We start from the raw sequence: 72,089 nt of genomic DNA on the forward strand, positions 1-72,089 counted from the left end.
ATTTGTCAAATGTAGCTACACGATGTAGCTATCGTTTGGGAGCTTTTCAATCCGTGTATGTTCAGCTCAAGGTGGATTTAAAAATATCAGGTGGTGTACTCTAGTGCATTTTGACAATTCGTCACTTGACGTAAGGTCCCCAGGATTCAAACTTTGTTTACATTAATTAAATTTGTTCATAATTTATCTACCCCATTTTTTCGAATAAATATTCTTTAAAAATATATTTTGGACTTTGTGAGTTCTTATTTAACATTGAAACATACATTAAAGTGTGTTATTTTGTGTTATTCTGTGAATTTATTCTAGAATTCTTTGTGTTTTCGACATTTTGATGATAAAAATTAAGAAATCATTATTTTTTCAATTTTACCTTAATTCCTCATTATCTACGAGCCGCATGGACAATTTACTTGAGATTAGAACTCATGCTAGCATGATTTTAAATTTCGTGCATAAACAAATCATCAAATCTTTTGTTAATATATTACGTTTTTTCGATAAAATCAATAGACACACTAAAATGCACATAATAACAAAGAAATCTGTTATATTTGCTAAGCTTTGTGTGCGGAAACCAATGGCCAACGGTTCTAAAATGACGTAAAGTCCTCAACTATGGCGACCCCCAAAGGCCCTAATCCACCACCTGATATTTTTAATCCACCTTGGTTTGTTCGTGACGGATGTCGTGTTCGATTGCTGCTAGAGCGCCGCCTAAAGCTGGCCCTACATGCTGCATTCATGTATGCGACTACAAATGACAGCTACACATTTTCTTTTGTTCTATTTGTCAAATGTAGCTACACGATGTAGCTATCGTTTGGGAGCTTCTCAATCCGTGTATGTTCAGCTCAAGGTGGATTTAAAATATCAGGTGGTGGACTCTAGTGCATTTTGACAATTCGTCACTTGACGTAAGGTCCCCAGGATTCAAACTTTGTTTACATTAATTAAATTTGTTCATATAATTTATCTACCCCATTTTTCGAATAAATATTCTTTAAAAACATGTTGGACTTTGTGAGTGCTTATTTAACATTGAAACATACACTAAAGTGTGTTATTTTGTGTTATTCTGTGAATTTATTCTAGAATTCTTTGTGTATTCGACATTTTTGATGATAAAATTAAGAAATCATTATTTTTTTCAATTTTTACCTTAATTCCTCATTATCTACGAGCCGCATGGACAATTTACTTGAGATTAGAACTCATGCTAGCATGATTTTAAATTTCGTGCATAAACAAATCATCAAATCTTTGTTAATATATTACGTTTTTCGATAAAATCAATAGACACACTAAAATGCACATAATAACAAAGAAATCTGTTATATTTGCTAAGCTTTGTGTGCGGAAACCAATGGTCAACGGTTCTAAAATGACGTAAAGTCCTCAACTATGGCGACCCCCAAAGGCCCTAATCCACCACCTGATATTTTTAATCCACCTTGGTTTGTTCGTGTCGGATGTCGTGTTCGATTGCTGCTAGAGCGCCGCCTAAAGCTGGCCCTACACGCTGCATTCATGTATGCGACTACAAATGACAGCTACACATTTTCTTTTGTTCTATTTGTCAAATGTAGCTACACGATGTAGCTATCGTATGGGAGCTTTTCAATCCGTGTATGTTCAGCTCAAGGTGGATTTAAAAATATCAGATGGTGTACTCTAGTGCATTTTGACAATTCGTCACTTGACGTAAGGTCCCCAGGATTCAAACTTTGTTTACATTAATTAAATTTGTTCATATAATTTATCTACCCCATTTTTTCGAATAAATATTCTTTAAAAACATATGTTGGACTTTGTGAGTGCTTATTTAACATTGAAACATACATTAAAGTGTGTTATTTTGTGTTATTCTGTGAATTTATTCTAGAATTCTTTGTGTATTCGACATTTTTGATGATAAAAATTAAGAAATCATTATTTTTTTCAATTTTTACCTTAATTCCTCATTATCTACGAGCCGCATGGACAATTTACTTGAGATTAGAACTCATGCTAGCATGATTTTAAATTTCGTGCATAAACAAATCATCAAATCTTTTGTTAATATATTACGTTTTTTCGATAAAATCAATAGACACACTAAAATGCACATAATAACAAAGAAATCTGTTATATTTGCTAAGCTTTGTGTGCGGAAACCAATGGCCAACGGTTCTAAAATGACGTAAAGTCCCTCAACTATGGCGACCCCCAAAGGCCCTAATCCACCACCTGATATTTTTAATCCACCTTGGTTTGTTCGTGACGGATGTCGTGTTCGATTGCTGCTAGAGCGCCGCCTAAAGCTGGCCCTACATGCTGCATTCATGTATGCGACTACAAATGACAGCTACACATTTTCTTTTGTTCTATTTGTCAAATGTAGCTACACGATGTAGCTATCGTATGGGAGCTTTTCAATCCGTGTATGTTCAGCTCAAGGTGGATTTAAAAATATCAGATGGTGTACTCTAGTGCATTTTGACAATTCGTCACTTGACGTAAGGTCCCCAGGATTCAAACTTTGTTTACATTAATTAAATTTGTTCATATAATTTATCTACCCCATTTTTTCGAATAAATATTCTTTAAAAATATATTTTGGACTTTGTGAGTTCTTATTTAACATTGAAACATACATTAAAGTGTGTTATTTTGTGTTATTCTGTGAATTTATTCTAGAATTCTTTGTGTTTTCGACATTTTTGATGATAAAAATTAAGAAATCATTATTTTTTTCAATTTTACCTTAATTCCTCATTATCTACGAGCCGCATGGACAATTTACTTGAGATTAGAACTCATGCTAGCATGATTTTAAATTTCGTGCATAAACAAATCATCAAATCTTTTGTTAATATATTACGTTTTTTCGATAAAATCAATAGACACACTAAAATGCACATAATAACAAAGAAATCTGTTATATTTGCTAAGCTTTGTGTGCGGAAACCAATGGCCAACGGTTCTAAAATGACGTAAAGTCCCTCAACTATGGCGACCCCCAAAGGCCCTAATCCACCACCTGATATTTTTAATCCACCTTGGTTTGTTCGTGACGGATGTCGTGTTCGATTGCTGCTAGAGCGCCGCCTAAAGCTGCCCCTACACGCTGCATTCATGTATGCGACTACAAATGACAGCTACACATTTTCTTTTGTTCTATTTGTCAAATGTAGCTATCGTTTGGGAGCTTCTCAATCCGTGTATGTTCAGCTCAAGGTGGATTTAAAAATATCAGGTGGTGTACTCTAGTGCATTTTAACAATTCGTCACTTGACGTAAGGTCCCCAGGATTCAAACTTTGTTTACATTAATTAAATTTGTTCATATAATTTATGTACTCCATTTTTTCGAATAAATATTCTTTAAAAACATATTTTGGACTTTGTGAGTGCTTATTTAACATTGAAACATACACTAAAGTGTGTTATTTTGTGTTATTCTGTGAATTTATTCTAGAATTCTTTGTGTATTCGACATTTTTGATGATAAAAATTAAGAAATCATTATTTTTTTCAATTTTACCTTAATTCCTCATTATCTACGAGCCGCATGGACAATTTACTTGAGATTAGAACTCATGCTAGCATGATTTTAAATTTCGTGCATAAACAAATCATCAAATCTTTTGTTAATATATTACGTTTTTCGATAAAATCAATAGACACACTAAAATGCACATAATAACAAAGAAATCTGTTATATTTGCTAAGCTTTGTGTGCGGAAACCAATGGCCAACGGTTCTAAAATGACGTAAAGTCCCTCAACTATGGCGACCCCCAAAGGCCCTAATCCACCACCTGATATTTTTAATCCACCTTGGTTTGTTCGTGACGGATGTCGTGTTCGATTGCTGCTAGAGCGCCGCCTAAAGCTGGCCCTACACGCTGCATTCATGTATGCGACTACAAATGACAGCTACACATTTTCTTTTGTTCTATTTGTCAAATGTAGCTACACGATGTAGCTATCGTATGGGAGCTTTTCAATCCGTGTATGTTCAGCTCAAGGTGGATTTAAAAATATCAGATGGTGTACTCTAGTGCATTTTGACAATTCGTCACTTGACGTAAGGTCCCCAGGATTAAAACTTTGTTTACATTAATTAAATTTGTTCATATAATTTATCTACCCCATTTTTTCGAATAAATATTCTTTAAAAACATATGTTGGACTTTGTGAGTGCTTATTTAACATTGAAACATACACTAAAGTGTGTTATTTTGTGTTATTCTGTGAATTTATTCTAGAATTCTTTGTGTATTCGACATTTTTGATGATAAAAATTAAGAAATCATTATTTTTTCAATTTTTACCTTAATTCCTCATTATCTACGAGCCGCATGGACAATTTACTTGAGATTAGAACTCATGCTAGCATGATTTTAAATTTCGTGCATAAACAAATCATCAAATCTTTTGTTAATATATTACGTTTTTTCGATAAAATCAATAGACACACTAAAATGCACATAATAACAAAGAAATCTGTTATATTTGCTAAGCTTTGTGTGCGGAAACCAATGGTCAACGGTTCTAAAATGACCTAAAGTCCCTCAACTATGGCGACCCCCAAAGGCCCTAATCCACCACCTGATATTTTTAATCCACCTTGGTTTGTTCGTGTCGGATGTCGTGTTCGATTGCTGCTAGAGCGCCGCCTAAAGCTGGCCCTACATGCTGCATTCATGTATGCGACTACAAATGACAGCTACACATTTTCTTTTGTTCTATTTGTCAAATGTAGCTACACGATGTAGCTATCGTATGGGAGCTTTTCAATCCGTGTATGTTCAGCTCAAGGTGGATTTAAAAATATCAGATGGTGTACTCTAGTGCATTTTGACAATTCGTCACTTGACGTAAGGTCCCCAGGATTCAAACTTTGTTTACATTAATTAAATTTGTTCATATAATTTATCTACCCCATTTTTTCGAATAAATATTCTTTAAAAACATATGTTGGACTTTGTGAGTGCTTATTTAACATTGAAACATACACTAAAGTGTGTTATTTTGTGTTATTCTGTGAATTTATTCTAGAATTCTTTGTGTATTCGACATTTTTGATGATAAAAATTAAGAAATCATTATTTTTTTCAATTTTTACCTTAATTCCTCATTATCTACGAGCCGCATGGACAATTTACTTGAGATTAGAACTCATGCTAGCATGATTTTAAATTTCGTGCATAAACAAATCATCAAATCTTTTGTTAATATATTACGTTTTTTCGATAAAATCAATAGACACACTAAAATGCACATAATAACAAAGAAATCTGTTATATTTGCTAAGCTTTGTGTGCGGAAACCAATGGTCAACGGTTCTAAAATGACGTAAAGTCCCTCAACTATGGCGACCCCCAAAGGCCCTAATCCACCACCTGATATTTTTAATCCACCTTGGTTTGTTCGTGTCGGATGTCGTGTTCGATTGCTGCTAGAGCGCCGCCTAAAGCTGGCCCTACATGCTGCATTCATGTATGCGACTACAAATGACAGCTACACATTTTCTTTTGTTCTATTTGTCAAATGTAGCTACACGATGTAGCTATCGTTTGGGAGCTTCTCAATCCGTGTATGTTCAGCTCAAGGTGGATTTAAAAATATCAGGTGGTGGACTCTAGTGCATTTTGACAATTCGTCACTTGACGTAAGGTCCCCAGGATTAAAACTTTGTTTACATTAATTAAATTTGTTCATATAATTTATCTACCCCATTTTTTCGAATAAATATTCTTTAAAAATATATTTTAGACTTTGTGAGTGCTTATTTAACATTGAAACATACACTAAAGTGTGTTATTTTGTGTTATTCTGTGAATTTATTCTAGAATTCTTTGTGTATTCGACATTTTTGATGATAAAAATTAAGAAATCATTATTTTTTTCAATTTTTACCTTAATTCCTCATTATCTACGAGCCGCATGGACAATTTACTTGAGATTAGAACTCATGCTAGCATGATTTTAAATTTCGTGCATAAACAAATCATCAAATCTTTTGTTAATATATTACGTTTTTTCGATAAAATCAATAGACACACTAAAATGCACATAATAACAAAGAAATCTGTTATATTTGCTAAGCTTTGTGTGCGGAAACCAATGGTCAACGGTTCTAAAATGACGTAAAGTCCCTCAACTATGGCGACCCCTTAAAGGCCCTAATCCACCACCTGATATTTTTAATCCACCTTGGTTTGTTCGTGTCGGATGTCGTGTTCGATTGCTGCTAGAGCGCCGCCTAAAGCTGGCCCTACACGCTGCATTCATGTATGCGACTACAAATGACAGCTACACATTTTCTTTTGTTCTATTTGTCAAATGTAGCTACACGATGTAGCTATCGTTTGGGAGCTTCTCAATCCGTGTATGTTCAGCTCAAGGTGGATTTAAAAATATCAGGTGGTGGACTCTAGTGCATTTTGACAATTCGTCACTTGACGTAAGGTCCCCAGGATTAAAACTTTGTTTACATTAATTAAATTTGTTCATATAATTTATCTACCCCATTTTTTCGAATAAATATTCTTTAAAAATATATTTTAGACTTTGTGAGTGCTTATTTAACATTGAAACATACACTAAAGTGTGTTATTTTGTGTTATTCTGTGAATTTATTCTAGAATTCTTTGTGTTTTCGACATTTTGATGGTAAAAATTAAGAAATCATTATTTTTTCAATTTTTACCTTAATTCCTCATTATCTACGAGCCGCATGGACAATTTACTTGAGATTAGAACTCATGCTAGCATGATTTTAAATTTCGTGCATAAACAAATCATCAAATCTTTTGTTAATATATTACGTTTTTCGATAAAATCAATAGACACACTAAAATGCACATAATAACAAAGAAATCTGTTATATTTGCTAAGCTTTGTGTGCGGAAACCAATGGTCAACGGTTCTAAAATGACGTAAAGTCCCTCAACTATGGCGACCCCCAAAGGCCCTAATCCACCACCTGATATTTTTAATCCACCTTGGTTTGTTCGTGACGGATGTCGTGTTCGATTGCTGCTAGAGCGCCGCCTAAAGCTGGCCCTACACGCTGCATTCATGTATGCGACTACAAATGACAGCTACACATTTTCTTTTGTTCTATTTGTCAAATGTAGCTACACGATGTAGCTATCGTATGGGAGCTTTTCAATCCGTGTATGTTCAGCTCAAGGTGGATTTAAAAATATCAGGTGGTGTACTCTAGTGCATTTTGACAATTCGTCACTTGACGTAAGGTCCCCAGGATTAAAACTTTGTTTACATTAATTAAATTTGTTCATATAATTTATCTACCCCATTTTTTCGAATAAATATTCTTTAAAAACATATGTTGGACTTTGTGAGTGCTTATTTAACATTGAAACATACACTAAAGTGTGTTATTTTGTGTTATTCTGTGAATTTATTCTAGAATTCTTTGTGTATTCGACATTTTTGATGATAAAAATTAAGAAATCATTATTTTTTCAATTTTTACCTTAATTCATCATTATCTACGAGCCGCATGGACAATTTACTTGAGATTAGAACTCATGCTAGCATGATTTTAAATTTCGTGCATAAACAAATCATCAAATCTTTTGTTAATATATTACGTTTTTTCGATAAAATCAATAGACACACTAAAATGCACATAATAACAAAGAAATCTGTTATATTTGCTAAGCTTTGTGTGCGGAAACCAATGGCCAACGGTTCTAAAATGACGTAAAGTCCCTCAACTATGGCGACCCCCAAAGGCCCTAATCCACCACCTGATATTTTTAATCCACCTTGGTTTGTTCGTGTCGGATGTCGTGTTCGATTGCTGCTAGAGCGCCGCCTAAAGCTGGCCCTACACGCTGCATTCATGTATGCGACTACAAATGACAGCTACACATTTTCTTTTGTTCTATTTGTCAAATGTAGCTACACGATGTAGCTATCGTATGGGAGCTTTTCAATCCGTGTATGTTCAGCTCAAGGTGGATTTAAAAATATCAGGTGGTGTACTCTAGTGCATTTTGACAATTCGTCACTTGACGTAAGGTCCCCAGGATTCAAACTTTGTTTACATTAATTAAATTTGTTCATATAATTTATCTACCCCATTTTTCGAATAAATATTCTTTAAAAATATATTTTGGACTTTGTGAGTTCTTATTTAACATTGAAACATACATTAAAGTGTGTTATTTTGTGTTATTCTGTGAATTTATTCTAGAATTCTTTGTGTTTTCGACATTTTTGATGATAAAAATTAAGAAATCATTATTTTTTCAATTTTTACCTTAATTCCTCATTATCTACGAGCCGCATGGACAATTTACTTGAGATTAGAACTCATGCTAGCATGATTTTAAATTTCGTGCATAAACAAATCATCAAATCTTTTGTTAATATATTACGTTTTTCGATAAAATCAATAGACACACAAAAATGCACATAATAACAAAGAAATCTGTTATATTTGCTAAGCTTTGTGTGCGGAAACCAATGGTCAACGGTTCTAAAATGACGTAAAGTCCCTCAACTATGGCGACCCCCAAAGGCCCTAATCCACCACCTGATATTTTTAATCCACCTTGGTTTGTTCGTGACGGATGTCGTGTTCGATTGCTGCTAGAGCGCCGCCTAAAGCTGGCCCTACACGCTGCATTCATGTATGCGACTACAAATGACAGCTACACATTTTCTTTTGTTCTATTTGTCAAATGTAGCTACACGATGTAGCTATCGTTTGGGAGCTTTTCAATCCGTGTATGTTCAGCTCAAGGTCAAGGTGGAATGTATAATGAGGTGTAGTTATAGCGCTTTTGGCGATCCCCCTGGGCTCCGATTTTGACAGATGGTTTTCCGCTTGTATATGTATTGATGGATTGTTTACGTTTTGCATGGTCAATATTTGGTGGAGATCAATTTGGGTGAATATTTTAGTTTATTAGAACACAGTCCGTGATTTAAAATGGAAATTTTCCTTCGAGAACTTGAAGCGTTCGCCAAAAGCGGAAAACTAACTGTCAGTTTTCTTCGTCGATTCTTCTTCCACCTAGCTGTCAAAACGGGCTTATAACTTGACCTGATATCTTTACGGTCCTTGCTCAAGGTGGATTTAAAAATATCAGGTGGTGTAGTCTAGTGCATTTTGACAATTCGTCACTTGACGTAAGGTCCCCAGGATTCAAACTTTGTTTACATTAATTAAATTTGTTCATATAATCTATCTACCCCATTTTTTCGAATAAATATTCTTTAAAAATATATTTTGGACTTTGTGAGTGCTTATTTAACATTGAAACATACACTAAAGTGTGTTATTTTGTGTTATTCTGTGAATTTATTCTAGAATTCTTTGTGTTTTCGACATTTTTGATGATAAAAATTAAGAAATCATTATTTTTTCAATTTTTACCTTAATTCCTCATTATCTACGAGCCGCATGGACAATTTACTTGAGATTAGAACTCATGCTAGCATGATTTTAAATTTCGTGCATAAACAAATCATCAAATCTTTTGTTAATATATTACGTTTTTCGATAAAATCAATAGACACACTAAAATGCACATAATAACAAAGAAATCTGTTATATTTGCTAAGCTTTGTGTGCGGAAACCAATAGTAAACGGTTCTAAAATGACGTAAAGTCCCTCAACTATGGCGACCCCCCAAAGGCCCTAATCCACCACCTGATATTTTTAATCCACCTTGGTAAAGGACACGCGGCCAAAGCTAGACATTCAAGGTGGAATGTATAATGAGGTGTAGTTATAGCGCTTTTGGTGATCCCCCCCCTGGGCTCCGATTTTGACAGATGGTTTTCCGCTTGTATATGTATTGATGGATTGTTTACGTTTTGCATGGTCAATATTTGGTGGAGATCAATTTGGGTGAATATTTTAGTTTATTAGAACACAGTCCGTGATTTAAAATGGAAATTTTCCTTCGAGAACTTGAAGCGTTCGCCAAAAGCGGAAAACTAACTGTCAGTTTTCTTCGTCGATTCTTCTTCCACCTAGCTGTCAAAACGGGCTTATAACTTGACCTGATATCTTTACGGTCCTTGTAGACATTCCAATTTGCTTTTGACAGCAGAGTGACCAGAATATCTGAACCGATATATCTGTATTCCTACCGATTTTTTATATGCCTACCGATTCACAGATGACCGCCCTAAAACTACCGATTTTCCATTTATTCTACCGAAATCACAGAAATTTGATTTTTCAGTCTTTTGCTATGCTATGCTCATTTGTTACTCATCGCGCTGATGCACGTTTGAAACCTGGCACTTGAAAAATGTAACATGCGTTGGGTATTCAAATTTGTATCCGTTAAAATTTAATGTTCATAATAAGTAGAAAATGTCAGTTGTGTGGATTCCGAGAATTGCTCGTCAAAGAAAATCATTTAAATTTGAAATTGAATCTCGCTGTCAGTGGTTAAAGTTTTAAAAAATTATCGTTAAAATAATTGATCAAATTTAAATTGTCGCGTCAGTGCAGTCTCAACAGTGCTCCTGCCGAAATCTGAAAACATAGTCTGGCCACTCTGGCCCGCAGGGCAAAAGCTCGCTCGAAAGGTCAAAAACCGTGGCAAAACGTCAAAAGACCGTCGCAAGCGCCTCCAAATCGTTGCGATTTTCCCTCGCTGGCGACGTCGTTTTTAAGTACTTGTGACGTCGGTTTTGACGTTTTGCGACGGTTTTACGACGGTGGCCGCCTTACCGTCCAAATAGACATACAGTGACAACGTTGCGCGCGACGACTTCGCGCGCGAAAAAAGTAGCTCAATTTTGCAAACAGAGCTACTCGTCGCGCGCGACAATTTGCTTCATCCTAAATAATCGAATTATCTAGTTTTTCAAAAGACAGATTAATGCCAAACGCAAAAAATAGATTTGAACACATTTTAACCTATTTTTGTCTGTTTTCAAATAAAAAAACAAGTTGGTTGACTGAGTCAAATGAGCTACTTTGATCTACACCGAGTGAAATTTTGAGCTATTTTACGTCGCGCGCGACGTTGCCGCTCTATGTCTATTTGGACGGTTAACATGTGGGCAAAGTGACCATAAATACCGATGTCTAGGGAAAGTGTAGAGTTTGAAGGAAAAAATCTCATTTTTTTTATCATTGAACTATAACACTCAGCCAAACAATCAAAACAATCAAATTAATCAAACTGCTGCGGTCCTAAGCGGTCGCGTGGAGCCCCGAGAAAAAGAACTGGGGAAAAAAAATTAGCATCTAGTCCTTCTTTGGCTTAGAATTCCTAGTAAAATTTTCAGAGCGACACTTCAAAAGAACTTCATTTGTGTGACCGCTGAACCAAATCTAATCCATCTCCTAGATAAAGGATGCATATTCTCGTGAGATGGAACTTTCATTTTGCGCATTAGCGCAACCAAAACCCCCCCACCCCCCGTTGAACACTTCTTTCGCTTTCACTTCTTTTAACTCTGTTAAGTTTCGAGTTTTAATCTACCGAAAACTACCGATGAAATTTTGATGCGCCTACCAAAACCGCCAAAATAATCTGGCCACACTGTTTGACAGTGGGGAGAATTCACAGACAGAAAAAAATAATTTATTTTTTCATAAATAGGCTGTTTTGCTCCGTATTCCGTATTTGTTTGATCTCTTTCATGTGAATTTTGATTGTTTATTTTCTTTTTGTTTGTGTGCTATATCGTTGCTTCATGTGGCCACCGCTTACCCGGCGCTAAAGCACCAATCGAACACGACATCGAACATGAAAAATGTATGGGATTTGACATGTTTGTCTTGTTTGTTTGTTTGTGGCTGACAGTGCACCTCCAAGGTGGATTAAAAATATCAGGTCGTGGATTAGGGCCTTTGAGGGGTCGCCATAGTTGAGGGACTTTACGTCATTTTAGAACCGTTTACTATTGGTTTCCGCACACAAAGCTTAGCAAATATAACAGATTTCTTTGTTATTATGTGCATTTTAGTGTGTCTATTGATTTTATCGAAAAAACGTAATATATTAACAAAAGATTTGATGATTTGTTTATGCACGAAATTTAAAATCATGCTAGCATGAGTTCTAATCTCAAGTAAATTGTCCATGCGGCTCGTAGATAATGAGGAATTAAGGTAAAAATTGAAAAAAATAATGATTTCTTAATTTTTATCATCAAAAATGTCGAAAACACAAAGAATTCTAGAATAAATTCACAGAATAACACAAAATAACACACTTTAGTGTATGTTTCAATGTTAAATAAGCACTCACAAAGTCCAAAATATATTTTTAAAGAATATTTATTCGAAAAAATGGGGTAGATAGATTATATGAACAAATTTAATTAATGTAAACAAAGTTTGAATCCTGGGGACCTTACGTCAAGTGACGAATTGTCAAAATGCACTAGAGTACACCATCTGATATTTTTAAATCCACCTTGAGCTGAACATACACGGATTGAAAAGCTCCCATACGATAGCTACATCGTGTAGCTACATTTGACAAATAGAACAAAAGAAAATGTGTAGCTGTCATTTGTAGTCGCATACATGAATGCAGCGTGTAGGGCCAGCTTTAGGCGGCGCTCTAGCAGCAATCGAACACGACATCCGTCACGAACAAACCAAGGTGGATTAAAAATATCAGGTGGTGGATTAGGGCCTTTGGGGGTCGCCATAGTTGAGGGACTTTACGTCATTTTAGAACCGTTTACTATTGGTTTCCGCACACAAAGCTTAGCAAATATAACAGATTTCTTTGTTATTATGTGCATTTTAGTGTGTCTATTGATTTTATCGAAAAAACGTAATATATTAACAAAAGATTTGATGATTTGTTTATGCACGAAATTTAAAATCATGCTAGCATGAGTTCTAATCTCAAGTAAATTGTCCATGCGGCTCGTAGATAATGAGGAATTAAGGTAAAAATTGAAAAAAATAATGATTTCTTAATTTTTATCATCAAAAATGTCGAAAACACAAAGAATTCTAGAATAAATTCACAGAATAACACAAAATAACACACTTTAGTGTATGTTTCAATGTTAAATAAGCACTCACAAAGTCTAAAATATATTTTTAAAGAATATTTATTCGAAAAATGGGGTAGATAAATTATATGAACAAATTTAATTAATGTAAACAAAGTTTGAATCCTGGGGACCTTACGTCAAGTGACGAATTGTCAAAATGCACTAGAGTACACCATCTGATATTTTTAAATCCACCTTGAGCTGAACATACACGGATTGAAAAGCTCCCATACGATAGCTACATCGTGTAGCTACATTTGACAAATAGAACAAAAGAAAATGTGTAGCTGTCATTTGTAGTCGCATACATGAATGCAGCGTGTAGGGCCAGCTTTAGGCGGCGCTCTAGCAGCAATCGAACACGACATCCGTCACGAACAAACCAAGGTGGATTAAAAATATCAGGTGGTGGATTAGGGCCTTTGGGGGTCGCCATAGTTGAGGGACTTTACGTCATTTTAGAACCGTTTACTATTGGTTTCCGCACACAAAGCTTAGCAAATATAACAGATTTCTTTGTTATTATGTGCATTTTAGTGTGTCTATTGATTTTATCGAAAAAACGTAATATATTAACAAAAGATTTGATGATTTGTTTATGCACGAAATTTAAAATCATGCTAGCATGAGTTCTAATCTCAAGTAAATTGTCCATGCGGCTCGTAGATAATGAGGAATTAAGGTAAAAATTGAAAAAAAATAATGATTTCTTAATTTTTTACCATCAAAAATGTCGAAAACACAAAGAATTCTAGAATAAATTCACAGAATAACACAAAATAACACACTTTAATGTATGTTTCAATGTTAAATAAGAACTCACAAAGTCCAAAATATATTTTTAAAGAATATTTATTCGAAAAAATGGGGTAGATAAATTATATGAACAAATTTAATTAATGTAAACAAAGTTTGAATCCTGGGGACCTTACGTCAAGTGACGAATTGTCAAAATGCACTAGAGTACACCATCTGATATTTTTAAATCCACCTTGAGCTGAACATACACGGATTGAAAAGCTCCCATACGATAGCTACATCGTGTAGCTACATTTGACAAATAGAACAAAAGAAAATGTGTAGCTGTCATTTGTAGTCGCATACATGAATGCAGCGTGTAGGGCCAGCTTTAGGCGGCGCTCTAGCAGCAATCGAACACGACATCCGTCACGAACAAACCAAGGTGGATTAAAAATATCAGGTGGTGGATTAGGGCCTTTGGGGGTCGCCATAGTTGAGGGACTTTACGTCATTTTAGAACCGTTGGCCATTGGTTTCCGCACACAAAGCTTAGCAAATATAACAGATTTCTTTGTTATTATGTGTATTTTAGTGTGTCTATTGATTTTATCGAAAAAACGTAATATATTAACAAAAGATTTGATGATTTGTTTATGCACGAAATTTAAAATCATGCTAGCATGAGTTCTAATCTCAAGTAAATTGTCCATGCGGCTCGTAGATAATGAGGAATTAATGTAAAAATTGAAAAAAAATAATGATTTCTTAATTTTTTACCATCAAAAATGTCGAAAACACAAAGAATTCTAGAATAAATTCACAGAATAACACAAAATAACACACTTTAGTGTATGTTTCAATGTTAAATAAGCACTCACAAAGTCTAAAATATATTTTTAAAGAATATTTATTCGAAAAAATGGGGTAAATAAATTATATGAACAAATTTAATTAATGTAAACAAAGTTTGAATCCTGGGGACCTTACGTCAAGTGACGAATTGTCAAAATGCACTAGAGTACACCACCTGATATTTTTAAATCCACCTTGAGCTGAACATACACGGATTGAGAAGCTCCCAAACGATAGCTACATCGTGTAGCTACATTTGACAAATAGAACAAAAGAAAATGTGTAGCTGTCATTTGTAGTCGCATCCCGGCAAACAATGCGAGGGTTGGTGAGGTACCTCTCGCTCTAATTTCTCTAGTCTAGTCTAGCTGCCTCGCTTCCTCCTATAGTGATTCTGTCGAGCTGAGTTTTCGTCCCTCACCACCGATCTCCTTCCTACCCCTCGCCTAAGATCGTCTGACGTCTCGCCTGACACCTTTCGTTGTGTTGGTGCTCTGCGGCTGCTGTCACTGTAGAAGTCAGGTTGTGTGTAAAAAAAACGTAAACAGTGTTGTTGGCTGATCAAGTGCGGTAAGTTTTTTAATAATTAAGTTCTTAATTTTACGTAAGTAAGTGCCATTTTAGCTAAAATAAGCGGTAGAAGTCCTGCCCAATGCGTGCTGGCTCCGTCGGAAGCGGTACGTGCATGTACCGGCATAGAAAAGTGGTGTGGTGGACAACACAGCCCAAGACAGTGGGTAAGCGTTATCCAGCGATTATAGTGATAAAGAAACATTATTTTAATAGACTATGACCTCTTTTAACTTGCAGATGTAATGCAGAAATGATATGGGCCTGCCCCAGGTGTTTGCGACTGTGCGCTGTGTATGATTGTGTATGATACGGTAAGTTGTAAGTGGGCCACGAAAGAAGAAGAAGATTGTTTGGCGAAGCTAGGGATTAGGATGCTAATCATGGTGTTTTTTTCCTTTTTTGCAGCCAATTTTCCTCTATCCTGGAACGTGGGCTTACGATGAACCATTAAAGAACATCCTCCGGGAGCTGTACGGCGACGAATCGGGCTCTACCAGCACAACACGCTAGAGACCCAGCCGGCACCGGGTGCCCCGATTGCGCCGTCAGACGGTGTCGAGCGCGCTCGTTCACAACGTTCGGGGCAGGAATTCAACCCTTCGGATCTGCATTATCCGCTGCCCCACAATAGCTGCAGCAGCAACAGGACCGAACCGACCGCACTACTGATTGCGGTCATATTTCCTGGCAGGAGAAAAAACCCCACAAGTAAGTTCCTTCTAGATGCACTATCGCTACATCTAGATATGTTGTTTTATCTTCTCTCTAAAACAAATGTTTTATATTCCCTCAGGTGTATCGATTTCATCATGGCACCACCATGCCACTGAATAACCCCGGAAAGGCGACAAACACTCATCTCCAGTGGCAAATTGTTAACGTGAATCCACTTCCGCACATCTACACGACATTACATTAATAGTGTTATTGTGTTAATTGGAAAAAAAACTTGATGTTAACGAGTTAAGTTTAATCTTAAGTGCGCTTTAAGGCATAAATTGATATGCCTATTTTTAAGTAAAGTGTTTTGAAATGCGCGTGTGTGTGAAGGGGCGGAATAAGCGCTAATTTTGCCCCGTGGTCTTGAGGGGCCCCAAAAATGGAACCCATCCCCCGCTCGCAGGTTAAATTGCTACTCAATCCTTCTCTAGTCTAGAACATTTCCCTGCTAGACGCTTAAACCAAGCCTACATTTGTGTGACTGCTTAGGGCCTCCACTCGTATGTGCGGTTTTTACACTACATTTAAGATAAATAAATCTAGATTATATTCTCATAAAACACTACGCATTTTTAAAAGGGGAATGAACATGATGACATATATTTAGTTTGTTAGAAGGTTCGTATGCACGTTCACTAGTTGATTTTGTTTGGATTTTTGCGGACTGCGCATGTCGCTTCGATTGTGCATGTCGCTTTGCCTCGTCCTGTGTTTTACAAACCCCAAAAAATCTTCTTCCTTATGTATGTGGCTTTATAATCATGTGTTAAAGAAATAAACCAAAGAGCTGTTGAACGACGTTTATGTGTTGTTTTGTCGCACATTTTGTATTAATGTGGATACATAAAGGATGATAATATGATGCCCGTCATTGGTTCAAGCCTCATATAGACCGTCCCCTCGTAGTAAGGACCGGCCAGCCGGGTTTGTGGTACTAAAAAGACGCTAAAGCTTGCATTGGCTGGCATGACCAGGTATACGACAAATAGAAGAAGAAGAAACAGGAAAATGGAAAGCAGCAGTCTGTAGAAGCTTCGGTTGAGACCTTTGCTGTTAAAGAAGAGGGAAATGTCGTTGCATGTGGATGGAATGATGAGGTTGTGGGTGGTTCGGGTGATGAATGGTTGGGAGCGGAGATAAATGAATTGGCGAAGCCAGTTTACCTCTTCCATGCGTTGTATGAGGAATCAATGAAAATAGTCAAATCGTATTGAATTATGGGTCAATTTTCGGGAATATCAGGAAAGAAAAAAAATGCGACATTTTTTAACACATGAGTACATTATCTCATATGGCCGTTAAAACCAGCTTACATCGGGTTGAGATCAACATTGGAGTATCACACTTGATAAAAAATCAAATTTCCGGTACGGAATTATTCCTTCACTTTCGCTCGTTTGAAATTGGCTTCATAACCGTTGATCCTCATGGCGATCAAATAGCCACATCAGAAACGGCAAGGAACGGCAACCACCAGCATAGCACAAATATTGCTTCAAAACCAGAATTGATCGGCTCTCGCATCGTCAAGGTCACAGGTAAAACCAAATACACTACATATATATGTACCAATCGCCAATTCAAGATACAACTACAACCCTACCATATACCAGTACCAGCTGATGAGCTATCGCACACAAGCGAGCGGCGCGCGCAAATAAGAGGAAGGGGCCTGAAGGAAGAGAGGACAGGGGAAGGCACCGGGAGAGAGAATGTGTGTGGTCAAAATTTTTGGCCATTTAAATTTTGCCCACCAACACCGTTGCATTTCGGAGCTTTTTTCTTGCCCGAAAGAGATAGCCATACACTTGACATACAGCTGTCTCGCTCATATGACACTTCCAAGGCTCGCAAGCTCTTTAATGCGAGGGCTCTGGAGCAGTGAACTTGTATGGCGTGCGAGCCCTCGCGCGCCCTCGCAAATCGCTGTCACTTGCACTGCGGGGACATCCGTCACGAACAAACCAAGGTGGATTAAAAATATCAGGTGGTGGATTAGGGCCTTTGGGGGTCGCCATAGTTGAGGGACTTTACGTCATTTTAGAACCGTTGACCATTGGTTTCCGCACACAAAGCTTAGCAAATATAACAGATTTCTTTGTTATTATGTGCATTTTAGTGTGTCTATTGATTTTATCGAAAAAACGTAATATATTAACAAAAGATTTGATGATTTGTTTATGCACGAAATTTAAAATCATGCTAGCATGAGTTCTAATCTCAAGTAAATTGTCCATGCGGCTCGTAGATAATGAGGAATTAAGGTAAAAATTGAAAAAAAAAATAATGATTTCTTAATTTTTATCATCAAAAATGTCGAAAACACAAAGAATTCTAGAATAAATTCACAGAATAACACAAAATAACACACTTTAATGTATGTTTCAATGTTAAATAAGAACTCACAAAGTCCAAAATATATTTTTAAAGAATATTTATTCGAAAAAATGGGGTAGATAAATTATATGAACAAATTTAATTAATGTAAACAAAGTTTGAATCCTGGGGACCTTACGTCAAGTGACGAATTGTCAAAATGCACTAGAGTACACCACCTGATATTTTTAAATCCACCTTGAGCTGAACATACACGGATTGAAAAGCTCCCAAACGATAGCTACATCGTGTAGCTACATTTGACAAATAGAACAAAAGAAAATGTGTAGCTGTCATTTGTAGTCGCATACATGAATGCAGCGTGTAGGGCAAAGTGGGTAGAAAGGAGGTGTCGTCATGTAGAACAATTGGGCATCGAGGCTTTAGAAAAAGCACAAAACCAGGATCGACGGCAGTTGTCAAATGGGACGAATGTTGCTGGTATTTGGATAGGATAAATGTATTGTTTTCGTTTAATTAACATTTTTTAGCAATAAAAAATTGTATTTTGCATCCACACTCCATAAATCGACATTTTACACGTTATAATGCAGCTGCTGCCTGTAAACAAAAATCGACGGCTGTTGTCAAACTGAATCTCAAAATGGCAACATGCCAAACGCTAAGAAGACACCTCCTCTATATTCCACCTTGGTGTAGGGCCAGCTTTAGGCGGCGCTCTAGCAGCAATCGAACACGACATCCGTCACGAACAAACCAAGGTGGATTAAAAATATCAGGTAGTGGATTAGGGCCTTTGGGGGGTCGCCATAGTTGAGGGACTTTACGTCATTTTAGAACCGTTGACCATTGGTTTCCGCACACAAAGCTTAGCAAATATAACAGATTTCTTTGTTATTATGTGCATTTTAGTGTGTCTATTGATTTTATCGAAAAAACGTAATATATTAACAAAAGATTTGATGATTTGTTTATGCACGAAATTTAAAATCATGCTAGCATGAGTTCTAATCTCAAGTAAATTGTCCATGCGGCTCGTAGATAATGAGGAATTAAGGTAAAAATTGAAAAAAAATAATGATTTCTTAATTTTTATCATCAAAAATGTCGAATACACAAAGAATTCTAGAATAAATTCACAGAATAACACAAAATAACACACTTTAGTGTATGTTTCAATGTTAAATAAGCACTCACAAAGTCCAAAATATGTTTTTAAAGAATATTTATTCGAAAAAATGGAGTAGATAAATTATATGAACAAATTTAATTAATGTAAACAAAGTTTGAATCCTGGGGACCTTACGTCAAGTGACGAATTGTCAAAATGCACTAGAGTACACCACCTGATATTTTTAAATCCACCTTGAGCTGAACATACACGGATTGAGAAGCTCCCAAACGATAGCTACATTTGACAAATAGAACAAAAGAAAATGTGTAGCTGTCATTTGTAGTCGCATACATGAATGCAGCGTGTAGGGGCAGCTTTAGGCGGCGCTCTAGCAGCAATCGAACACGACATCCGTCACGAACAAACCAAGGTGGATTAAAAATATCAGGTGGTGGATTAGGGCCTTTGGGGGTCGCCATAGTTGAGGGACTTTACGTCATTTTAGAACCGTTTACTATTGGTTTCCGCACACAAAGCTTAGCAAATATAACAGATTTCTTTGTTATTATGTGTATTTTTGTGTGTCTATTGATTTTATCGAAAAAACGTAATATATAAACAAAAGATTTGATGATTTGTTTATGCACGAAATTTAAAATCATGCTAGCATGAGTTCTAATCTCAAGTAAATTGTCCATGCGGCTCGTAGATAATGAGGAATTAAGGTAAAAATTGAAAAAAAAAATAATGATTTCTTAATTTTTATCATCAAAAATGTCGAAAACACAAAGAATTCTAGAATAAATTCATAGAATAACACAAAATAACACACTTTAGTGTATGTTTCAATGTTAAATAAGCACTCACAAAGTCCAAAATATATTTTTAAAGAATATTTATTCGAAAAAAGGGGTAGATAAATTATATGAACAAATTTAATTAATGTAAACAAAGTTTGAATCCTGGGGACCTTACGTCAAGTGACGAATTGTCAAAATGCACTAGAGTACACCACCTGATATTTTTAAATCCACCTTGAGCTGAACATACACGGATTGAGAAGCTCCCAAACGATAGCTACATTTGACAAATAGAACAAAAGAAAATGTGTAGCTGTCATTTGTAGTCGCATACATGAATGCAGCGTGTAGGGGCAGCTTTAGGCGGCGCTCTAGCAGCAATCGAACACGACATCCGTCACGAACAAACCAAGGTGGATTAAAAATATCAGGTAGTGGATTAGGGCCTTTGGGGGGTCGCCATAGTTGAGGGACTTTACGTCATTTTAGAACCGTTGACCATTGGTTTCCGCACACAAAGCTTAGCAAATATAACAGATTTCTTTGTTATTATGTGTATTTTAGTGTGTCTATTGATTTTATCGAAAAAACGTAATATATTAACAAAAGATTTGATGATTTGTTTATGCACGAAATTTAAAATCATGCTAGCATGAGTTCTAATCTCAAGTAAATTGTCCATGCGGCTCGTAGATAATGAGGAATTAAGGTAAAAATTGAAAAAAAAAATAATGATTTCTTAATTTTTATCATCAAAAATGTCGAAAACACAAAGAATTCTAGAATAAATTCACAGAATAACACAAAATAACACACTTTAATGTATGTTTCAATGTTAAATAAGAACTCACAAAGTCCAAAATATATTTTTAAAGAATATTTATTCGAAAAAATGGGGTAGATAAATTATATGAACAAATTTAATTAATGTAAACAAAGTTTGAATCCTGGGGACCTTACGTCAAGTGACGAATTGTCAAAATGCACTAGAGTACACCACCTGATATTTTTAAATCCACCTTGAGCTGAACATACACGGATTGAAAAGCTCCCAAACGATAGCTACATCGTGTAGCTACATTTGACAAATAGAACAAAAGAAAATGTGTAGCTGTCATTTGTAGTCGCATACATGAATGCAGCGTGTAGGGGCAGCTTTAGGCGGCGCTCTAGCAGCAATCGAACACGACATCCGTCACGAACAAACCAAGGTGGATTAAAAATATCAGGTGGTGGATTAGGGCCTTTGGGGGGTCGCCATAGTTGAGGGACTTTACGTCATTTTAGAACCGTTGACCATTGGTTTCCGCACACAAAGCTTAGCAAATATAACAGATTTCTTTGTTATTATGTGTATTTTAGTGTGTCTATTGATTTTATCGAAAAAACGTAATATATTAACAAAAGATTTGATGATTTGTTTATGCACGAAATTTAAAATCATGCTAGCATGAGTTCTAATCTCAAGTAAATTGTCCATGCGGCTCGTAGATAATGAGGAATTAAGGTAAAAATTGAAAAAAAAAATAATGATTTCTTAATTTTTATCATCAAAAATGTCGAAAACACAAAGAATTCTAGAATAAATTCACAGAATAACACAAAATAACACACTTTAGTGTATGTTTCAATGTTAAATAAGCACTCACAAAGTCCAAAATATATTTTTAAAGAATATTTATTCGAAAAAAGGGGTAGATAAATTATATGAACAAATTTAATTAATGTAAACAAAGTTTGAATCCTGGGGACCTTACGTCAAGTGACGAATTGTCAAAATGCACTAGAGTACACCACCTGATATTTTTAAATCCACCTTGAGCTGAACATACACGGATTGAAAAGCTCCCAAACGATAGCTACATCGTGTAGCTACATTTGACAAATAGAACAAAAGAAAATGTGTAGCTGTCATTTGTAGTCGCATACATGAATGCAGCGTGTAGGGGCAGCTTTAGGCGGCGCTCTAGCAGCAATCGAACACGACATCCGTCACGAACAAACCAAGGTGGATTAAAAATATCAGGTAGTGGATTAGGGCCTTTGGGGGGTCGCCATAGTTGAGGGACTTTACGTCATTTTAGAACCGTTGGCCATTGGTTTCCGCACACAAAGCTTAGCAAATATAACAGATTTCTTTGTTATTATGTGCATTTTAGTGTGTCTATTGATTTTATCGAAAAAAACGTAATATATTAATAAAAGATTTGATGATTTGTTTATGCACGAAATTTAAAATCATGCTAGCATGAGTTCTAATCTCAAGTAAATTGTCCATGCGGCTCGTAGATAATGAGGAATTAAGGTAAAAATTGAAAAAAATAATGATTTCTTAATTTTTATCATCAAAAATGTCGAAAACACAAAGAATTCTAGAATAAATTCACAGAATAACACAAAATAACACACTTTAATGTATGTTTCAATGTTAAATAAGAACTCACAAAGTCCAAAATATATTTTTAAAGAATATTTATTCGAAAAAATGGGGTAGATAAATTATATGAACAAATTTAATTAATGTAAACAAAGTTTGAATCCTGGGGACCTTACGTCAAGTGACGAATTGTCAAAATGCACTAGAGTACACCATCTGATATTTTTAAATCCACCTTGAGCTGAACATACACGGATTGAAAAGCTCCCATACGATAGCTACATCGTGTAGCTACATTTGACAAATAGAACAAAAGAAAATGTGTAGCTGTCATTTGTAGTCGCATACATGAATGCAGCGTGTAGGGGCAGCTTTAGGCGGCGCTCTAGCAGCAATCGAACACGACATCCGTCACGAACAAACCAAGGTGGATTAAAAATATCAGGTAGTGGATTAGGGCCTTTGGGGGGTCGCCATAGTTGAGGGACTTTACGTCATTTTAGAACCGTTGACCATTGGTTTCCGCACACAAAGCTTAGCAAATATAACAGATTTCTTTGTTATTATGTGTATTTTAGTGTGTCTATTGATTTTATCGAAAAAACGTAATATATTAACAAAAGATTTGATGATTTGTTTATGCACGAAATTTAAAATCATGCTAGCATGAGTTCTAATCTCAAGTAAATTGTCCATGCGGCTCGTAGATAATGAGGAATTAAGGTAAAAATTGAAAAAAAAAATAATGATTTCTTAATTTTTATCATCAAAAATGTCGAAAACACAAAGAATTCTAGAATAAATTCACAGAATAACACAAAATAACACACTTTAGTGTATGTTTCAATGTTAAATAAGCACTCACAAAGTCTAAAATATATTTTTAAAGAATATTTATTCGAAAAAATGGGGTATATAAATTATATGAACAAATTTAATTAATGTAAACAAAGTTTGAATCCTGGGGACCTTACGTCAAGTGACGAATTGTCAAAATGCACTAGAGTACACCACCTGATATTTTTAAATCCACCTTGAGCTGAACATACACGGATTGAGAAGCTCCCAAACGATAGCTACATCGTGTAGCTACATTTGACAAATAGAACAAAAGAAAATGTGTAGCTGTCATTTGTAGTCGCATCCCGGCAAACAATGCGAGGGTTGGTGAGGTACCTCTCGCTCTAATTTCTCTAGTCTAGTCTAGCTGCCTCGCTTCCTCCTATAGTGATTCTGTCGAGCTGAGTTTTCGTCCCTCACCACCGATCTCCTTCCTACCCCTCGCCTAAGATCGTCTGACGTCTCGCCTGACACCTTTCGTTGTGTTGGTGCTCTGCGGCTGCTGTCACTGTAGAAGTCAGGTTGTGTGTGTAAAAAAAACGTAAACAGTGTTGTTGGCTGATCAAGTGCGGTAAGTTTTTTAATAATTAAGTTCTTAATTTTACGTAAGTAAGTGCCATTTTAGCTAAAATAAGCGGTAGAAGTCCTGCCCAATGCGTGCTGGCTCCGTCGGAAGCGGTACGTGCATGTACCGGCATAGAAAAGTGGTGTGGTGGACAACACAGCCCAAGACAGTGGGTAAGCGTTATCCAGCGATTATAGTGATAAAGAAACATTATTTTAATAGACTATGACCTCTTTTAACTTGCAGATGTAATGCAGAAATGATATGGGCCTGCCCCAGGTGTTTGCGACTGTGCGCTGTGTATGATTGTGTATGATACGGTAAGTTGTAAGTGGGCCACGAAAGAAGAAGAAGATTGTTTGGCGAAGCTAGGGATTAGGATGCTAATCATGGTGTTTTTTTCCTTTTTTGCAGCCAATTTTCCTCTATCCTGGAACGTGGGCTTACGATGAACCATTAAAGAACATCCTCCGGGAGCTGTACGGCGACGAATCGGGCTCTACCAGCACAACACGCTAGAGACCCAGCCGGCACCGGGTGCCCCGATTGCGCCGTCAGACGGTGTCGAGCGCGCTCGTTCACAACGTTCGGGGCAGGAATTCAACCCTTCGGATCTGCATTATCCGCTGCCCCACAATAGCTGCAGCAGCAACAGGACCGAACCGACCGCACTACTGATTGCGGTCATATTTCCTGGCAGGAGAAAAAAACCCCACAAGTAAGTTCCTTCTAGATGCACTATCGCTACATCTAGATATGTTGTTTTATCTTCTCTCTAAAACAAATGTTTTATATTCCCTCAGGTGTATCGATTTCATCATGGCACCACCATGCCACTGAATAACCCCGGAAAGGCGACAAACACTCATCTCCAGTGGCAAATTGTTAACGTGAATCCACTTCCGCACATCTACACGACATTACATTAATAGTGTTATTGTGTTAATTGGAAAAAAACTTGATGTTAACGAGTTAAGTTTAATCTTAAGTGCGCTTTAAGGCATAAATTGATATGCCTATTTTTAAGTAAAGTGTTTTGAAATGCGCGTGTGTGTGAAGGGGCGGAATAAGCGCTAATTTTGCCCCGTGGTCTTGAGGGGCCCCAAAATGGAACCCATCCCCCGCTCGCAGGTTAAATTGCTACTCAATCCTTCTCTAGTCTAGAACATTTCCCTGCTAGACGCTTAAACCAAGCCTACATTTGTGTGACTGCTTAGGGCCTCCACTCGTATGTGCGGTTTTTACACTACATTTAAGATAAATAAATCTAGATTATATTCTCATAAAAAACTACGCATTTTTAAAAGGGGAATGAACATGATGACATATATTTAGTTTGTTAGAAGGTTCCTATGCACGTTCACTAGTTGATTTTGTTTGGATTTTTGCGGACTGCGCATGTCGCTTCGATTGCGCATGTCGCTTTGCCTCGTCCTGTGTTTTACAAACCCCAAAAAATCTTCTTCCTTATGTATGTGGCTTTATAATCATGTGTTAAAGAAATAAACCAAAGAGCTGTTGAACGACGTTTATGTGTTGTTTTGTCGCACATTTTGTATTAATGTGGATACATAAAGGATGATAATATGATGCCCGTCATTGGTTCAAGCCTCATATAGACCGTCCCCTCGTAGTAAGGACCGGCCAGCCGGGTTTGTGGTACTAAAAAGACGCTAAAGCTTGCATTGGCTGGCATGACCAGGTATACGACAAATAGAAGAAGAAGAAACAGGAAAATGGAAAGCAGCAGTCTGTAGAAGCTTCGGTTGAGACCTTTGCTGTTAAAGAAGAGGGAAATGTCGTTGCATGTGGATGGAATGATGAGGTTGTGGGTGGTTCGGGTGATGAATGGTTGGGAGCGGAGATGAATGAATTGGCGAAGCCAGTTTACCTCTTTCCATGCGTTGTATGAGGAATCAATGAAAATAGTCAAATCGTATTGAATTATGGGTCAATTTTCGGGAATATCAGGAAAGAAAAAAAATGCGACATTTTTTAACACATGAATGGATTATCTCATACGGCCGATAAAACCAGCTTACATCGGGTTGAGATCACGTGATACAAAATCAAATTTCCGGCACGGAATTATTCCTTCACTTTCGCTCGTTTGAAATTGGCTTCATAACCGTTGATCGACATGGCGATCAAATAGCCACATCAGAAACGGCACGGAACGGCAACCACCAGCATAGCACAAATATTGCTTCAAAACCAGAATTGATCGGCTCTCGCATCGTCAAGGTCACAGGTAAAACCAAATACACTACATATATATGTACCAATCGCCAATTCAAGATACAACTACAACCCTACCATATACCAGTACCAGCTGATGAGCTATCGCACACAAGCGAGCGGCGCGCGCAAATAAGAGGAAGGGGCCTGAAGGAAGAGAGGACAGGGGAAGGCACCGGGAGAGAGAATGTGTGTGGTCAAAATTTTTGGCCATTTAAATTTTGTCCACCAACACCGTTGCATTTCGGAGCTTTTTTCTTGCCCGAAAGAGATAGCCATACACTTGACATACAGCTGTCTCGCTCATATGACACTTCCAAGGCTCGCAAGCTCTTTAATGCGAGGGCTCTGGAGCAGTGAACTTGTATGGCGTGCGAGCCCTCGCGCGCCCTCGCAAATCGCTGTCACTTGCACTGCGGGATACATGAATGCAGCGTGTAGGGCCAGCTTTAGGCGGCGCTCTAGCAGCAATCGAACACGACCCGGCAAACAATGCGAGGGTTGGTGAGGTACCTCTCGCTCTAATTTCTCTAGTCTAGTCTAGCTGCCTCGCTTCCTCCTATAGTGATTCTGTCGAGCTGAGTTTTCGTCCCTCACCACCGATCTCCTTCCTACCCCTCGCCTAAGATCGTCTGACGTCTCGCCTGACACCTTTCGTTGTGTTGGTGCTCTGCGGCTGCTGTCACTGTAGAAGTCAGGTTGTGTGTGTAAAAAAAACGTAAACAGTGTTGTTGGCTGATCAAGTGCGGTAAGTTTTTTAATAATTAAGTTCTTAATTTTACGTAAGTAAGTGCCATTTTAGCTAAAATAAGCGGTAGAAGTCCTGCCCAATGCGTGCTGGCTCCGTCGGAAGCGGTACGTGCATGTACCGGCATAGAAAAGTGGTGTGGTGGACAACACAGCCCAAGACAGTGGGTAAGCGTTATCCAGCGATTATAGTGATAAAGAAACATTATTTTAATAGACTATGACCTCTTTTAACTTGCAGATGTAATGCAGAAATGATATGGGCCTGCCCCAGGTGTTTGCGACTGTGCGCTGTGTATGATTGTGTATGATACGGTAAGTTGTAAGTGGGCCACGAAAGAAGAAGAAGATTGTTTGGCGAAGCTAGGGATTAGGATGCTAATCATGGTGTTTTTTTCCTTTTTTTGCAGCCAATTTTCCTCTATCCTGGAACGTGGGCTTACGATGAACCATTAAAGAACATCCTCCGGGAGCTGTACGGCGACGAATCGGGCTCTACCAGCACAACACGCTAGAGACCCAGCCGGCACCGGGTGCCCCGATTGCGCCGTCAGACGGTGTCGAGCGCGCTCGTTCACAACGTTCGGGGCAGGAATTCAACCCTTCGGATCTGCATTATCCGCTGCCCCACAATAGCTGCAGCAGCAACAGGACCGAACCGACCGCACTACTGATTGCGGTCATATTTCCTGGCAGGAGAAAAAACCCCACAAGTAAGTTCCTTCTAGATGCACTATCGCTACATCTAGATATGTTGTTTTATCTTCTCTCTAAAACAAATGTTTTATATTCCCTCAGGTGTATCGATTTCATCATGGCACCACCATGCCACTGAATAACCCCGGAAAGGCGACAAACACTCATCTCCAGTGGCAAATTGTTAACGTGAATCCACTTCCGCACATCTACACGACATTACATTAATAGTGTTATTGTGTTAATTGGAAAAAAACTTGATGTTAACGAGTTAAGTTTAATCTTAAGTGCGCTTTAAGGCATAAATTGATATGCCTATTTTTAAGTAAAGTGTTTTGAAATGCGCGTGTGTGTGAAGGGGCGGAATAAGCGCTAATTTTGCCCCGTGGTCTTGAGGGGCCCCAAAAATGGAACCCATCCCCCGCTCGCAGGTTAAATTGCTACTCAATCCTTCTCTAGTCTAGAACATTTCCCTGCTAGACGCTTAAACCAAGCCTACATTTGTGTGACTGCTTAGGGCCTCCACTCGTATGTGCGGTTTTTACACTACATTTAAGATAAATAAATCTAGATTATATTCTCATAAAAAACTACGCATTTTTAAAAGGGGAATGAACATGATGACATATATTTAGTTTGTTAGAAGGTTCCTATGCACGTTCACTAGTTGATTTTGTTTGGATTTTTGCGGACTGCGCATGTCGCTTCGATTGCGCATGTCGCTTTGCCTCGTCCTGTGTTTTACAAACCCCAAAAAATCTTCTTCCTTATGTATGTGGCTTTATAATCATGTGTTAAAGAAATAAACCAAAGAGCTGTTGAACGACGTTTATGTGTTGTTTTGTCGCACATTTTGTATTAATGTGGATACATAAAGGATGATAATATGATGCCCGTCATTGGTTCAAGCCTCATATAGACCGTCCCCTCGTAGTAAGGACCGGCCAGCCGGGTTTGTGGTACTAAAAAGACGCTAAAGCTTGCATTGGCTGGCATGACCAGGTATACGACAAATAGAAGAAGAAGAAACAGGAAAATGGAAAGCAGCAGTCTGTAGAAGCTTCGGTTGAGACCTTTGCTGTTAAAGAAGAGGGAAATGTCGTTGCATGTGGATGGAATGATGAGGTTGTGGGTGGTTCGGGTGATGAATGGTTGGGAGCGGAGATGAATGAATTGGCGAAGCCAGTTTACCTCTTTCCATGCGTTGTATGAGGAATCAATGAAAATAGTCAAATCGTATTGAATTATGGGTCAATTTTCGGGAATATCAGGAAAGAAAAAAAATGCGACATTTTTTAACACATGAGTACATTATCTCATATGGCCGTTAAAACCAGCTTACATCGGGTTGAGATCAACATTGGAGTATCACACTTGATAAAAAATCAAATTTCCGGTACGGAATTATTCCTTCACTTTCGCTCGTTTGAAATTGGCTTCATAACCGTTGATCCTCATGGCGATCAAATAGCCACATCAGAAACGGCAAGGAACGGCAACCACCAGCATAGCACAAATATTGCTTCAAAACCAGAATTGATCGGCTCTCGCATCGTCAAGGTCACAGGTAAAACCAAATACACTACATATATATGTACCAATCGCCAATTCAAGATACAACTACAACCCTACCATATACCAGTACCAGCTGATGAGCTATCGCACACAAGCGAGCGGCGCGCGCAAATAAGAGGAAGGGGCCTGAAGGAAGAGAGGACAGGGGAAGGCACCGGGAGAGAGAATGTGTGTGGTCAAAATTTTTGGCCATTTAAATTTTGTCCACCAACACCGTTGCATTTCGGAGCTTTTTTCTTGCCCGAAAGAGATAGCCATACACTTGACATACAGCTGTCTCGCTCATATGACACTTCCAAGGCTCGCAAGCTCTTTAATGCGAGGGCTCTGGAGCAGTGAACTTGTATGGCGTGCGAGCCCTCGCGCGCCCTCGCAAATCGCTGTCACTTGCACTGCGGGGACATCCGTCACGAACAAACCAAGGTGGATTAAAAATATCAGGTGGTGGATTAGGGCCTTTGGGGGGTCGCCATAGTTGAGGGACTTTACGTCATTTTAGAACCGTTGACCATTGGTTTCCGCACACAAAGCTTAGCAAATATAACAGATTTCTTTGTTATTATGTGCATTTTAGTGTGTCTATTGATTTTATCGAAAAAACGTAATATATTAACAAAAGATTTGATGATTTGTTTATGCACGAAATTTAAAATCATGCTAGCATGAGTTCTAATCTCAAGTAAATTGTCCATGCGGCTCGTAGATAATGAGGAATTAAGGTAAAAATTGAAAAAAAATAATGATTTCTTAATTTTTATCATCAAAAATGTCGAATACACAAAGAATTCTAGAATAAATTCACAGAATAACACAAAATAACACACTTTAGTGTATGTTTCAATGTTAAATAAGCACTCACAAAGTCCAAAATATGTTTTTAAAGAATATTTATTCGAAAAAATGGAGTAGATAAATTATATGAACAAATTTAATTAATGTAAACAAAGTTTGAATCCTGGGGACCTTACGTCAAGTGACGAATTGTCAAAATGCACTAGAGTACACCACCTGATATTTTTAAATCCACCTTGAGCTGAACATACACGGATTGAAAAGCTCCCAAACGATAGCTACATCGTGTAGCTACATTTGACAAATAGAACAAAAGAAAATGTGTAGCTGTCATTTGTAGTCGCATACATGAATGCAGCGTGTAGGGGCAGCTTTAGGCGGCGCTCTAGCAGCAATCGAACACGACATCCGTCACGAACAAACCAAGGTGGATTAAAAATATCAGGTAGTGGATTAGGGCCTTTGGGGGGTCGCCATAGTTGAGGGACTTTACGTCATTTTAGAACCGTTGACCATTGGTTTCCGCACACAAAGCTTAGCAAATATAACAGATTTCTTTGTTATTATGTGCATTTTAGTGTGTCTATTGATTTTATCGAAAAAACGTAATATATTAACAAAAGATTTGATGATTTGTTTATGCACGAAATTTAAAATCATGCTAGCATGAGTTCTAATCTCAAGTAAATTGTCCATGCGGCTCGTAGATAATGAGGAATTAAGGTAAAAATTGAAAAAAAAATAATGATTTCTTAATTTTTATCATCAAAAATGTCGAATACACAAAGAATTCTAGAATAAATTCACAGAATAACACAAAATAACACACTTTAGTGTATGTTTCAATGTTAAATAAGCACTCACAAAGTCCAAAATATGTTTTTAAAGAATATTTATTCGAAAAAATGGAGTAGATAAATTATATGAACAAATTTAATTAATGTAAACAAAGTTTGAATCCTGGGGACCTTACGTCAAGTGACGAATTGTCAAAATGCACTAGAGTACACCACCTGATATTTTTAAATCCACCTTGAGCTGAACATACACGGATTGAGAAGCTCCCAAACGATAGCTACATTTGACAAATAGAACAAAAGAAAATGTGTAGCTGTCATTTGTAGTCGCATACATGAATGCAGCGTGTAGGGGCAGCTTTAGGCGGCGCTCTAGCAGCAATCGAACACGACATCCGTCACGAACAAACCAAGGTGGATTAAAAATATCAGGTGGTGGATTAGGGCCTTTGGGGGTCGCCATAGTTGAGGGACTTTACGTCATTTTAGAACCGTTTACTATTGGTTTCCGCACACAAAGCTTAGCAAATATAACAGATTTCTTTGTTATTATGTGTATTTTTGTGTGTCTATTGATTTTATCGAAAAAACGTAATACATAAACAAAAGATTTGATGATTTGTTTATGCACGAAATTTAAAATCATGCTAGCATGAGTTCTAATCTCAAGTAAATTGTCCATGCGGCTCGTAGATAATGAGGAATTAAGGTAAAAATTGAAAAAAAAAATAATGATTTCTTAATTTTTATCATCAAAAATGTCGAAAACACAAAGAATTCTAGAATAAATTCATAGAATAACACAAAATAACACACTTTAGTGTATGTTTCAATGTTAAATAAGCACTCACAAAGTCCAAAATATATTTTTAAAGAATATTTATTCGAAAAAAAGGGGTAGATAAATTATATGAACAAATTTAATTAATGTAAACAAAGTTTGAATCCTGGGGACCTTACGTCAAGTGACGAATTGTCAAAATGCACTAGAGTACACCACCTGATATTTTTAAATCCACCTTGAGCTGAACATACACGGATTGAGAAGCTCCCAAACGATAGCTACATTTGACAAATAGAACAAAAGAAAATGTGTAGCTGTCATTTGTAGTCGCATACATGAATGCAGCGTGTAGGGGCAGCTTTAGGCGGCGCTCTAGCAGCAATCGAACACGACATCCGTCACGAACAAACCAAGGTGGATTAAAAATATCAGGTAGTGGATTAGGGCCTTTGGGGGGTCGCCATAGTTGAGGGACTTTACGTCATTTTAGAACCGTTGGTCATTGGTTTCCGCACACAAAGCTTAGCAAATATAACAGATTTCTTTGTTATTATGTGCATTTTAGTGTGTCTATTGATTTTATCGAAAAAAACGTAATATATTAATAAAAGATTTGATGATTTGTTTATGCACGAAATTTAAAATCATGCTAGCATGAGTTCTAATCTCAAGTAAATTGTCCATGCGGCTCGTAGATAATGAGGAATTAAGGTAAAAATTGAAAAAAAATAATGATTTCTTAATTTTTATCATCAAAAATGTCGAAAACACAAAGAATTCTAGAATAAATTCATAGAATAACACAAAATAACACACTTTAGTGTATGTTTCAATGTTAAATAAGCACTCACAAAGTCCAAAATATGTTTTTAAAGAATATTTATTCGAAAAAATGGAGTAGATAAATTATATGAACAAATTTAATTAATGTAAACAAAGTTTGAATCCTGGGGACCTTACGTCAAGTGACGAATTGTCAAAATGCACTAGAGTACACCACCTGATATTTTTAAATCCACCTTGAGCTGAACATACACGGATTGAAAAGCTCCCATACGATAGCTACATCGTGTAGCTACATTTGACAAATAGAACAAAAGAAAATGTGTAGCTGTCATTTGTAGTCGCATACATGAATGCAGCGTGTAGGGGCAGCTTTAGGCGGCGCTCTAGCAGCAATCGAACACGACATCCGTCACGAACAAACCAAGGTGGATTAAAAATATCAGGTAGTGGATTAGGGCCTTTGGGGGGTCGCCATAGTTGAGGGACTTTACGTCATTTTAGAACCGTTGACCATTGGTTTCCGCACACAAAGCTTAGCAAATATAACAGATTTCTTTGTTATTATGTGTATTTTTGTGTGTCTATTGATTTTATCGAAAAAACGTAATACATAAACAAAAGATTTGATGATTTGTTTATGCACGAAATTTAAAATCATGCTAGCATGAGTTCTAATCTCAAGTAAATTGTCCATGCGGCTCGTAGATAATGAGGAATTAAGGTAAAAATTGAAAAAAAAATAATGATTTCTTAATTTTTATCATCAAAAATGTCGAATACACAAAGAATTCTAGAATAAATTCACAGAATAACACAAAATAACACACTTTAGTGTATGTTTCAATGTTAAATAAGCACTCACAAAGTCCAAAATATGTTTTTAAAGAATATTTATTCGAAAAAATGGAGTAGATAAATTATATGAACAAATTTAATTAATGTAAACAAAGTTTGAATCCTGGGGACCTTACGTCAAGTGACGAATTGTCAAAATGCACTAGAGTACACCACCTGATATTTTTAAATCCACCTTGAGCTGAACATACACGGATTGAAAAGCTCCCAAACGATAGCTACATCGTGTAGCTACATTTGACAAATAGAACAAAAGAAAATGTGTAGCTGTCATTTGTAGTCGCATACATGAATGCAGCGTGTAGGGCAAAGTGGGTAGAAAGGAGGTGTCGTCATGTAGAACAATTGGGCATCGAGGCTTTAGAAAAAAGCACAAAACCAGGATCGACGGCAGTTGTCAAATGGGACGAATGTTGCTGGTATTTGGATAGGATAAATGTATTGTTTTCGTTTAATTAACATTTTTTAGCAATAAAAAATTGTATTTTGCATCCACACTCCATAAATCAACATTTTACACGTTATAATGCAGCTGCTGCCTGTAAACAAAAATCGACGGCTGTTGTCAAACTGAATCTCAAAATGGCAACATGCCAAACGCTAAGAAGACACCTCCTCTATATTCCACCTTGGTGTAGGGCCAGCTTTAGGCGGCGCTCTAGCAGCAATCGAACACGACATCCGTCACGAACAAACCAAGGTGGATTAAAAATATCAGGTAGTGGATTAGGGCCTTTGGGGGGTCGCCATAGTTGAGGGACTTTACGTCATTTTAGAACCGTTGGTCATTGGTTTCCGCACACAAAGCTTAGCAAATATAACAGATTTCTTTGTTATTATGTGCATTTTAGTGTGTCTATTGATTTTATCGAAAAAAACGTAATATATTAACAAAAGATTTGATGATTTGTTTATGCACGAAATTTAAAATCATGCTAGCATGAGTTCTAATCTCAAGTAAATTGTCCATGCGGCTCGTAGATAATGAGGAATTAAGGTAAAAATTGAAAAAAAAATAATGATTTCTTAATTTTTATCATCAAAAATGTCGAATACACAAAGAATTCTAGAATAAATTCACAGAATAACACAAAATAACACACTTTAGTGTATGTTTCAATGTTAAATAAGCACTCACAAAGTCCAAAATATATTTTTAAAGAATATTTATTCGAAAAAATGGGGTAGATAAATTATATGAACAAATTTAATTAATGTAAACAAAGTTTGAATCCTGGGGACCTTACGTCAAGTGACGAATTGTCAAAATGCACTAGAGTACACCACCTGATATTTTTAAATCCACCTTGAGCTGAACATACACGGATTGAGAAGCTCCCAAACGATAGCTACATTTGACAAATAGAACAAAAGAAAATGTGTAGCTGTCATTTGTAGTCGCATACATGAATGCAGCGTGTAGGGGCAGCTTTAGGCGGCGCTCTAGCAGCAATCGAACACGACATCCGTCACGAACAAACCAAGGTGGATTAAAAATATCAGGTGGTGGATTAGGGCCTTTGGGGGTCGCCATAGTTGAGGGACTTTACGTCATTTTAGAACCGTTTACTATTGGTTTCTGCACACAAAGCTTAGCAAATATAACAGATTTCTTTGTTATTATGTGTATTTTTGTGTGTCTATTGATTTTATCGAAAAACGTAATATATAAACAAAAGATTTGATGATTTGTTTATGCACGAAATTTAAAATCATGCTAACATGAGTTCTAATCTCAAGTAAATTGTCCATGCGGCTCGTAGATAATGAGGAATTAAGGTAAAAATTGAAAAAAATAATGATTTCTTAATTTTTATCATCAAAAATGTCGAAAACACAAAGAATTCTAGAATAAATTCACAGAATAACACAAAATAACACACTTTAATGTATGTTTCAATGTTAAATAAGAACTCACAAAGTCCAAAATATATTTTAAAAGAATATTTATTCGAAAAAATGGGGTAGATAAATTATATGAACAAATTTAATTAATGTAAACAAAGTTTGAATCCTGGGGACCTTACGTCAAGTGACGAATTGTCAAAATGCACTAGAGTACACCACCTGATATTTTTAAATCCACCTTGAGCTGAACATACACGGATTGAAAAGCTCCCAAACGATAGCTACATCGTGTAGCTACATTTGACAAATAGAACAAAAGAAAATGTGTAGCTGTCATTTGTAGTCGCATACATGAATGCAGCGTGTAGGGGCAGCTTTAGGCGGCGCTCTAGCAGCAATCGAACACGACATCCGTCACGAACAAACCAAGGTGGATTAAAAATATCAGGTAGTGGATTAGGGCCTTTGGGGGGTCGCCATAGTTGAGGGACTTTACGTCATTTTAGAACCGTTGGCCATTGGTTTCCGCACACAAAGCTTAGCAAATATAACAGATTTCTTTGTTATTATGTGCATTTTAGTGTGTCTATTGATTTTATCGAAAAAAACGTAATATATTAACAAAAGATTTGATGATTTGTTTATGCACGAAATTTAAAATCATGCTAGCATGAGTTCTAATCTCAAGTAAATTGTCCATGCGGCTCGTAGATAATGAGGAATTAAGGTAAAAATTGAAAAAAAAATAATGATTTCTTAATTTTTATCATCAAAAATGTCGAATACACAAAGAATTCTAGAATAAATTCACAGAATAACACAAAATAACACACTTTAGTGTATGTTTCAATGTTAAATAAGCACTCACAAAGTCCAAAATATATTTTTAAAGAATATTTATTCGAAAAAATGGGGTAGATAAATTATATGAACAAATTTAATTAATGTAAACAAAGTTTGAATCCTGGGGACCTTACGTCAAGTGACGAATTGTCAAAATGCACTAGAGTACACCACCTGATATTTTTAAATCCACCTTGAGCTGAACATACACGGATTGAAAAGCTCCCATACGATAGCTACATTTGACAAATAGAACAAAAGAAAATGTGTAGCTGTCATTTGTAGTCGCATACATGAATGCAGCGTGTAGGGCAAAGTGGGTAGAAAGGAGGTGTCGTCATGTAGAACAATTGGGCATCGAGGCTTTAGAAAAAGCACAAAACCAGGATCGACGGCAGTTGTCAAATGGGACGAATGTTGCTGGTATTTGGATAGGATAAATGTATTGTTTTCGTTTAATTAACATTTTTTTAGCAATAAAAAATTGTATTTTGCATCCACACTCCATAAATCGACATTTTACACGTTATAATGCAGCTGCTGCCTGTAAACAAAAATCGACGGCTGTTGTCAAACTGAATCTCAAAATGGCAACATGCCAAACGCTAAGAAGACACCTCCTCTATATTCCACCTTGGTGTAGGGCCAGCTTTAGGCGGCGCTCTAGCAGCAATCGAACACGACATCCGTCACGAACAAACCAAGGTGGATTAAAAATATCAGGTGGTGGATTAGGGCCTTTGGGGGTCGCCATAGTTGAGGGACTTTACGTCATTTTAGAACCGTTTACTATTGGTTTCCGCACACAAAGCTTAGCAAATATAACAGATTTCTTTGTTATTATGTGCATTTTAGTGTGTCTATTGATTTTATCGAAAAAACGTAATATATTAACAAAAGATTTGATGATTTGTTTATGCACGAAATTTAAAATCATGCTAGCATGAGTTCTAATCTCAAGTAAATTGTCCATGCGGCTCGTAGATAATGAGGAATTAAGGTAAAAATTGAAAAAAATAATGATTTCTTAATTTTTATCATCAAAAATGTCGAAAACACAAAGAATTCTAGAATAAATTCACAGAATAACACAAAATAACACACTTTAGTGTATGTTTCAATGTTAAATAAGCACTCACAAAGTCCAAAATATATTTTTAAAGAATATTTATTCGAAAAAATGGGGTAGATAAATTATATGAACAAATTTAATTAATGTAAACAAAGTTTGAATCCTGGGGACCTTACGTCAAGTGACGAATTGTCAAAATGCACTAGAGTACACCACCTGATATTTTTAAATCCACCTTGAGCTGAACATACACGGATTGAGAAGCTCCCAAACGATAGCTACATTTGACAAATAGAACAAAAGAAAATGTGTAGCTGTCATTTGTAGTCGCATACATGAATGCAGCGTGTAGGGGCAGCTTTAGGCGGCGCTCTAGCAGCAATCGAACACGACATCCGTCACGAACAAACCAAGGTGGATTAAAAATATCAGGTAGTGGATTAGAGCCTTTGGGGGGTCGCCATAGTTGAGGGACTTTACGTCATTTTAGAACCGTTGGCCATTGGTTTCCGCACACAAAGCTTAGCAAATATAACAGATTTCTTTGTTATTATGTGCATTTTAGTGTGTCTATTGATTTTATCGAAAAAACGTAATATATTAACAAAAGATTTGATGATTTGTTTATGCACGAAATTTAAAATCATGCTAGCATGAGTTCTAATCTCAAGTAAATTGTCCATGCGGCTCGTAGATAATGAGGAATTAAGGTAAAAATTGAAAAAAAAATAATGATTTCTTAATTTTTATCATCAAAAATGTCGAATACACAAAGAATTCTAGAATAAATTCACAGAATAACACAAAATAACACACTTTAGTGTATGTTTCAATGTTAAATAAGCACTCACAAAGTCCAAAATATATTTTTAAAGAATATTTATTCGAAAAAATGGGGTAGATAAATTATATGAACAAATTTAATTAATGTAAACAAAGTTTGAATCCTGGGGACCTTACGTCAAGTGACGAATTGTCAAAATGCACTAGAGTACACCATCTGATATTTTTAAATCCACCTTGAGCTGAACATACACGGATTGAAAAGCTCCCATACGATAGCTACATCGTGTAGCTACATTTGACAAATAGAACAAAAGAAAATGTGTAGCTGTCATTTGTAGTCGCATCCCGCAGTGCAAGTGACAGCGATTTGCGAGGGCGCGCGAGGGCTCGCACGCCATACAAGTTCACTGCTCCAGAGCCCTCGCATTAAAGAGCTTGCGAGCCTTGGAAGTGTCATATGAGCGAGACAGCTGTATGTCAAGTGTATGGCTATCTCTTTCGGGCAAGAAAAAAGCTCCGAAATGCAACGGTGTTGGTGGACAAAATTTAAATGGCCAAAAATTTTGACCACACACATTCTCTCTCCCGGTGCCTTCCCCTGTCCTCTCTTCCTTCAGGCCCCTTCCTCTTATTTGCGCGCGCCGCTCGCTTGTGTGCGATAGCTCATCAGCTGGTACTGGTATATGGTAGGGTTGTAGTTGTATCTTGAATTGGCGATTGGTACATATATATGTAGTGTATTTGGTTTTACCTGTGACCTTGACGATGCGAGAGCCGATCAATTCTGGTTTTGAAGCAATATTTGTGCTATGCTGGTGGTTGCCGTTCCTTGCCGTTTCTGATGTGGCTATTTGATCGCCATGAGGATCAACGGTTATGAAGCCAATTTCAAACGAGCGAAAGTGAAGGAATAATTCCGTACCGGAAATTTGATTTTTTATCAAGTGTGATACTCCAATGTTGATCTCAACCCGATGTAAGCTGGTTTTAACGGCCATATGAGATAATGTACTCATGTGTTAAAAAATGTCGCATTTTTTTTCTTTCCTGATATTCCCGAAAATTGACCCATAATTCAATACGATTTGACTATTTTCATTGATTCCTCATACAACGCATGGAAAGAGGTAAACTGGCTTCGCCAATTCATTCATCTCCGCTCCCAACCATTCATCACCCGAACCACCCACAACCTCATCATTCCATCCACATGCAACGACATTTCCCTCTTCTTTAACAGCAAAGGTCTCAACCGAAGCTTCTACAGACTGCTGCTTTCCATTTTCCTGTTTCTTCTTCTTCTATTTGTCGTATACCTGGTCATGCCAGCCAATGCAAGCTTTAGCGTCTTTTTAGTACCACAAACCCGGCTGGCCGGTCCTTACTACGAGGGGACGGTCTATATGAGGCTTGAACCAATGACGGGCATCATATTATCATCCTTTATGTATCCACATTAATACAAAATGTGCGACAAAACAACACATAAACGTCGTTCAACAGCTCTTTGGTTTATTTCTTTAACACATGATTATAAAGCCACATACATAAGGAAGAAGATTTTTTGGGGTTTGTAAAACACAGGACGAGGCAAAGCGACATGCGCAATCGAAGCGACATGCGCAGTCCGCAAAAATCCAAACAAAATCAACTAGTGAACGTGCATAGGAACCTTCTAACAAACTAAATATATGTCATCATGTTCATTCCCCTTTTAAAAATGCGTAGTTTTTTATGAGAATATAATCTAGATTTATTTATCTTAAATGTAGTGTAAAAACCGCACATACGAGTGGAGGCCCTAAGCAGTCACACAAATGTAGGCTTGGTTTAAGCGTCTAGCAGGGAAATGTTCTAGACTAGAGAAGGATTGAGTAGCAATTTAACCTGCGAGCGGGGGATGGGTTCCATTTTTGGGGCCCCTCAAGACCACGGGGCAAAATTAGCGCTTATTCCGCCCCTTCACACACACGCGCATTTCAAAACACTTTACTTAAAAATAGGCATATCAATTTATGCCTTAAAGCGCACTTAAGATTAAACTTAACTCGTTAACATCAAGTTTTTTTCCAATTAACACAATAACACTATTAATGTAATGTCGTGTAGATGTGCGGAAGTGGATTCACGTTAACAATTTGCCACTGGAGATGAGTGTTTGTCGCCTTTCCGGGGTTATTCAGTGGCATGGTGGTGCCATGATGAAATCGATACACCTGAGGGAATATAAAACATTTGTTTTAGAGAGAAGATAAAACAACATATCTAGATGTAGCGATAGTGCATCTAGAAGGAACTTACTTGTGGGGTTTTTTCTCCTGCCAGGAAATATGACCGCAATCAGTAGTGCGGTCGGTTCGGTCCTGTTGCTGCTGCAGCTATTGTGGGGCAGCGGATAATGCAGATCCGAAGGGTTGAATTCCTGCCCCGAACGTTGTGAACGAGCGCGCTCGACACCGTCTGACGGCGCAATCGGGGCACCCGGTGCCGGCTGGGTCTCTAGCGTGTTGTGCTGGTAGAGCCCGATTCGTCGCCGTACAGCTCCCGGAGGATGTTCTTTAATGGTTCATCGTAAGCCCACGTTCCAGGATAGAGGAAAATTGGCTGCAAAAAAAAGGAAAAAAACACCATGATTAGCATCCTAATCCCTAGCTTCGCCAAACAATCTTCTTCTTCTTTCGTGGCCCACTTACAACTTACCGTATCATACACAATCATACACAGCGCACAGTCGCAAACACCTGGGGCAGGCCCATATCATTTCTGCATTACATCTGCAAGTTAAAAGAGGTCATAGTCTATTAAAATAATGTTTCTTTATCACTATAATCGCTGGATAACGCTTACCCACTGTCTTGGGCTGTGTTGTCCACCACACCACTTTTCTATGCCGGTACATGCACGTACCGCTTCCGACGGAGCCAGCACGCATTGGGCAGGACTTCTACCGCTTATTTTAGCTAAAATGGCACTTACTTACGTAAAATTAAGAACTTAATTATTAAAAAACTTACCGCACTTGATCAGCCAACAACACTGTTTACGTTTTTTTTACACACACAACCTGACTTCTACAGTGACAGCAGCCGCAGAGCACCAACACAACGAAAGGTGTCAGGCGAGACGTCAGACGATCTTAGGCGAGGGGTAGGAAGGAGATCGGTGGTGAGGGACGAAAACTCAGCTCGACAGAATCGCTATAGGAGGAAGCGAGGCAGCTAGACTAGACTAGAGAAATTAGAGCGAGAGGTACCTCACCAACCCTCGCATTGTTTGCCGGGATACATGAATGCAGCGTGTAGGGCCAGCTTTAGGCGGCGCTCTAGCAGCAATCGAACACGACATCCGTCACGAACAAACCAAGGTGGATTAAAAATATCAGGTGGTGGATTAGGGCCTTTGGGGGGTCGCCATAGTTGAGGGACTTTACGTCATTTTAGAACCGTTGACCATTGGTTTCCGCACACAAAGCTTAGCAAATATAACAGATTTCTTTGTTATTATGTGCATTTTAGTGTGTCTATTGATTTTATCGAAAAAACGTAATATATTAACAAAAGATTTGATGATTTGTTTATGCACGAAATTTAAAATCATGCTAGCATGAGTTCTAATCTCAAGTAAATTGTCCATGCGGCTCGTAGATAATGAGGAATTAAGGTAAAAATTGAAAAAAAATAATGATTTCTTAATTTTTATCATCAAAAATGTCGAATACACAAAGAATTCTAGAATAAATTCACAGAATAACACAAAATAACACACTTTAGTGTATGTTTCAATGTTAAATAAGCACTCACAAAGTCCAAAATATGTTTTTAAAGAATATTTATTCGAAAAAATGGGGTAGATAAATTATATGAACAAATTTAATTAATGTAAACAAAGTTTGAATCCTGGGGACCTTACGTCAAGTGACGAATTGTCAAAATGCACTAGAGTACACCACCTGATATTTTTAAATCCACCTTGAGCTGAACATACACGGATTGAAAAGCTCCCAAACGATAGCTACATCGTGTAGCTACATTTGACAAATAGAACAAAAGAAAATGTGTAGCTGTCATTTGTAGTCGCATACATGAATGCAGCGTGTAGGGCCAGCTTTAGGCGGCGCTCTAGCAGCAATCGAACACGACATCCGACACGAACAAACCAAGGTGGATTAAAAATATCAGGTGGTGGATTAGGGCCTTTGGGGGTCGCCATAGTTGAGGGACTTTACGTCATTTTAGAACCGTTGACCATTGGTTTCCGCACACAAAGCTTAGCAAATATAACAGATTTCTTTGTTATTATGTGCATTTTAGTGTGTCTATTGATTTTATCGAAAAAACGTAATATATTAACAAAAGATTTGATGATTTGTTTATGCACGAAATTTAAAATCATGCTAGCATGAGTTCTAATCTCAAGTAAATTGTCCATGCGGCTCGTAGATAATGAGGAATTAAGGTAAAAATTGAAAAAAAATAATGATTTCTTAATTTTTATCATCAAAAATGTCGAATACACAAAGAATTCTAGAATAAATTCACAGAATAACACAAAATAACACACTTTAGTGTATGTTTCAATGTTAAATAAGCACTCACAAAGTCCAAAATATGTTTTTAAAGAATATTTATTCGAAAAAATGGAGTAGATAAATTATATGAACAAATTTAATTAATGTAAACAAAGTTTGAATCCTGGGGACCTTACGTCAAGTGACGAATTGTCAAAATGCACTAGAGTACACCACCTGATATTTTTAAATCCACCTTGAGCTGAACATACACGGATTGAGAAGCTCCCAAACGATAGCTACATTTGACAAATAGAACAAAAGAAAATGTGTAGCTGTCATTTGTAGTCGCATACATGAATGCAGCGTGTAGGGCCAGCTTTAGGCGGCGCTCTAGCAGCAATCGAACACGACATCCGACACGAACAAACCAAGGTGGATTAAAAATATCAGGTGGTGGATTAGGGCCTTTGGGGGTCGCCATAGTTGAGGGACTTTACGTCATTTTAGAACCGTTGGCCATTGGTTTCCGCACACAAAGCTTAGCAAATATAACAGATTTCTTTGTTATTATGTGCATTTTAGTGTGTCTATTGATTTTATCGAAAAAACGTAATATATTAACAAAAGATTTGATGATTTGTTTATGCACGAAATTTAAAATCATGCTAGCATGAGTTCTAATCTCAAGTAAATTGTCCATGCGGCTCGTAGATAATGAGGAATTAAGGTAAAAATTGAAAAAAAATAATGATTTCTTAATTTTTATCATCAAAAATGTCGAATACACAAAGAATTCTAGAATAAATTCACAGAATAACACAAAATAACACACTTTAGTGTATGTTTCAATGTTAAATAAGCACTCACAAAGTCCAAAATATGTTTTTAAAGAATATTTATTCGAAAAAATGGGGTAGATAAATTATATGAACAAATTTAATTAATGTAAACAAAGTTTGAATCCTGGGGACCTTACGTCAAGTGACGAATTGTCAAAATGCACTAGAGTACACCACCTGATATTTTTAAATCCACCTTGAGCTGAACATACACGGATTGAAAAGCTCCCAAACGATAGCTACATCGTGTAGCTACATTTGACAAATAGAACAAAAGAAAATGTGTAGCTGTCATTTGTAGTCGCATACATGAATGCAGCGTGTAGGGCAAAGTGGGTAGAAAGGAGGTGTCGTCATGTAGAACAATTGGGCATCGAGGCTTTAGAAAAAAGCACAAAACCAGGATCGACGGCAGTTGTCAAATGGGACGAATGTTGCTGGTATTTGGATAGGATAAATGTATTGTTTTCGTTTAATTAACATTTTTTAGCAATAAAAATTGTATTTTGCATCCACACTCCATAAATCGACATTTTACACGTTATAATGCAGCTGCTGCCTGTAAACAAAAATCGACGGCTGTTGTCAAACTGAATCTCAAAATGGCAACATGCCAAACGCTAAGAAGACACCTCCTCTATATTCCACCTTGGTGTAGGGCCAGCTTTAGGCGGCGCTCTAGCAGCAATCGAACACGACATCCGTCACGAACAAACCAAGGTGGATTAAAAATATCAGGTGGTGGATTAGGGCCTTTGGGGGGTCGCCATAGTTGAGGGACTTTACGTCATTTTAGAACCGTTGACCATTGGTTTCCGCACACAAAGCTTAGCAAATATAACAGATTTCTTTGTTATTATGTGCATTTTAGTGTGTCTATTGATTTTATCGAAAAAACGTAATATATTAACAAAAGATTTGATGATTTGTTTATGCACGAAATTTAAAATCATGCTAGCATGAGTTCTAATCTCAAGTAAATTGTCCATGCGGCTCGTAGATAATGAGGAATTAAGGTAAAAATTGAAAAAAAATAATGATTTCTTAATTTTTATCATCAAAAATGTCGAAAACACAAAGAATTCTAGAATAAATTCACAGAATAACACAAAATAACACACTTTAGTGTATGTTTCAATGTTAAATAAGCACTCACAAAGTCCAAAATATGTTTTTAAAGAATATTTATTCGAAAAAATGGGGTAGATAAATTATATGAACAAATTTAATTAATGTAAACAAAGTTTGAATCCTGGGGACCTTACGTCAAGTGACGAATTGTCAAAATGCACTAGAGTACACCACCTGATATTTTTAAATCCACCTTGAGCTGAACATACACGGATTGAAAAGCTCCCAAACGATAGCTACATCGTGTAGCTACATTTGACAAATAGAACAAAAGAAAATGTGTAGCTGTCATTTGTAGTCGCATACATGAATGCAGCGTGTAGGGGCAGCTTTAGGCGGCGCTCTAGCAGCAATCGAACACGACATCCGTCACGAACAAACCAAGGTGGATTAAAAATATCAGGTAGTGGATTAGAGCCTTTGGGGGGTCGCCATAGTTGAGGGACTTTACGTCATTTTAGAACCGTTGGCCATTGGTTTCCGCACACAAAGCTTAGCAAATATAACAGATTTCTTTGTTATTATGTGCATTTTAGTGTGTCTATTGATTTTATCGAAAAAAACGTAATATATTAACAAAAGATTTGATGATTTGTTTATGCACGAAATTTAAAATCATGCTAGCATGAGTTCTAATCTCAAGTAAATTGTCCATGCGGCTCGTAGATAATGAGGAATTAAGGTAAAAATTGAAAAAAAATAATGATTTCTTAATTTTTATCATCAAAAATGTCGAAAACACAAAGAATTCTAGAATAAATTCACAGAATAACACAAAATAACACACTTTAATGTATGTTTCAATGTTAAATAAGAACTCACAAAGTCCAAAAATATATTTTTAAAGAATATTTATTCGAAAAAATGGGGTAGATAAATTATATGAACAAATTTAATTAATGTAAACAAAGTTTGAATCCTGGGGACCTTACGTCAAGTGACGAATTGTCAAAATGCACTAGAGTACACCACCTGATATTTTTAAATCCACCTTGAGCTGAACATACACGGATTGAAAAGCTCCCAAACGATAGCTACATCGTGTAGCTACATTTGACAAATAGAACAAAAGAAAATGTGTAGCTGTCATTTGTAGTCGCATACATGAATGCAGCGTGTAGGGGCAGCTTTAGGCGGCGCTCTAGCAGCAATCGAACACGACATCCGTCACGAACAAACCAAGGTAGATTAAAAATATCAGGTAGTGGATTAGGGCCTTTGGGGGGTCGCCATAGTTGAGGGACTTTACGTCATTTTAGAACCGTTGGCCATAGGTTTCCGCACACAAAGCTTAGCAAATATAACAGATTTCTTTGTTATTATGTGTATTTTAGTGTGTCTATTGATTTTATCGAAAAAAACGTAATATATTAACAAAAGATTTGATGATTTGTTTATGCACGAAATTTAAAATCATGCTAGCATGAGTTCTAATCTCAAGTAAATTGTCCATGCGGCTCGTAGATAATGAGGAATTAAGGTAAAAATTGAAAAAAATAATGATTTCTTAATTTTTATCATCAAAAATGTCGAAAACACAAAGAATTCTAGAATAAATTCACAGAATAACACAAAATAACACACTTTAGTGTATGTTTCAATGTTAAATAAGCACTCACAAAGTCCAAAATATATTTTTAAAGAATATTTATTCGAAAAAATGGGGTAGATAAATTATATGAACAAATTTAATTAATGTAAACAAAGTTTGAATCCTGGGGACCTTACGTCAAGTGACGAATTGTCAAAATGCACTAGAGTACACCACCTGATATTTTTAAATCCACCTTGAGCTGAACATACACGGATTGAGAAGCTCCCAAACGATAGCTACATTTGACAAATAGAACAAAAGAAAATGTGTAGCTGTCATTTGTAGTCGCATACATGAATGCAGCGTGTAGGGCAAAGTGGGTAGAAAGGAGGTGTCGTCATGTAGAACAATTGGGCATCGAGGCTTTAGAAAAAACACAAAACCAGGATCGACGGCAGTTGTCAAATGGGACGAATGTTGCTGGTATTTGGATAGGATAAATGTATTGTTTTCGTTTAATTAACATTATTTTAGCAATAAAAATTGTATTTTGCATCCACACTCCATAAATCGACATTTTACACGTTATAATGCAGCTGCTGCCTGTAAACAAAAATCGACGGCTGTTGTCAAACTGAATCTCAAAATGGCAACATGCCAAACGCTAAGAAGACACCTCCTCTATATTCCACCTTGGTGTAGGGCCAGCTTTAGGCGGCGCTCTAGCAGCAATCGAACACGACATCCGTCACGAACAAACCAAGGTGGATTAAAAATATCAGGTGGTGGATTAGGGCCTTTGGGGGGTCGCCATAGTTGAGGGACTTTACGTCATTTTAGAACCGTTTACTATTGGTTTCCGCACACAAAGCTTAGCAAATATAACAGATTTCTTTGTTATTATGTGCATTTTAGTGTGTCTATTGATTTTATCGAAAAACGTAATATATTAACAAAAGATTTGATGATTTGTTTATGCACGAAATTTAAAATCATGCTAGCATGAGTTCTAATCTCAAGTAAATTGTCCATGCGGCTCGTAGATAATGAGGAATTAAGGTAAAAATTGAAAAAAATAATGATTTCTTAATTTTTATCATCAAAAATGTCGAAAACACAAAGAATTCTAGAATAAATTCACAGAATAACACAAAATAACACACTTTAGTGTATGTTTCAATGTTAAATAAGCACTCACAAAGTCCAAAATATATTTTTAAAGAATATTTATTCGAAAAAATGGGGTAGATAAATTATATGAACAAATTTAATTAATGTAAACAAAGTTTGAATCCTGGGGACCTTACGTCAAGTGACGAATTGTCAAAATGCACTAGAGTACACCACCTGATATTTTTAAATCCACCTTGAGCTGAACATACACGGATTGAGAAGCTCCCAAACGATAGCTACATTTGACAAATAGAACAAAAGAAAATGTGTAGCTGTCATTTGTAGTCGCATACATGAATGCAGCGTGTAGGGGCAGCTTTAGGCGGCGCTCTAGCAGCAATCGAACACGACATCCGTCACGAACAAACCAAGGTGGATTAAAAATATCAGGTAGTGGATTAGAGCCTTTGGGGGGTCGCCATAGTTGAGGGACTTTACGTCATTTTAGAACCGTTGGCCATTGGTTTCCGCACACAAAGCTTAGCAAATATAACAGATTTCTTTGTTATTATGTGCATTTTAGTGTGTCTATTGATTTTATCGAAAAAAACGTAATATATTAACAAAAGATTTGATGATTTGTTTATGCACGAAATTTAAAATCATGCTAGCATGAGTTCTAATCTCAAGTAAATTGTCCATGCGGCTCGTAGATAATGAGGAATTAAGGTAAAAATTGAAAAAAAATAATGATTTCTTAATTTTTATCATCAAAAATGTCGAAAACACAAAGAATTCTAGAATAAATTCACAGAATAACACAAAATAACACACTTTAATGTATGTTTCAATGTTAAATAAGAACTCACAAAGTCCAAAATATATTTTTAAAGAATATTTATTCGAAAAAATGGGGTAGATAAATTATATGAACAAATTTAATTAATGTAAACAAAGTTTGAATCCTGGGGACCTTACGTCAAGTGACGAATTGTCAAAATGCACTAGAGTACACCATCTGATATTTTTAAATCCACCTTGAGCTGAACATACACGGATTGAAAAGCTCCCATACGATAGCTACATCGTGTAGCTACATTTGACAAATAGAACAAAAGAAAATGTGTAGCTGTCATTTGTAGTCGCATACATGAATGCAGCGTGTAGGGCCAGCTTTAGGCGGCGCTCTAGCAGCAATCGAACACGACATCCGTCACGAACAAACCAAGGTGGATTAAAAATATCAGGTGGTGGATTAGGGCCTTTGGGGGTCGCCATAGTTGAGGGACTTTACGTCATTTTAGAACCGTTGGCCATTGGTTTCCGCACACAAAGCTTAGCAAATATAACAGATTTCTTTGTTATTATGTGCATTTTAGTGTGTCTATTGATTTTATCGAAAAACGTAATATATTAACAAAAGATTTGATGATTTGTTTATGCACGAAATTTAAAATCATGCTAGCATGAGTTCTAATCTCAAGTAAATTGTCCATGCGGCTCGTAGATAATGAGGAATTAAGGTAAAAATTGAAAAAAATAATGATTTCTTAATTTTTATCATCAAAAATGTCGAAAACACAAAGAATTCTAGAATAAATTCACAGAATAACACAAAATAACACACTTTAGTGTATGTTTCAATGTTAAATAAGCACTCACAAAGTCCAAAATATATTTTTAAAGAATATTTATTCGAAAAAATGGGGTAGATAAATTATATGAACAAATTTAATTAATGTAAACAAAGTTTGAATCCTGGGGACCTTACGTCAAGTGACGAATTGTCAAAATGCACTAGAGTACACCACCTGATATTTTTAAATCCACCTTGAGCTGAACATACACGGATTGAGAAGCTCCCAAACGATAGCTACATTTGACAAATAGAACAAAAGAAAATGTGTAGCTGTCATTTGTAGTCGCATACATGAATGCAGCGTGTAGGGCAAAGTGGGTAGAAAGGAGGTGTCGTCATGTAGAACAATTGGGCATCGAGGCTTTAGAAAAAAACACAAAACCAGGATCGACGGCAGTTGTCAAATGGGACGAATGTTGCTGGTATTTGGATAGGATAAATGTATTGTTTTCGTTTAATTAACATTATTTTAGCAATAAAAAATTGTATTTTGCATCCACACTCCATAAATCGACATTTTACACGTTATAATGCAGCTGCTGCCTGTAAACAAAAATCGACGGCTGTTGTCAAACTGAATCTCAAAATGGCAACATGCCAAACGCTAAGAAGACACCTCCTCTATATTCCACCTTGGTGTAGGGCCAGCTTTAGGCGGCGCTCTAGCAGCAATCGAACACGACATCCGTCACGAACAAACCAAGGTGGATTAAAAATATCAGGTGGTGGATTAGGGCCTTTGGGGGTCGCCATAGTTGAGGGACTTTACGTCATTTTAGAACCGTTTACTATTGGTTTCCGCACACAAAGCTTAGCAAATATAACAGATTTCTTTGTTATTATGTGCATTTTAGTGTGTCTATTGATTTTATCGAAAAACGTAATATATTAACAAAAGATTTGATGATTTGTTTATGCACGAAATTTAAAATCATGCTAGCATGAGTTCTAATCTCAAGTAAATTGTCCATGCGGCTCGTAGATAATGAGGAATTAAGGTAAAAATTGAAAAAAAATAATGATTTCTTAATTTTTATCATCAAAAATGTCGAAAACACAAAGAATTCTAGAATAAATTCACAGAATAACACAAAATAACACACTTTAGTGTATGTTTCAATGTTAAATAAGCACTCACAAAGTCCAAAATATATTTTTAAAGAATATTTATTCGAAAAAATGGGGTAGATAAATTATATGAACAAATTTAATTAATGTAAACAAAGTTTGAATCCTGGGGACCTTACGTCAAGTGACGAATTGTCAAAATGCACTAGAGTACACCACCTGATATTTTTAAATCCACCTTGAGCTGAACATACACGGATTGAGAAGCTCCCAAACGATAGCTACATTTGACAAATAGAACAAAAGAAAATGTGTAGCTGTCATTTGTAGTCGCATACATGAATGCAGCGTGTAGGGGCAGCTTTAGGCGGCGCTCTAGCAGCAATCGAACACGACATCCGTCACGAACAAACCAAGGTGGATTAAAAATATCAGGTAGTGGATTAGAGCCTTTGGGGGTCGCCATAGTTGAGGGACTTTACGTCATTTTAGAACCGTTGGCCATTGGTTTCCGCACACAAAGCTTAGCAAATATAACAGATTTCTTTGTTATTATGTGCATTTTAGTGTGTCTATTGATTTTATCGAAAAAAACGTAATATATTAACAAAAGATTTGATGATTTGTTTATGCACGAAATTTAAAATCATGCTAGCATGAGTTCTAATCTCAAGTAAATTGTCCATGCGGCTCGTAGATAATGAGGAATTAAGGTAAAAATTGAAAAAAATAATGATTTCTTAATTTTTATCATCAAAAATGTCGAAAACACAAAGAATTCTAGAATAAATTCACAGAATAACACAAAATAACACACTTTAATGTATGTTTCAATGTTAAATAAGAACTCACAAAGTCCAAAATATATTTTTAAAGAATATTTATTCGAAAAAATGGGGTAGATAAATTATATGAACAAATTTAATTAATGTAAACAAAGTTTGAATCCTGGGGACCTTACGTCAAGTGACGAATTGTCAAAATGCACTAGAGTACACCATCTGATATTTTTAAATCCACCTTGAGCTGAACATACACGGATTGAAAAGCTCCCATACGATAGCTACATCGTGTAGCTACATTTGACAAATAGAACAAAAGAAAATGTGTAGCTGTCATTTGTAGTCGCATACATGAATGCAGCGTGTAGGGCCAGCTTTAGGCGGCGCTCTAGCAGCAATCGAACACGACATCCGTCACGAACAAACCAAGGTGGATTAAAAATATCAGGTGGTGGATTAGGGCCTTTGGGGGGTCGCCATAGTTGAGGGACTTTACGTCATTTTAGAACCGTTGGCCATTGGTTTCCGCACACAAAGCTTAGCAAATATAACAGATTTCTTTGTTATTATGTGCATTTTAGTGTGTCTATTGATTTTATCGAAAAAACGTAATATATTAACAAAAGATTTGATGATTTGTTTATGCACGAAATTTAAAATCATGCTAGCATGAGTTCTAATCTCAAGTAAATTGTCCATGCGGCTCGTAGATAATGAGGAATTAAGGTAAAAATTGAAAAAAATAATGATTTCTTAATTTTTATCATCAAAAATATCGAAAACACAAAGAATTCTAGAATAAATTCACAGAATAACACAAAATAACACACTTTAGTGTATGTTTCCATGTTAAATAAGCACTCACAAAGTCCAAAATATATTTTTAAAGAATATTTATTCGAAAAATGGGGTAGATAAATTATATGAACAAATTTAATTAATGTAAACAAAGTTTGAATCCTGGGGACCTTACGTCAAGTGACGAATTGTCAAAATGCACTAGAGTACACCACCTGATATTTTTAAATCCACCTTGAGCTGAACATACACGGATTGAGAAGCTCCCAAACGATAGCTACATTTGACAAATAGAACAAAAGAAAATGTGTAGCTGTCATTTGTAGTCGCATACATGAATGCAGCGTGTAGGGCAAAGTGGGTAGAAAGGAGGTGTCGTCATGTAGAACAATTGGGCATCGAGGCTTTAGAAAAAACACAAAACCAGGATCGACGGCAGTTGTCAAATGGGACGAATGTTGCTGGTATTTGGATAGGATAAATGTATTGTTTTCGTTTAATTAACATTATTTTAGCAATAAAAATTGTATTTTGCATCCACACTCCATAAATCGACATTTTACACGTTATAATGCAGCTGCTGCCTGTAAACAAAAATCGACGGCTGTTGTCAAACTGAATCTCAAAATGGCAACATGCCAAACGCTAAGAAGACACCTCTCTATATTCCACCTTGGTGTAGGGCCAGCTTTAGGCGGCGCTCTAGCAGCAATCGAACACGACATCCGTCACGAACAAACCAAGGTGGATTAAAAATATCAGGTGGTGGATTAGGGCCTTTGGGGGTCGCCATAGTTGAGGGACTTTACGTCATTTTAGAACCGTTTACTATTGGTTTCCGCACACAAAGCTTAGCAAATATAACAGATTTCTTTGTTATTATGTGCATTTTAGTGTGTCTATTGATTTTATCGAAAAACGTAATATATTAACAAAAGATTTGATGATTTGTTTATGCACGAAATTTAAAATCATGCTAGCATGAGTTCTAATCTCAAGTAAATTGTCCATGCGGCTCGTAGATAATGAGGAATTAAGGTAAAAATTGAAAAAATTATGATTTCTTAATTTTTATCATCAAAAATGTCGAAAACACAAAGAATTCTAGAATAAATTCACAGAATAACACAAAATAACACACTTTAGTGTATGTTTCAATGTTAAATAAGCACTCACAAAGTCCAAAATATATTTTTAAAGAATATTTATTCGAAAAAATGTGGTAGATAAATTATATGAACAAATTTAATTAATGTAAACAAAGTTTGAATCCTGGGGACCTTACGTCAAGTGACGAATTGTCAAAATGCACTAGAGTACACCACCTGATATTTTTAAATCCACCTTGAGCTGAACATACACGGATTGAGAAGCTCCCAAACGATAGCTACATTTGACAAATAGAACAAAAGAAAATGTGTAGCTGTCATTTGTAGTCGCATACATGAATGCAGCGTGTAGGGGCAGCTTTAGGCGGCGCTCTAGCAGCAATCGAACACGACATCCGTCACGAACAAACCAAGGTGGATTAAAAATATCAGGTAGTGGATTAGAGCCTTTGGGGGTCGCCATAGTTGAGGGACTTTACGTCATTTTAGAACCGTTGGCCATTGGTTTCCGCACACAAAGCTTAGCAAATATAACAGATTTCTTTGTTATTATGTGCATTTTAGTGTGTCTATTGATTTTATCGAAAAAACGTAATATATTAACAAAAGATTTGATGATTTGTTTATGCACGAAATTTAAAATCATGCTAGCATGAGTTCTAATCTCAAGTAAATTGTCCATGCGGCTCGTAGATAATGAGGAATTAAGGTAAAAATTGAAAAAAAATAATGATTTCTTAATTTTTATCATCAAAAATGTCGAAAACACAAAGAATTCTAGAATAAATTCACAGAATAACACAAAATAACACACTTTAGTGTATGTTTCAATGTTAAATAAGCACTCACAAAGTCCAAAATATATTTTTAAAGAATATTTATTCGAAAAAATGGGGTAGATAAATTATATGAACAAATTTAATTAATGTAAACAAAGTTTGAATCCTGGGGACCTTACGTCAAGTGACGAATTGTCAAAATGCACTAGAGTACACCACCTGATATTTTTAAATCCACCTTGAGCTGAACATACACGGATTGAGAAGCTCCCAAACGATAGCTACATTTGACAAATAGAACAAAAGAAAATGTGTAGCTGTCATTTGTAGTCGCATACATGAATGCAGCGTGTAGCGCAAAGTGGGTAGAAAGGAGGTGTCGTCATGTAGAACAATTGGGCATCGAGGCTTTAGAAAAAACACAAAACCAGGATCGACGGCAGTTGTCAAATGGGACGAATGTTGCTGGTATTTGGATAGGATAAATGTATTGTTTTCGTTTAATTAACATTATTTTAGCAATAAAAATTGTATTTTGCATCCACACTCCATAAATCGACATTTTACACGTTATAATGCAGCTGCTGCCTGTAAACAAAAATCGACGGCTGTTGTCAAACTGAATCTCAAAATGGCAACATGCCAAACGCTAAGAAGACACCTCCTCTATATTCCACCTTGGTGTAGGGCCAGCTTTAGGCGGCGCTCTAGCAGCAATCGAACACGACATCCGTCACGAACAAACCAAGGTGGATTAAAAATATCAGGTGGTGGATTAGGGCCTTTGGGGGGTCGCCATAGTTGAGGGACTTTACGTCATTTTAGAACCGTTTACTATTGGTTTCCGCACACAAAGCTTAGCAAATATAACAGATTTCTTTGTTATTATGTGCATTTTAGTGTGTCTATTGATTTTATCGAAAAACGTAATATATTAACAAAAGATTTGATGATTTGTTTATGCACGAAATTTAAAATCATGCTAGCATGAGTTCTAATCTCAAGTAAATTGTCCATGCGGCTCGTAGATAATGAGGAATTAAGGTAAAAATTGAAAAAAAATAATGATTTCTTAATTTTTATCATCAAATATGTCCAAAACACAAAGAATTCTAGAATAAATTCACAGAATAACACAAAATAACACACTTTAGTGTATGTTTCAATGTTAAATAAGCACTCACAAAGTCCAAAATATATTTTTAAAGAATATTTATTCGAAAAAATGGGGTAGATAAATTATATGAACAAATTTAATTAATGTAAACAAAGTTTGAATCCTGGGGACCTTACGTCAAGTGACGAATTGTCAAAATGCACTAGAGTACACCACCTGATATTTTTAAATCCACCTTGAGCTGAACATACACGGATTGAGAAGCTCCCAAACGATAGCTACATTTGACAAATAGAACAAAAGAAAATGTGTAGCTGTCATTTGTAGTCGCATACATGAATGCAGCGTGTAGGGGCAGCTTTAGGCGGCGCTCTAGCAGCAATCGAACACGACATCCGTCACGAACAAACCAAGGTGGATTAAAAATATCAGGTAGTGGATTAGAGCCTTTGGGGGTCGCCATAGTTGAGGGACTTTACGTCATTTTAGAACCGTTGGCCATTGGTTTCCGCACACAAAGCTTAGCAAATATAACAGATTTCTTTGTTATTATGTGCATTTTAGTGTGTCTATTGATTTTATCGAAAAAACGTAATATATTAACAAAAGATTTGATGATTTGTTTATGCACGAAATTTAAAATCATGCTAGCATGAGTTCTAATCTCAAGTAAATTGTCCATGCGGCTCGTAGATAATGAGGAATTAAGGTAAAAATTGAAAAAAATAATGATTTCTTAATTTTTATCATCAAAAATGTCGAAAACACAAAGAATTCTAGAATAAATTCACAGAATAACACAAAATAACACACTTTAATGTATGTTTCAATGTTAAATAAGAACTCACAAAGTCCAAAATATATTTTTAAAGAATATTTATTCGAAAAAATGGGGTAGATAAATTATATGAACAAATTTAATTAATGTAAACAAAGTTTGAATCCTGGGGACCTTACGTCAAGTGACGAATTGTCAAAATGCACTAGAGTACACCATCTGATATTTTTAAATCCACCTTGAGCTGAACATACACGGATTGAAAAGCTCCCATACGATAGCTACATCGTGTAGCTACATTTGACAAATAGAACAAAAGAAAATGTGTAGCTGTCATTTGTAGTCGCATACATGAATGCAGCGTGTAGGGCCAGCTTTAGGCGGCGCTCTAGCAGCAATCGAACACGACATCCGTCACGAACAAACCAAGGTGGATTAAAAATATCAGGTGGTGGATTAGGGCCTTTGGGGGTCGCCATAGTTGAGGGACTTTACGTCATTTTAGAACCGTTGGCCATTGGTTTCCGCACACAAAGCTTAGCAAATATAACAGATTTCTTTGTTATTATGTGCATTTTAGTGTGTCTATTGATTTTATCGAAAAAACGTAATATATTAACAAAAGATTTGATGATTTGTTTATGCACGAAATTTAAAATCATGCTAGCATGAGTTCTAATCTCAAGTAAATTGTCCATGCGGCTCGTAGATAATGAGGAATTAATGTAAAAATTGAAAAAAATAATGATTTCTTAATTTTTTACCATCAAAAATGTCGAAAACACAAAGAATTCTAGAATAAATTCACAGAATAACACAAAATAACACACTTTAGTGTATGTTTCAATGTTAAATAAGCACTCACAAAGTCTAAAATATATTTTTAAAGAATATTTATTCGAAAAAATGGGGTAGATAAATTATATGAACAAATTTAATTAATGTAAACAAAGTTTGAATCCTGGGGACCTTACGTCAAGTGACGAATTGTCAAAATGCACTAGAGTACACCACCTGATATTTTTAAATCCACCTTGAGCTGAACATACACGGATTGAAAAGCTCCCAAACGATAGCTACATCGTGTAGCTACATTTGACAAATAGAACAAAAGAAAATGTGTAGCTGTCATTTGTAGTCGCATACATGAATGCAGCGTGTAGGGCCAGCTTTAGGCGGCGCTCTAGCAGCAATCGAACACGACATCCGACACGAACAAACCAAGGTGGATTAAAAATATCAGGTGGTGGATTAGGGCCTTTGGGGGGTCGCCATAGTTGAGGGACTTTACGTCATTTTAGAACCGTTGACCATTGGTTTCCGCACACAAAGCTTAGCAAATATAACAGATTTCTTTGTTATTATGTGCATTTTAGTGTGTCTATTGATTTTATCGAAAAACGTAATATATTAACAAAAGATTTGATGATTTGTTTATGCACGAAATTTAAAATCATGCTAGCATGAGTTCTAATCTCAAGTAAATTGTCCATGCGGCTCGTAGATAATGAGGAATTAAGGTAAAAATTGAAAAAAAATAATGATTTCTTAATTTTTATCATCAAAAATGTCGAATACACAAAGAATTCTAGAATAAATTCACAGAATAACACAAAATAACACACTTTAGTGTATGTTTCAATGTTAAATAAGCACTCACAAAGTCCAAAATATGTTTTTAAAGAATATTTATTCGAAAAAATGGAGTAGATAAATTATATGAACAAATTTAATTAATGTAAACAAAGTTTGAATCCTGGGGACCTTACGTCAAGTGACGAATTGTTAAAATGCACTAGAGTACACCACCTGATATTTTTAAATCCACCTTGAGCTGAACATACACGGATTGAGAAGCTCCCAAACGATAGCTACATTTGACAAATAGAACAAAAGAAAATGTGTAGCTGTCATTTGTAGTCGCATACATGAATGCAGCGTGTAGGGGCAGCTTTAGGCGGCGCTCTAGCAGCAATCGAACACGACATCCGTCACGAACAAACCAAGGTGGATTAAAAATATCAGGTGGTGGATTAGGGCCTTTGGGGGTCGCCATAGTTGAGGGACTTTACGTCATTTTAGAACCGTTTACTATTGGTTTCCGCACACAAAGCTTAGCAAATATAACAGATTTCTTTGTTATTATGTGTATTTTTGTGTGTCTATTGATTTTATCGAAAAACGTAATATATAAACAAAAGATTTGATGATTTGTTTATGCACGAAATTTAAAATCATGCTAGCATGAGTTCTAATCTCAAGTAAATTGTCCATGCGGCTCGTAGATAATGAGGAATTAAGGTAAAAATTGAAAAAAATAATGATTTCTTAATTTTTATCATCAAAAATGTCGAAAACACAAAGAATTCTAGAATAAATTCACAGAATAACACAAAATAACACACTTTAATGTATGTTTCAATGCATTTTAAATAAGTCACTGACGTAAAGTCCCCAGGATTCAAACTTTGTTTACATTAATTAAATTTGTTCATATAATTTATCTACCCCATTTTTTCGAATAAATATTCTTTAAAAATATATTTTGGACTTTGTGAGTGCTTATTTAACATTGAAACATACACTAAAGTGTGTTATTTTGTGTTATTCTGTGAATTTATTCTAGAATTCTTTGTGTTTTCGACATTTTGATGATAAAATTAAGAAATCATTATTTTTTCAATTTTTACCTTAATTCCTCATTATCTACGAGCCGCATGGACAATTTACTTGAGATTAGAACTCATGCTAGCATGATTTTAAATTTCGTGCATAAACAAATCATCAAATCTTTGTTAATATATTACGTTTTTCGATAAAATCAATAGACACACAAAAATACACATAATAACAAAGAAATCTGTTATATTTGCTAAGCTTTGTGTGCGGAAACCAATGGCCAACGGTTCTAAAATGACGTAAAGTCCTCAACTATGGCGACCCCCAAAGGCCCTAATCCACCACCTGATATTTTTAATCCACCTTGGTTTGTTCGTGACGGATGTCGTGTTCGATTGCTGCTAGAGCGCCGCCTAAAGCTGCCCCTACACGCTGCATTCATGTATGCGACTACAAATGACAACTACACATTTTCTTTTGTTCTATTTGTCAAATGTAGCTACATGATAAAGCTATCGTTTGGGAGCTTTTCAATCCGTGTATGTTCAGCTCAAGGTCAAGGTGGAATGTATAATGAGGTGTAGTTATAGCGCTTTTGGTGATCCTCCCCCTGGGCTCCGATTTTGACAGATGGTTTTCCGCTTGTATATGTATTGATGGATTGTTTACGTTTTGCATGGTCAATATTTGGTGGAGATCAATTTGGGTGAATATTTTAGTTTATTAAAACACAGTCCGTGATTTAAAATGGAAATTTTCCTTCGAGAACTTGAAGCGTTCGCCAAAAGCGGAAAACTAACTGTCAGTTTTCTTCGTCGATTCTTCTTCCACCTAGCTGTCAAAACGGGCTTATAACTTGACCTGATATCTTTACGGTCCTTGCTCAAGGTGGATTTAAAAATATCAGGTGGTGTTTAGTGCATTTGGACAATTGTCACTGGTGGTTTCAGGATTCAAACTTTGTTTACATTAATTAAATTTGTTCTATAATTTACATTTTTTTCGAATAAATATTCTTTAGGTGAGTGTTATTTACATTGAACATGTTTGTGCGTGTTATTTTGTGTTATTCTGTAAAATTTCAGCGACATTTTTGATGATAAAATTAAGAAATCATTATTATTTTTGCCTTAATTCTCATTATCAGCAGGACAATTTATTGAGATAGAATCATGCTAGATTTATTTTAATGCATATCAAATTTTGTTAATTATTATGTTTTTCGATTAAATATAGACATTAAAAAAATGCACATAAACACAAAGAAATCTGTTAAAAGCTTGTTTGTGCGGAAACCAATAGTAAGCCTGTAAATGACGTAAATCTCAACTATGGCGACCCCCAAAGGCCCTAATCCACCACCTGATATTTTTAATCCACCTTGCCAAGGTGGAAAATGTGTAGCTGTCATTTGTAGTCGCATACATGAATGCAGCGTGTAGGGGCAGCTTTAGGCGGCGCTCTAGCAGCAATCGAACACGACATCCGTCACGAACAAACCAAGGTGGATTAAAAATATCAGGTAGTGGATTAGAGCCTTTGGGGGGTCGCCATAGTTGAGGGACTTTACGTCATTTTAGAACCGTTGGCCATTGGTTTCCGCACACAAAGCTTAGCAAATATAACAGATTTCTTTGTTATTATGTGCATTTTAGTGTGTCTATTGATTTTATCGAAAAAACGTAATATATTAACAAAAGATTTGATGATTTGTTTATGCACGAAATTTAAAATCATGCTAGCATGAGTTCTAATCTCAAGTAAATTGTCCATGCGGCTCGTAGATAATGAGGAATTAAGGTAAAAATTGAAAAAAATAATGATTTCTTAATTTTTATCATCAAAAATGTCGAAAACACAAAGAATTCTAGAATAAATTCACAGAATAACACAAAATAACACACTTTAATGTATGTTTCAATGTTAAATAAGAACTCACAAAGTCCAAAATATATTTTTAAAGAATATTTATTCGAAAAAATGGGGTAGATAAATTATATGAACAAATTTAATTAATGTAAACAAAGTTTGAATCCTGGGGACCTTACGTCAAGTGACGAATTGTCAAAATGCACTAGAGTACACCACCTGATATTTTTAAATCCACCTTGAGCTGAACATACACGGATTGAAAAGCTCCCAAACGATAGCTACATCGTGTAGCTACATTTGACAAATAGAACAAAAGAAAATGTGTAGCTGTCATTTGTAGTCGCATACATGAATGCAGCGTGTAGGGCCAGCTTTAGGCGGCGCTCTAGCAGCAATCGAACACGACATCCGACACGAACAAACCAAGGTGGATTAAAAATATCAGGTGGTGGATTAGGGCCTTTGGGGGGTCGCCATAGTTGAGGGACTTTACGTCATTTTAGAACCGTTGACCATTGGTTTCCGCACACAAAGCTTAGCAAATATAACAGATTTCTTTGTTATTATGTGCATTTTAGTGTGTCTATTGATTTTATCGAAAAAACGTAATATATTAACAAAAGATTTGATGATTTGTTTATGCACGAAATTTAAAATCATGCTAGCATGAGTTCTAATCTCAAGTAAATTGTCCATGCGGCTCGTAGATAATGAGGAATTAAGGTAAAAATTGAAAAAAAATAATGATTTCTTAATTTTTATCATCAAAAATGTCGAATACACAAAGAATTCTAGAATAAATTCACAGAATAACACAAAATAACACACTTTAGTGTATGTTTCAATGTTAAATAAGCACTCACAAAGTCCAAAATATGTTTTTAAAGAATATTTATTCGAAAAAATGGAGTAGATAAATTATATGAACAAATTTAATTAATGTAAACAAAGTTTGAATCCTGGGGACCTTACGTCAAGTGACGAATTGTTAAAATGCACTAGAGTACACCACCTGATATTTTTAAATCCACCTTGAGCTGAACATACACGGATTGAGAAGCTCCCAAACGATAGCTACATTTGACAAATAGAACAAAAGAAAATGTGTAGCTGTCATTTGTAGTCGCATACATGAATGCAGCGTGTAGGGGCAGCTTTAGGCGGCGCTCTAGCAGCAATCGAACACGACATCCGTCACGAACAAACCAAGGTGGATTAAAAATATCAGGTGGTGGATTAGGGCCTTTGGGGGTCGCCATAGTTGAGGGACTTTACGTCATTTTAGAACCGTTTACTATTGGTTTCCGCACACAAAGCTTAGCAAATATAACAGATTTCTTTGTTATTATGTGTATTTTTGTGTGTCTATTGATTTTATCGAAAAACGTAATATATAAACAAAAGATTTGATGATTTGTTTATGCACGAAATTTAAAATCATGCTAGCATGAGTTCTAATCTCAAGTAAATTGTCCATGCGGCTCGTAGATAATGAGGAATTAAGGTAAAAATTGAAAAAAAATAATGATTTCTTAATTTTTATCATCAAAAATGTCGAAAACACAAAGAATTCTAGAATAAATTCATAGAATAACACAAAATAACACACTTTAATGTATGTTTCAATGCATTTTGATAAGTCACTGACGTAAGGTTCGGATTCAAACTTTAATTAATTATTTGTTCATATACGGGTAATTCATTTTTTCGAATAAATATTCTTTAAAAATATATTTTGGACTTTGTGAGTGCTTATTTAACATTGAAACATACACTAAAGTGTGTTATTTGTGTTATTCTGTGAATTTATTCTAGAATTCTGTGCTGACATTTTTGATGATAAAAATTAAGAAATCATTATTTCAATTTTTACCTTAATTCTCATTTCAGAGCGCATGACAATTTACTGAGACAGAACTCATGCTAGCATGATTTTAAATTTCGTGCATAAACAAATCATCAAATCTTTGTTAATATATTACGTTTTTTCGATAAACAATATCACAATAGTGTCATTAATACAAAGAAATTCGTTATATTTGCTGCTTGCGTGCGGAAACCAATGTCAACGGTTCTAAAATGACGTAAAGTCCTCAACTATGGCGACCCCCAAAGGCCCTAATCCACCACCTGATATTTTTAATCCACCTTGGTTTGTTCGTGACGGATGTCGTGTTCGATTGCTGCTAGAGCGCCGCCTAAAGCTGCCCCTACACGCTGCATTCATGTATGCGACTACAAATGACAACTACACATTTTCTTTTGTTCTATTTGTCAAATGTAGCTACACGATGTAGCTATCGTTTGGGAGCTTTTCAATCCGTGTATGTTCAGCTCAAGGTCAAGGTGGAATGTATAATGAGGTGTAGTTATAGCGCTTTTGGTGATCCTCCCCCTGGGCTCCGATTTTGACAGATGGTTTTCCGCTTGTATATGTATTGATGGATTGTTTACGTTTTGCATGGTCAATATTTGGTGGAGATCAATTTGGGTGAATATTTTAGTTTATTAAAACACAGTCCGTGATTTAAAATGGAAATTTTCCTTCGAGAACTTGAAGCGTTCGCCAAAAGCGGAAAACTAACTGTCAGTTTTCTTCGTCGATTCTTCTTCCACCTAGCTGTCAAAACGGGCTTATAACTTGACCTGATATCTTTACGGTCCTTGCTCAAGGTGGATTTAAAAATATCAGGTGGTGTGTTTAGTGCATTTGACAATTCGTCACTGACGTGGTAAACCAGATAAACTTTGTTTACATTAATTAAATTTGTTCATATAATTTATCTGCCCATTTTTTTTAAATATTTTTGGACTTTGTGAGTGCTTATTTAACATTGAAACATACACTAAGTGTTATTTTGTGTTATTCTGTGAATTCATCTGTAATTCTTTGTGTTTTCGACATTTTGATGATAAGAAATCATTATTTTTCAATTTTACCTTAATTCCTCATTATCTACGAGCCGCATGGACAATTTACTTGAGATTGAACTATGCCATGATTTTATTTATCAATTCCGTTAATATATTACGTTTTTCGATAAAATCAATAGACACACTAAAATGCACATAAACACAAAGAAATCTGTTATATTTGCTAAGCTTTGTGTGCGGAAACCAATAGTAAACGGTTCTAAAATGACGTAAAGTCCCTCAACTATGGCGACCCCCCAAAGGCCCTAATCCACCACCTGATATTTTTAATCCACCTTGCCAAGGTGGAAAATGTGTAGCTGTCATTTGTAGTCGCATACATGAATGCAGCGTGTAGGGGCAGCTTTAGGCGGCGCTCTAGCAGCAATCGAACACGACATCCGTCACGAACAAACCAAGGTGGATTAAAAATATCAGGTAGTGGATTAGAGCCTTTGGGGGGTCGCCATAGTTGAGGGACTTTACGTCATTTTAGAACCGTTGGCCATTGGTTTCCGCACACAAAGCTTAGCAAATATAACAGATTTCTTTGTTATTATGTGCATTTTAGTGTGTCTATTGATTTTATCGAAAAAACGTAATATATTAACAAAAGATTTGATGATTTGTTTATGCACGAAATTTAAAATCATGCTAGCATGAGTTCTAATCTCAAGTAAATTGTCCATGCGGCTCGTAGATAATGAGGAATTAAGGTAAAAATTGAAAAAAATAATGATTTCTTAATTTTTATCATCAAAAATGTCGAAAACACAAAGAATTCTAGAATAAATTCACAGAATAACACAAAATAACACACTTTAATGTATGTTTCAATGTTAAATAAGAACTCACAAAGTCCAAAATATATTTTTAAAGAATATTTATTCGAAAAAATGGGGTAGATAAATTATATGAACAAATTTAATTAATGTAAACAAAGTTTGAATCCTGGGGACCTTACGTCAAGTGACGAATTGTCAAAATGCACTAGAGTACACCATCTGATATTTTTAAATCCACCTTGAGCTGAACATACACGGATTGAAAAGCTCCCATACGATAGCTACATCGTGTAGCTACATTTGACAAATAGAACAAAAGAAAATGTGTAGCTGTCATTTGTAGTCGCATACATGAATGCAGCGTGTAGGGCCAGCTTTAGGCGGCGCTCTAGCAGCAATCGAACACGACATCCGTCACGAACAAACCAAGGTGGATTAAAAATATCAGGTGGTGGATTAGGGCCTTTGGGGGGTCGCCATAGTTGAGGGACTTTACGTCATTTTAGAACCGTTGGCCATTGGTTTCCGCACACAAAGCTTAGCAAATATAACAGATTTCTTTGTTATTATGTGCATTTTAGTGTGTCTATTGATTTTATCGAAAAAACGTAATATATTAACAAAAGATTTGATGATTTGTTTATGCACGAAATTTAAAATCATGCTAGCATGAGTTCTAATCTCAAGTAAATTGTCCATGCGGCTCGTAGATAATGAGGAATTAAGGTAAAAATTGAAAAAAAAATAATGATTTCTTAATTTTTATCATCAAAAATGTCGAAAACACAAAGAATTCTAGAATAAATTCACAGAATAACACAAAATAACACACTTTAATGTATGTTTCAATGTTAAATAAGAACTCACAAAGTCTAAAATATATTTTTAAAGAATATTTATTCGAAAAAATGGGGTAGATAAATTATATGAACAAATTTAATTAATGTAAACAAAGTTTGAATCCTGGGGACCTTACGTCAAGTGACGAATTGTCAAAATGCACTAGAGTACACCACCTGATATTTTTAAATCCACCTTGAGCTGAACATACACGGATTGAGAAGCTCCCAAACGATAGCTACATTTGACAAATAGAACAAAAGAAAATGTGTAGCTGTCATTTGTAGTCGCATACATGAATGCAGCGTGTAGGGCCAGCTTTAGGCGGCGCTCTAGCAGCAATCGAACACGACATCCGACACGAACAAACCAAGGTGGATTAAAAATATCAGGTGGTGGATTAGGGCCTTTGGGGGGTCGCCATAGTTGAGGGACTTTACGTCATTTTAGAACCGTTGACCATTGGTTTCCGCACACAAAGCTTAGCAAATATAACAGATTTCTTTGTTATTATGTGCATTTTAGTGTGTCTATTGATTTTATCGAAAAAACGTAATATATTAACAAAAGATTTGATGATTTGTTTATGCACGAAATTTAAAATCATGCTAGCATGAGTTCTAATCTCAAGTAAATTGTCCATGCGGCTCGTAGATAATGAGGAATTAAGGTAAAAATTGAAAAAAAATAATGATTTCTTAATTTTTATCATCAAAAATGTCGAATACACAAAGAATTCTAGAATAAATTCACAGAATAACACAAAATAACACACTTTAGTGTATGTTTCAATGTTAAATAAGCACTCACAAAGTCCAAAATATGTTTTTAAAGAATATTTATTCGAAAAAATGGAGTAGATAAATTATATGAACAAATTTAATTAATGTAAACAAAGTTTGAATCCTGGGGACCTTACGTCAAGTGACGAATTGTCAAAATGCACTAGAGTACACCACCTGATATTTTTAAATCCACCTTGAGCTGAACATACACGGATTGAGAAGCTCCCAAACGATAGCTACATTTGACAAATAGAACAAAAGAAAATGTGTAGCTGTCATTTGTAGTCGCATACATGAATGCAGCGTGTAGGGGCAGCTTTAGGCGGCGCTCTAGCAGCAATCGAACACGACATCCGTCACGAACAAACCAAGGTGGATTAAAAATATCAGGTAGTGGATTAGAGCCTTTGGGGGGTCGCCATAGTTGAGGGACTTTACGTCATTTTAGAACCGTTGACCATTGGTTTCCGCACACAAAGCTTAGCAAATATAACAGATTTCTTTGTTATTATGTGTATTTTTGTGTGTCTATTGATTTTATCGAAAAAACGTAATATATTAACAAAAGATTTGATGATTTGTTTATGCACGAAATTTAAAATCATGCTAGCATGAGTTCTAATCTCAAGTAAATTGTCCATGCGGCTCGTAGATAATGAGGAATTAAGGTAAAAATTGAAAAAAAAATAATGATTTCTTAATTTTTATCATCAAAAATGTCGAAAACACAAAGAATTCTAGAATAAATTCACAGAATAACACAAAATAACACACTTTAATGTATGTTTCAATGTTAAATAAGAACTCACAAAGTCCAAAATATATTTTTAAAGAATATTTATTCGAAAAAATGGGGTAGATAAATTATATGAACAAATTTAATTAATGTAAACAAAGTTTGAATCCTGGGGACCTTACGTCAAGTGACGAATTGTCAAAATGCACTAGAGTACACCACCTGATATTTTTAAATCCACCTTGAGCTGAACATACACGGATTGAAAAGCTCCCAAACGATAGCTACATCGTGTAGCTACATTTGACAAATAGAACAAAAGAAAATGTGTAGCTGTCATTTGTAGTCGCATACATGAATGCAGCGTGTAGGGCCAGCTTTAGGCGGCGCTCTAGCAGCAATCGAACACGACATCCGACACGAACAAACCAAGGTGGATTAAAAATATCAGGTGGTGGATTAGGGCCTTTGGGGGGTCGCCATAGTTGAGGGACTTTACGTCATTTTAGAACCGTTGGCCATTGGTTTCCGCACACAAAGCTTAGCAAATATAACAGATTTCTTTGTTATTATGTGCATTTTAGTGTGTCTATTGATTTTATCGAAAAAAACGTAATATATTATCAAAAGATTTGATGATTTGTTTATGCACGAAATTTAAAATCATGCTAGCATGAGTTCTAATCTCAAGTAAATTGTCCATGCGGCTCGTAGATAATGAGGAATTAAGGTAAAAATTGAAAAAAAAATAATGATTTCTTAATTTTTATCATCAAAAATGTCGAAAACACAAAGAATTCTAGAATAAATTCATAGAATAACACAAAATAACACACTTTAATGTATGTTTCAATGTTAAATAAGAACTCACAAAGTCTAAAATATATTTTTAAAGAATATTTATTCGAAAAAATGGGGTAGATAAATTATATGAACAAATTTAATTAATGTAAACAAAGTTTGAATCCTGGGGACCTTACGTCAAGTGACGAATTGTCAAAATGCACTAGAGTACACCACCTGATATTTTTAAATCCACCTTGAGCTGAACATACACGGATTGAAAAGCTCCCAAACGATAGCTACATCGTGTAGCTACATTTGACAAATAGAACAAAAGAAAATGTGTAGCTGTCATTTGTAGTCGCATACATGAATGCAGCGTGTAGGGCCAGCTTTAGGCGGCGCTCTAGCAGCAATCGAACACGACATCCGTCACGAACAAACCAAGGTGGATTAAAAATATCAGGTGGTGGATTAGGGCCTTTGGGGGGTCGCCATAGTTGAGGGACTTTACGTCATTTTAGAACCGTTGGCCATTGGTTTCCGCACACAAAGCTTAGCAAATATAACAGATTTCTTTGTTATTATGTGCATTTTAGTGTGTCTATTGATTTTATCGAAAAAACGTAATATATTAACAAAAGATTTGATGATTTGTTTATGCACGAAATTTAAAATCATGCTAGCATGAGTTCTAATCTCAAGTAAATTGTCCATGCGGCTCGTAGATAATGAGGAATTAAGGTAAAAATTGAAAAAAAAATAATGATTTCTTAATTTTTATCATCAAAAATGTCGAAAACACAAAGAATTCTAGAATAAATTCATAGAATAACACAAAATAACACACTTTAATGTATGTTTCAATGTTAAATAAGAACTCACAAAGTCTAAAATATATTTTTAAAGAATATTTATTCGAAAAAATGGGGTAGATAAATTATATGAACAAATTTAATTAATGTAAACAAAGTTTGAATCCTGGGGACCTTACGTCAAGTGACGAATTGTCAAAATGCACTAGAGTACACCACCTGATATTTTTAAATCCACCTTGAGCTGAACATACACGGATTGAGAAGCTCCCAAACGATAGCTACATTTGACAAATAGAACAAAAGAAAATGTGTAGCTGTCATTTGTAGTCGCATACATGAATGCAGCGTGTAGGGGCAGCTTTAGGCGGCGCTCTAGCAGCAATCGAACACGACATCCGTCACGAACAAACCAAGGTGGATTAAAAATATCAGGTGGTGGATTAGGGCCTTTGGGGGTCGCCATAGTTGAGGGACTTTACGTCATTTTAGAACCGTTTACTATTGGTTTCCGCACACAAAGCTTAGCAAATATAACAGATTTCTTTGTTATTATGTGTATTTTTGTGTGTCTATTGATTTTATCGAAAAACGTAATATATTAACAAAAGATTTGATGATTTGTTTATGCACGAAATTTAAAATCATGCTAGCATGAGTTCTAATCTCAAGTAAATTGTCCATGCGGCTCGTAGATAATGAGGAATTAAGGTAAAAATTGAAAAAAATAATGATTTCTTAATTTTTATCATCAAAAATGTCGAAAACACAAAGAATTCTAGAATAAATTCATAGAATAACACAAAATAACACACTTTAATGTATGTTTCAATGCACTTGATAAAACTCACAAATTTACATTAATTCAAATTGAAACAAAGTTGTGTTATTCAAATTATTCTTATTTTGTTCGACATTTTGATGATGTACGCGACCTGTTTTTTAAATTACCACATCATTGTTTATATTACAATTTACTTGAGAATAGAACACAGACACATGTAAACATAAAGAAATTGTTATTTGTTAGCTTTGCGCGGAAACAATAGCGCATTGTAATGACGTGACGGCTCTAGCGCAATCACACGACATTTTAACCACCAAACCAAGGTGGATTAAAAATATCAGGTGGTGGATTAGGGCCTTTGGGGGTCGCCATAGTTGAGGGACTTTACGTCATTTTAGAACCGTTGACCATTGATTTCCGCACACAAAGCTTAGCAAATATAACAGATTTCTTTGTTATTATGTGTATTTTTGTGTGTCTATTGATTTTATCGAAAAAACGTAATATATTAACAAAAGATTTGATGATTTGTTTATGCACGAAATTTAAAATCATGCTAGCATGAGTTCTAATCTCAAGTAAATTGTCCATGCGGCTCGTAGATAATGAGGAATTAAGGTAAAAATTGAAAAAAAATAATGATTTCTTAATTTTTATCATCAAAAATGTCGAAAACACAAAGAATTCTAGAATAAATTCACAGAATAACACAAAATAACACACTTTAATGTATGTTTCAATGTTAAATAAGAACTCACAAAGTCTAAAATATATTTTTAAAGAATATTTATTCGAAAAAATGGGGTAGATAAATTATATGAACAAATTTAATTAATGTAAACAAAGTTTGAATCCTGGGGACCTTACGTCAAGTGACGAATTGTCAAAATGCACTAGAGTACACCACCTGATATTTTTAAATCCACCTTGAGCTGAACATACACGGATTGAAAAGCTCCCAAACGATAGCTACATCGTGTAGCTACATTTGACAAATAGAACAAAAGAAAATGTGTAGCTGTCATTTGTAGTCGCATACATGAATGCAGCGTGTAGGGCAAAGTGGGTAGAAAGGAGGTGTCGTCATGTAGAACAATTGGGCATCGAGGCTTTAGAAAAAGCACAAAACCAGGATCAACGGCAGTTGTCAAATGGGACGAATGTTGCTGGTATTTGGATAGGATAAATGTATTGTTTTCGTTTAATTAACATTTTTTTAGCAATAAAAATTGTATTTTGCATCCACACTCCATAAATCGACATTTTACACGTTATAATGCAGCTGCTGCCTGTAAACAAAAATCGACGGCTGTTGTCAAACTGAATCTCAAAATGGCAACATGCCAAACGCTAAGAAGACACCTCCTCTATATTCCACCTTGGTGTAGGGCCAGCTTTAGGCGGCGCTCTAGCAGCAATCGAACACGACATCCGTCACGAACAAACCAAGGTGGATTAAAAATATCAGGTGGTGGATTAGGGCCTTTGGGGGTCGCCATAGTTGAGGGACTTTACGTCATTTTAGAACCGTTTACTATTGGTTTCCGCACACAAAGCTTAGCAAATATAACAGATTTCTTTGTTATTATGTGCATTTTAGTGTGTCTATTGATTTTATCGAAAAAACGTAATATATTAACAAAAGATTTGATGATTTGTTTATGCACGAAATTTAAAATCATGCTAGCATGAGTTCTAATCTCAAGTAAATTGTCCATGCGGCTCGTAAATAATGAGGAATTAAGGTAAAAATTGAAAAAAATAATGATTTCTTAATTTTTATCATCAAAAATGTCGAATACACAAAGAATTCTAGAATAAATTCACAGAATAACACAAAATAACACACTTTAATGTATGTTTCAATGTTAAATAAGCACTCACAAAGTCCAAAATATATTTTTAAAGAATATTTATTCGAAAAATGGGGTAGATAAATTATATGAACAAATTTAATTAATGTAAACAAAGTTTGAATCCTGGGGACCTTACGTCAAGTGACGAATTGTCAAAATGCACTAGAGTACACCACCTGATATTTTTAAATCCACCTTGAGCTGAACATACACGGATTGAGAAGCTCCCAAACGATAGCTACATTTGACAAATAGAACAAAAGAAAATGTGTAGCTGTCATTTGTAGTCGCATACATGAATGCAGCGTGTAGGGGCAGCTTTAGGCGGCGCTCTAGCAGCAATCGAACACGACATCCGTCACGAACAAACCAAGGTGGATTAAAAATATCAGGTAGTGGATTAGGGCCTTTGGGGGTCGCCATAGTTGAGGGACTTTACGTCATTTTAGAACCGTTTACTATTGGTTTCCGCACACAAAGCTTAGCAAATATAACAGATTTCTTTGTTATTATGTGTATTTTTGTGTGTCTATTGATTTTATCGAAAAAACGTAATATATTAACAAAAGATTTGATGATTTGTTTATGCACGAAATTTAAAATCATGCTAGCATGAGTTCTAATCTCAAGTAAATTGTCCATGCGGCTCGTAGATAATGAGGAATTAAGGTAAAAATTGAAAAAAAATAATGATTTCTTAATTTTTATCATCAAAAATGTCGAAAACACAAAGAATTCTAGAATAAATTCACAGAATAACACAAAATAACACACTTTAATGTATGTTTCAATGTTAAATAAGAACTCACAAAGTCTAAAATATATTTTTAAAGAATATTTATTCGAAAAAATGGGGTAGATAAATTATATGAACAAATTTAATTAATGTAAACAAAGTTTGAATCCTGGGGACCTTACGTCAAGTGACGAATTGTCAAAATGCACTAGAGTACACCACCTGATATTTTTAAATCCACCTTGAGCTGAACATACACGGATTGAAAAGCTCCCAAACGATAGCTACATCGTGTAGCTACATTTGACAAATAGAACAAAAGAAAATGTGTAGCTGTCATTTGTAGTCGCATACATGAATGCAGCGTGTAGGGCCAGCTTTAGGCGGCGCTCTAGCAGCAATCGAACACGACATCCGACACGAACAAACCAAGGTGGATTAAAAATATCAGGTGGTGGATTAGGGCCTTTGGGGGGTCGCCATAGTTGAGGGACTTTACGTCATTTTAGAACCGTTGACCATTGGTTTCCGCACACAAAGCTTAGCAAATATAACAGATTTCTTTGTTATTATGTGCATTTTAGTGTGTCTATTGATTTTATCGAAAAAACGTAATATATTAACAAAAGATTTGATGATTTGTTTATGCACGAAATTTAAAATCATGCTAGCATGAGTTCTAATCTCAAGTAAATTGTCCATGCGGCTCGTAGATAATGAGGAATTAAGGTAAAAATTGAAAAAAAATAATGATTTCTTAATTTTTATCATCAAAAATGTCGAATACACAAAGAATTCTAGAATAAATTCACAGAATAACACAAAATAACACACTTTAGTGTATGTTTCAATGTTAAATAAGCACTCACAAAGTCCAAAATATGTTTTTAAAGAATATTTATTCGAAAAAATGGAGTAGATAAATTATATGAACAAATTTAATTAATGTAAACAAAGTTTGAATCCTGGGGACCTTACGTCAAGTGACGAATTGTCAAAATGCACTAGAGTACACCACCTGATATTTTTAAATCCACCTTGAGCTGAACATACACGGATTGAAAAGCTCCCAAACGATAGCTACATCGTGTAGCTACATTTGACAAATAGAACAAAAGAAAATGTGTAGCTGTCATTTGTAGTCGCATACATGAATGCAGCGTGTAGGGCAAAGTGGGTAGAAAGGAGGTGTCGTCATGTAGAACAATTGGGCATCGAGGCTTTAGAAAAAGCACAAAACCAGGATCAACGGCAGTTGTCAAATGGGACGAATGTTGCTGGTATTTGGATAGGATAAATGTATTGTTTTCGTTTAATTAACATTTTTTAGCAATAAAAATTGTATTTTGCATCCACACTCCATAAATCGACATTTTACACGTTATAATGCAGCTGCTGCCTGCAAACAAAAATCGATGGCTGTTGTCAAACTGAATCTCAAAATGGCAACATGCCAAACGCTAAGAAGACACCTCCTCTATATTCCACCTTGGTGTAGGGCCAGCTTTAGGCGGCGCTCTAGCAGCAATCGAACACGACATCCGACACGAACAAACCAAGGTGGATTAAAAATATCAGGTGGTGGATTAGGGCCTTTGGGGGTCGCCATAG

The 72,089-nt window shown here is 36.0% G+C and overlaps 3 long non-coding RNA genes across 3 annotated transcripts; 2 read left to right on the plus strand and 1 right to left on the minus strand.

The window, feature by feature from the left end:
- The first annotated feature begins 14,998 nt into the window (after positions 1 to 14,998).
- LOC120908247 lies at positions 14,999 to 16,449 on the plus strand. Its single transcript, XR_005741094.1, has 4 exons — positions 14,999 to 15,346; positions 15,420 to 15,493; positions 15,588 to 15,890; positions 15,976 to 16,449. It is a non-coding gene; the product is annotated as an uncharacterized LOC120908247 (long non-coding RNA).
- Positions 16,450 to 23,766: 7,317 nt separating this feature from the next.
- LOC120908248 lies at positions 23,767 to 25,181 on the plus strand. Its single transcript, XR_005741095.1, has 4 exons — positions 23,767 to 24,108; positions 24,182 to 24,255; positions 24,350 to 24,653; positions 24,739 to 25,181. It is a non-coding gene; the product is annotated as an uncharacterized LOC120908248 (long non-coding RNA).
- Positions 25,182 to 39,526: 14,345 nt separating this feature from the next.
- Positions 39,527 to 40,950, minus strand: LOC120908252. Its single transcript, XR_005741100.1, has 4 exons — positions 40,602 to 40,950; positions 40,455 to 40,528; positions 40,056 to 40,358; positions 39,527 to 39,970 (listed from the first exon to the last, which is right to left on the minus strand). It is a non-coding gene; the product is annotated as an uncharacterized LOC120908252 (long non-coding RNA).
- Between the last annotated feature and the right edge of the window lie 31,139 nt (positions 40,951 to 72,089).

Source organism: Anopheles arabiensis, unplaced genomic scaffold (assembly GCF_016920715.1).
Source record: "Anopheles arabiensis isolate DONGOLA unplaced genomic scaffold, AaraD3 Autosomal_pericentromeric_contig0001, whole genome shotgun sequence".
Lineage (NCBI taxonomy): Eukaryota > Metazoa > Arthropoda > Insecta > Diptera > Culicidae > Anopheles > Anopheles arabiensis.